At 42.5% G+C, this 72,089-nt stretch overlaps 1 pseudogene; it reads right to left on the bottom strand.

Annotated features, from left to right (window-relative positions):
* Positions 1 to 44,081: 44,081 nt before the first annotated feature.
* Positions 44,082 to 49,442, bottom strand: LOC127491813 (coilin pseudogene; annotated as a pseudogene).
* Positions 49,443 to 72,089: the final 22,647 nt, after the last annotated feature.

Genomic DNA, 72,089 nt, shown 5'->3' with positions numbered 1-72,089 from the left:
CAGGAGGTGGCTTCTCCAGGGGGAGAGCAGTGCCAGCTTGCAGAAACTGCTTCCAGCCGAGATTTCATGTGCATGGCCATCTAGAATTTCACTATTTCAAGTCTAGAGAAAATGCATTTAACAAGCAGTTTAAATTCACAGGGTCTAAAGCAAAGGACAAAGTCATTATTAGAGGACCTAAGAAAGGTGCTATCTAAATCACGAACAAGTTTTCCCATTGAGAAGCAAATAGAAACTGACAAAAGGGGCTTGATAATAATCAGGTGGGTTTAAGGCCTTAGCTATTTGTCTGCTAGTCACATAGTACTAATGCCCAATAGACAAATATAGCTAATGTAAGGCTGCCACAAAACACACCAAATACTGGAGTAAGGGAAAAGGTTTATTGGAGGAAACCCAACAGACCAGAGGGAAAGGGTGAAGAAGGAAAAAGAGGGAGGAGAGTATAAGAGAGAGATCCAGAGAGGTCAAGAGACAGAGGGAGACAGAGAGATGGAGAGAAAGAGAGCCGCATATTCAGGAACAGATTCTTTTAAAGCTTTGCGGGGGAGGGGGGGTAGGCAGGGAAGTAGGAGCAGCAAATCACATTAGGATGGGGGTTGAGCTTGACGCTGGTGGTTGGGCTATGTGGCCACCTGGCTTCCTGCAAGAGCCTAGGATGGTGTCAAGATGTAGATCACACCATAGATAAGACTGCTCCATTTTACTAACAGCTAGTGGTTACAATATTTAAAAGTGCAGAATTAGAACATAGCAATCATTGCAGAAAATTCTGTTGGACAGTTCTAGTTACTCTGTCTACTCTTTTCCTTGAATCACATCTAGTTCTGTTAGGTCTTCCAGAACTAGTATCTCCATCTCAGGTCTATAACCACATCTTCCATTTCCCAGAGAGGCAATTCATGGCATGCATGATGTTTCAGGACCATGGACAGCGGTACACATGGTTATCCATCCCCTCTAGGTTTTAGTCATGCTGTAAGAAAGGAAGAAACCAAGAATAACTGGTTCCAGTAAGGAATCCAAGACAGTAAATGATGTTGGTACAAGGGTCTTTTACATATGCTAAAAACTTCTCCATAATCCTATAGCTCAATTATATTGACTTTGGCCTCTGCCCATCTCAACTTTGTTCCAAAGAGAAATATGGATAAGGGAAACTTGGCTGTCATTTAGAATATATCACACACACATACACACAAAAGAATATATCACTAACAAATGCCATGCACATTGATATGGGACAGTAAGGTAGGATTTAAGTATAGAAAATTAGAAGTTTATATTCCTTAAATAAAAGGTTTCTTTGGAAAATGAAAGTGTTAAGCAAGATTAAATTCTGGGCTGCCACTCATTTTATGTAAACACAGAAATGTTATTTAACCTGAGTGCTAATTTTCTGATCTGTAAAATAGCTATAATAATGCTATGATAATAGTTTAATAATAATAATACAAATGATAACCTAGTAGACATCCAATACATATTAAATCTTTTTCCATTCTTGGTCTAAATTGAGCTTCATACTCCCTAATTTGGTCAGCCCTGACGGCACCCTGGGTTCTAGTCCCCATCAGGGTGCCGGATTCTGTCCCGGTTGCTCCTCTTCCAGCCCAGCTCTCTGCTGTGGCCCTGGAGTGCAGTGGAGGATGGCTCAAGTCCTTGGGCCCTGCACCTGCATGGGAGACCAGGAGGAAGCACCTGGCTCCTGGCTTCGGATCAGTGCGGTGCGCCGGCCGCAGTGGCCATTGAGGGGTGAACCAATGGAAGAGTCTACTCTTTCTCGTGGTGTCTATACTTAGGGGCTGAGATGACTCAGTAGGTCCTTTTTTATTGTCTGTCCACAGGTAGGGTTTAGTAGAACTATGTAAATTTAGAATTCAGACAAACTTGGGGGTGTCCCAGAGATCTGTGGATGAAATTCCAAATAGTTATCTAGAGTTGGAATATCACAGTAGGTTTTCCTCCTTCCTTCCTCCTCCACTTCCTCTTCTTCCTCCTCCTCTTCTCTCATTTCTTTCTTTAAATCTCCCTTCACTTCTTTGTCTAATTTCCTTTGTCTAATTTCTCTTTTCTTTCTTTCTCTTTTCTTTTCTACCTCCTTCCTCTTTACCTCTTACTCCTCCTTCTTCCTCATTTTCTTCTTTCTTTTACCCTTTCCCTTCTGCTTCTGTGAGAACAGCTGTATGAACAGAATCACAATCTTCTTCACTGGAGCTTAGTGAGTTTTGGCAATGTCATGCTTTTCAAAAATTTCAAATTGTAATGCACTGACCTAGAATATAGGTGGTCATATTATTTTCCAAAGATACCTCTTTTACATAAAATTCTGGTGGTTTAATGTGATTACGTGAAAATGAGTTTGAAATTATGCTTCAGTTCCTAGTGGATATATAATATCCAATATCTACAAGTAGCTACTAGTCCAGAACATTTGCCCCCATCAGTCCTTGTATTATTGTACAGTGGGTACCTACATAGAATAAATCTATGTTTTAACTAACATGAGGCAGAAAACACTCATTTAGAGTAGAAGCCTTTTATGAATTATTATTATGGTATTTGGGAACATTACAAATAGACTAATTTATAGCAGGCATAGCTGTGTTAAAATTGTTATAATGGGAAAATATCGCTTAGTATAAATATGTGTCATGACTAAACCCTATCTGATGTTTTTTGCTTAGGCAAGTGATTGGAAATTCTATTTATGAGCCTATTTACACTTCTATTGTCAAAATGAGTGATTCAGTCTAAGTGAGAGTTTTGCCCATGTTCATTACCATCATTGCCTGCAATTAAATTTAAGTGTTTTTGGGTTGCCACAAATCTTGATTTTCATGGCAAAACACAACTCAATTTTTATGGGCCCCAAATTTCTTACCAATAGTCCAATATTTCCTTAATTAACAATTAACAAAATGTCTAAAAAGATATTTGTGTTTTAATAGATTTTATTAACTACCGAATACATACAAAAGTAATGTATAATATAGGTATAAGTAAAGACAATATGCTAAACCTGAAATATCCACCATCAAGAAACAAAAAATATACACACATTTAAAAAAATTAAGTCTGCTTTTGTAAAGATAATGTATCACGTGGTACAAATTCAACATGTACAAAAGAGTATTCATTAAAAATAATACCATTTTTTCTATCTCTGGTATGTAAACCACTGCCTTATTCTTTTTATATTCTTGTAGTTTTGCACTATATGGATTAAATGACATTTATTTGGCTTGTTACCTAGTGGTTTATAATTAGTGTTGTCTAAATTTTACTTTTACAATAAATACTGAAATGACAAAAAAGATTGTTATAATCCAGAAGCTGTATTTTAACTGACATATGTGTAAATATATATAATAACATCGAAACAATGGAAGATCTGTATTTAAATCCTCATCAGGGTATCTGCCAGCAATGCAGTTTGGAGAAAAATATCCAACTTCTCTAAAGCCCAGAGTCCTCAAATACAAAGAAGGTAATTCCTCCACTTGCATGAATGTTGTAGGGATTTGGGATACTAGGCAACACCTGGCGCAAGAACAGCCATTTGGTAGAAGGGATTTTATGTTACTCTAATTTCCTTGTCTCTAGGAAAATTTCAGAGAATCTAGTATTATATTAAGAATAATGAATATTAATAGGGAATCTTATTGAATTCTTTTAAATGCAAACATAAGCTTGCATAGGATTATCTTGATTTCATTTCTTGCTTTGAAGATAATTACTTTAAGAGAAATCACTTGATTCTGCAGTATAGCATTTTAAAATAAAAAAGCAATGGAATATGTTAAGCTACCAATTTTCTGAAGTTTCACAATGGGAGGAAATATTTTCCTTTCAAATTTCTTTGAAAACATGATTTTTTTTTACCTGATGTATAACTCACTGTTTCATTTTGATCTGACAAAAATGTACCCTCCAGAGAATTAATTTGAATTTGCTTTGTTTTGACTTAGTATGTTACCTGCTAAAATGACTAGAAGTAAAACCTGGGCTCTAGCATGAGGGGACAAAGTTGTAATTTGATGTGCTTTGTCTTCTGTTATTTTGACATTAACTTATTGTTAAAGAAGAATAAAACCCCAGAAAGTCTTTCTGCTTTGCTTTTATGCCATCAAGCAGAAATAAAATATATTTCACTTGGATTTTCCTAGTTATTGTTTTTATCTCCTTTGTGGAGGTGGAAAACTTTAATAATTTTAGAGGTCTTTGAACTCTATTTCCTTTAGTGTATATATATCATAAAATAGGATGATTATTTAAAATACTGTCTATCTTTCTAATGATTTTATCTTTCTACCCCAGGGCAGTGAAATTTCCCTTCCTCTTTCTTTATACTTATCTTTAATATCAAGCTACAAGCACAACTTGCTCTCCTTTGTACATGCCAAACACAGACAAATTTGTTCACAGTGGAGACTGGTTAATCTTGCTATACAGGTAGATGATTCTTTTTTTCTTAAAGCAACATAAAATAATGAAACATAAAGGAAAACTCGAATAAAATGTACACCTTAATAAGTTAAAAATAACAATTTTTTTCATGGAGTTTCATTAAAAATAACCTTTTTGTGTAGCAGATTTTCAAACACATATTGAGCAGATTGCTCAGGTATATTAATGGGCTTTTGGAGTTAGCTGGTCAGCACAGGAGCAGGGGCATCAATCAAGTTAGTTCACCTTGCCGATCACATAGGCATGAATGATGGAAAGGCAAATGACATGTAACTGCAGTGTGGCAAAGTGGCTGTGGATATGGAAATGTGTAGGAGGACCACTGAGAGAGTTGTATGAAAGATGAAGTTTTATTTAGGAAAAAAAAAAAAATAGGGGCCAGCGCTGTGGTGCAGCAGGTTAATGCCCTGCCCTGAAGCGCCGGCATCCCCATCCCAAATGGGCACCAGTTTGAGACCTGGCTGCTCCACTTCCAGTCCAGCTCTCTGCTATGGCCTGGGAAAGCAGTAGAAGGTGGCCCAGGTCCTTGGGCCCCTGCACCCACGTGGGAGACCTGGAAGAAGCTCCTGGCTCCTGGCTCCTGGCTTCGGATTGGCCCAGCTCCGGCCCTTATAGCCATCTGAGGAGTGAACCAGTGGGGTGAAAGACTTCTCTCTCTCTCTGTAACTCTGACTTTTAAATAAATAAATAAATCTTTAAAAAATACTGAAATAAACTCCTGCCCAGGTTAAGGGAGGGAACTTTATCACATTCTGGATGCCCTGTGTGCTCCTGTCTTATCACATCCCTCTCTGCCTGGCTGAACTTCATGTCATTGCACTTTGCTTCTTCATGGTTTTAATTCCCTTTGTCTTTCAATTAGTAGAGTGCTATCTTTTTCTTTCTATTTTTTTAAAATTTATTTTATTTATTTGAAAGAGTTACAGAGAGAGGTAGAGACAGAGAGAGAGGTCTTCCATGTGCCGATTCACTCCCCAGATGGCCGCAACGGCCGGAGCTGCGCTGATCCGAAGCCAGGAGCCAGGAGCTTCTTCCAGGTCTCCCACGTGGGTGCAGGGGCCCAAGGACCTGGGCCATCTTCTACTGCTTTCCCAGGCCATAGCAGAGAGCTGGACTGGAAGTGGAGCAGCCAGGCCTCAAACTGGTGCCCATATGGGATGCCGGTGCTTCAGGCCAGGACATTAACTCACACCACAGAGCCAGCCCCTCTTTCTTTCTTTTTTAAATAAAAGATTTGTTTATTTGGAAGGCAGAGTGAAAATGAGAGAGAGAGAGAGAGAGATGGATGGATGGATGGATGGATGGAAGGAAGGAGAGAGGGAGAGGGATCTTCCATCTGCTGGTTCACTCTCAAAATGGCCTGGTCAGGGCCAGGTTGAAGCTAAGAGCCAGGAACTCTATTCAGGACTCACCTGAGTTGCAGGAGCACAGGTACTTGGACCATCTTCCACTGCTTTCCCAGGCATATTAGCAGGGAGCCGCTGGGACTTGAACCAGCACTCCAACACTCCAATACGGGATGCCAGCATTGCAGGTAGCTGCTTCATCTGCTGTGCCACAACACCTGCCCCAGTGTATCGTTTCTGTTTCTGTATACAAGACTCACTTAGGTATTCATCCATGCCTTGCTCCTTTGCCCCAGTAGTGGATTTTAGAGATGGATCCTGTTGATACCTGTGGTTGTAGGTCTTTCATTTTTATTGCTAAATATTATTCCAATATATGGATGTCCTATAATTTAGCTGTGTGATCTGTTGATTGGCATTTGTATTACTTCCTGTTTCTTTGGTATTACTAATGATATGGGTATAAGCATGCGTATGCTTGTTTCCTCATGTGCATGTGCATGAATGTCTCCATGGAATTTATGGGAAAACTGGGTCATACAAGATACGCTTTCCAGTAAGTGTTGTGATAACTGTGGCAACTTATATTCCCACTAGCTGTATAGGAGAGCGCCTGTTCCTTCCCATCCTTGCCTGCCTTTGTTTCTCCACTACTTTTGTGATGTGAAACAGATTTAGAGCCCAGCGAAGCTGAGTTCAAGGATAGGTTATAGCATGAGATCTTGGGCTAATAATCCCAGTGTGCATAGATTTGTTGGTGATGATTAAATAATTCAATGTATTAAAAGATGCCTGTGTTTTCCCACTAGGGCTGCTATAACAAAACACCATAGAATGAACAGCTTATAAACAATGAGAATCTATATCCCACATTGGACGTTTCGACCAGTATTTAAGCTGCTGGTTGATACACCTGCATCCCATACCATAGTGTCTTTGAGTGCCAGGTTCTCTCTCAATTTCTGGCCCCTACTAAAGCACAGCCTAGGAGGCAGCAGGTGCTGGTTCAAGGACTTGGGTCCCTGTCACCCACACGGGAGACATAGATTAAGTTGTTGGCCCAGCCCCAAACATTGTGGGCATTTGGGGAATGAATCAAGAAATGAGAGCTCTTTTGGCTATTTATCTCTTTCTGTCTCTGTGCCTCTCAAATGAATAAAAATAACACATGAAATCTAAAAATCAATGTCTTATAGTGTTTAAAAAAAGAAAGAATGAACAGAAATTTATTTCTTATGGTTTGGATGTTGCAAAGTCCAAGATCAATGCCCCAGCAGATTTGGTATCTGGTGAGGGATTTCTTTCTGGCTCATAGTAAATAGCACCTTCTTATTGTGTCCAGGTAGTAGAAGGGTTGAGGGGGACCTATCCTAAGCCTCTTTTATAAGGCACTAATTCCATTCACCTCCAAAATCCCTCACCCCTTTTTTTAAAAAAATATTTATTTGAAAGAGTTACAGAGAGAGAGGGAGAGACAGAGAGAGGAGAACTTCCATCTGTTGGTTCACTCCCCAAATGGCTGCAACAGCCAGGGCCAGGCCAAGCAGAAGCCTGAAGCTTCATCTGGGTCTCCCATATAGATAGTAGGGATGCAGACACTTGGGCCATCTTCTGCTTTGTCCAGGTCCTTTGCAGGGAACTGGATCATAAGTGGAGCAGCTGGGTCTTGAACTAGCACCCATATGGGATGCTGGAGTTGCAGGTGGTGGCTTTACTGGTTATGCCACAATGCCAGCCCCAGCACTCACCTCTTAATACTATTATGCTATTTGGTAAATTCTTGTTCTTTATGATGTACCCATATTTGGCACATATTCACATATTTATAAGCAAACTGAGGAACAGAACTCTATCACACGTGCCTGTGAATAACCTTTTAGTCCAGGTAAGAACAGGAATTTTGAGATATGTGGATTTACTGAATAATCATTTAGCCAAGAAATGTTTCCAACTTCTTTTCACTCCCTACAGATCAAGTATCAGGGTCCAGGGCAACTCTAGGCCAAGCTCAACTAAGTTAAGATAAGCTCCTCCCTCTCTCAAGAAAGTTAAAAAGGAAAAACAAACAAACAAAAAACCCAAAACAAATAAACAAAAAACCCAGCCCTCATTGTTTAGAAATATTCAAACATACACAAAATAAAGAGAATAGGAAAGTCAACTCTCTGTTTGTTTCATCCAATATTCCTAGCCACTCTCACCCAACTTCTCCCTCTCCCCCTTGAATTATTTTAAAGCAAACCTCAGATATTATGTTACTTCATTTGTAAGCCCTTCCATTTTTTGCCCTTTTGAACCACAGCACCATATCATGTCTCAATAGTTACCAGCAATTTTGGAAAATGATTTGAAGTGTCCCAAGAAAATAACTTCATATAGAATGAAGTGTATACTTATACTACAATGAATTACGTATCCCTGTTCACACTGTACAAAATCATCCAGCCGTTCATCTTCATTCGCTTGACACACACTATTGAGAGAAGTTTAAGGCTCACCTACAAACTCTGTGTTCTATGCAGTCACCTTCTCTAGGTTAGCATTGCGTAAGGTCAGTCTGATCATCACTCTCATGGAGAAGCCACCCTGTTGACACATCTTCACTCTGGGAGGTGTATACTCAATATCTATTCCTTTGTTTTCCACCTCTATGAAGCCAATTCCCCATGTACACAAAAATATTCTTTCAGCCTCTTAGTTTCTTTTTCACTTTTAGAAAACAGTCTTTGTCAAAAAGGTTTCAGTCAGCTCTTACGAGGCACAAAGCACATACTACAAAATTCACTTCATTTAAGCAGATAACTCATTGAGTTTTGAAAAAGTATACAATCATGTAGCAGCCACCAAAATTAAGAAATAAAACAATTAGCTTATCTCCCAAAAGCTTCCACATGCCTCTACTACTGTTTGGCCCATCATAATGACCAATGTGCTTTCTATCATTGTAGCTTTGCCTTTTCTGGAATTTTATAATAAATGGAATCTCTTGCAATTGTTGTTTTCCTCCTGGCCTAAGGCTTTTGTGATTCATTGCCTAGAACTGTAGTTCATTCCCTTTGGTTGCTGAGAAGCCTTCTATCATACAAATACACTGCCATTTGTTTATTCACTTACCAGTTGACAAGCATTTAGATTGTTTTGTTTTGGGCTATTATGAATAGATCTACGAAGGAACGTGAACGTTGGAGTTTAAGTCTTTGTGGACATCTCTTTTTATTTCTCTTGGATGAGTGCCAAGGAGTAGAGGTGGTGGGTCATATGGTAACTGTGTGTTTGACTTTCTAAGAAAACTGCAAAGCTGGTTTTACATAGTGACTGAACCCACTTTCATTCCAACCAGAAAAGTATCAAAGTTCTAGTTTCTCTACATTTTCAACAACTGTAAATATTAAATTTTAGCTATTCTGGGGTATGTTATAGATTCTTATTATTTCATTAGTGAATAGTTATGTTGAACATCTTTCATAGTCTTATTTGCCAGTTATACACCCTTTTAAAATGAATTTTCTATTTGGATCTTTGGCTCATTCTCAAACTTGGGTTGTTTATCATCTTATTGTTGAACTATAAGAGTATTCTGGAGGCCAGCACTGTGGCACAGAAGGCTAAGCCTCCACCTGTGGCACTGGCATCCCATATGGGTGCCAGTTCAAGTCTCAGCTGTGCACTTCTGATGCAGCGCTCTGCTAATGGACTGGGAAAGCAGTACAAGATGGCCCAAGTTATTGGACCCCTGCACCCACATGGGAGACTTGGAAGAAGCTCCTGGCTCCTGGCTTCAGATCAGCCCAGCTCTGGCTGTTGTGGCCATTTGGGAAGTGAATCAGTGGATACAAGACCTCTCTGTGTGTCTGTAACTCTACCTCTCAAATAAATAGATAAATCTTTTTTTAAAAAAAAAAGTATTCTGGACCCCTGCACTCACATGGGAGAACTGGATGAAGCTCTCTTTGGTCTGACTCATCCCTGGCTGTCGTGGCCATCTGAGGAGTGAACCAGCAGATGGAAGATCTCTCTTTCTGTCTCGCCCTCTCTCTCTGTAACTCTGCCTTTCAAATAAATAAATGAAATCTGTATTTATTTATTTTTATAAAGAGAACAGATGTCATAGGAATAGTTCTGAAAAATAACCATACGTCCTCCCTCCCCCTCTCCCTTCCTTAATCCCCCTCCTATCTTCTCTTTTTTTGTTAATTTTTTTGAAGATGTAATTTTAAACCACCCTATAATCACAGGCTTAAATCACCACTACTCATTAATATTCCACAAGTAAAAATAGGATGACCACAGCTCCACAGGAAACATGGTATTTGTCTTTTTGAGGCTGGCTTATTTCACTAAGCATAATGGTTTCCAGTTGCATCCATTTTGTTGCAATAGAGAGGATTTTATTTTTTTTTGACTGATTAGTATTCCATATGTACATATGTGGCATTTTCTTTGTCCAATCATCAGTTACTGGAAAAAATAAATGGTACTGGGAGAACTTGGTATCCATCCTCAGAACAAAAGTCTCTGGACCCCTATCTCTTAATATCTAAAAAAATCAACTCAAAATGGATCAAAGGCTTACATGTAAGATCCAACTCAATGAAACTACTAGAAGAACACATAGGGGAAATGATTCAGACTTTGTTCTGGGCAAAGAATTTTTTTGGATGTGACTCCTAAAACATAGGCAGCAAAAACTGACAAATGAAATTTCAGGGTCAGCGCTGTGGCATAGTGGGTAAAGCCCCCGCCTGCAGTGCTGGCATCCCATATGACCACCAATTCGAGTCTTGGCTGCTCCACTTCTGATCCAGCTCTCTGCTATGGCCTGAGAAAGCAGTAGAAGATGGCCCAGGTCCTTGGGTCCCTGCACCCATGTGGGAGACCTGGAAGAAGCTCCTGGCTTCGGATTGGCACAGCTCTGGCTGTTGTGGCCAATTGGGGAGTGAACCAGAGGAAGACCTCTCCCTCTCTCTCTCTCTCTGCCTCTCCTCTCTCTCTGTAACTCTGACTTTCAAATAAATAAGTAAATCTTTAAAAAAATAAATTTCATTGAACTAAAAAGCTTTTGTATATCAGAGGAAATAAAACAATGAAGAGTAAACCTGCAGAATTAGAGAAAATGTTTGCAAACTATTCAACAAATAAGGGATTAGCATCCAGAATATATAAGGAACTCAACAGCAAAACACAGTCCAACATTAAGAAATGGGCAAAGGAGATGAATAGACATTTCTTAAGAGATGATATACAAAAATAGCTAACAGGTATATGAAAAAGTGCTCAGCATCACTAATTGCCAGGTAAATGCAAATAAAACCACAATGAGGTATCATCTATCTCCAGTTCAAATGGCTCTTATAAAAAAGAAAAAAATAGAAATTGCTGGAAAGGAGGGAGGGAAAGAAGTTTGCTCATATACTGTCAATGGGAAAGAAAATTAGCATAACTATTATGGAAGACAGTATAGCATTTCCTCAAAAAACTAGAAATAGAACTACTATATTATTCAATAATCACACTACTGGGTATACAGCCAAAGGAACTGGAATGTCTAAGAATTGCCTTCACTCATACACTCATTGCAGCACCATTCACAATGGCCAAGATATGGAATCAACCTAGGTATTCATTCACAGAGTGGATAAAGAAAATACAGTGTATATTCCCAATGGTATATTATTGAGCCATAACAAAGAATAAAACTCTGCCATTGACAACAAAATGGATGGAAATGGAGGCTATTATGCTAAGTGAAGTAAATCAGGCATAGAAAGACAAATATCACATGTTCTCATATATGGGAGCTGAAAAGTTGATGTCATAGAAGTAGAAAATAGAATAGTGGTTACCAAGGCCGGCGCCGCGGCTCAATAGGCTAATCCTCCGCCTAGCGGCGCCGGCACACCGGGTTCTAGTCCCGGTCGGGGTGCCGGATTCTGTCCTGGTTGCCCCTCTTCCAGGCCAGCTCTCTGCTGTGGCCAGGGAGTGCAGTGGAGGATGGCCCAGGTGCTTGGGCCCTGCACCCCATGGGAGACCAGGAAAAGCACCTGGCTCCTGGCTCCTGCCATCGGATCAGCGCGGCGCGCCGGCCGTGGCGGCCATTGGAAGGTGAACCAACGGCAAAAGGAAGACCTTTCTCTCTGTCTCTCTCTCTCACTGTCCACTCTGCCTGTCAAAATATATATATATATATATATATATATATATATATATATATATATAGTGGTTACCAGAGTCTGGGGAAGATGTGTTGGGGACAGACAGGGAGGATGAGAGAAGATGGTTAATGGCTTATGGTTGGATACGAGGAATAATTTCTATTTTTAAAAAAGAATTATTTAGGAGCTAGCACTGTGGCACCATGGGTTAAAGCCCCAGCCTGCAGCGCCAGCATTCCATATGGATGCTGGTTGGATTCCCAGGTACTCTACTTCCAATCTAGCTCCCTGTTAATGCACCTGGAAAGCAGCAGAGGATGGCCCAAATCCTTGGGCCCCTGTATTCACGTGGGAGACCTGGAAGAAACTCCTGGCTCCTGGCTTCAGATCCGGCCAGCTCCAGTCAATGCAGCCATTTGGAGAGTGAACCAGCAGATGGAAGACTTCTCTCTCTGTGTCTCTATCTCTCTCTGTAACTCTGTCTTTAAAATAAACAAAATCTTAAAATCTATTTATTTTTAAACAGAAGGGGAGGGACACACACACACACACACACACACACACAGAGTCTTCTATCCACTGGTTCACTCCTCAGGTGGCTGCAGTGGTCAATGCTGAGACAGTCCAAAGGCAGGAGCCAGGGGCTTCATCTGGGTCTTCCATGTGGTAGCAGGGGTCCGAACACTTGGGCCATCTTCCATGGCTTTTCCCAGGACATTACCAGGGAGCTGGATCAGAAGTGGAGCAGCCTGGACCCAAACTGATGTGCATATGGGATGCCTGTGTCACAGGTGACTGCTTTACCTGCTATGCCACAAGGCCATCCCCAGGAAGAATAATTCCTTTCTAATAATCTATCACACAATAGGTTAACTATGATTGATAGCAATTAATTGACTATTTCCAAATAGCTAGTAGAGAAGATTTTGAGTCTTCCCAGTATAAAGAAATGATAAGTGTCTGAGGTGATAGATGTGCCGATCATCCTGATCACTACGCCTTGTATCTTGCATTAAAACATCTCACCGTACCCTGTAAGTATGTATATAAGTACTATGTGCCAATTAAAAATACATAAATAAGTATATATAAAGAAGTTGGTTTTGGTGTCCTATAAAAAAATCTTTACCTAACCCAAGGACCCTAAGCTTTTCTTCTATGTTTTCTTCTAGAAATTTTATACTTTTAGCTTTTACTTTTAGAACTATGATCCATTTTGAGTTAACTTTTGTTTATGATGTGACAGAGGGCTGAAGTTTATTTTTCCATATTGCTATCCAATCTTTATAGCACCATTTTTGAAAAGACTTACAATTTATCTATTTACCTTGGCATGTTGATAAAAATCAATGAGCCATATGCGTTAACATGTGTGTGTGTCTATCTCTGGAGTCTCCATTCTTTTTCATTGATCTGTATGTCAATCTTTAGTCAATACCACATAATCTTGGTTACTGTAAAGTTACAATAAAATATTTGGATTTCTGCAAGTAAACAGCCTAACTAGGGCAGTTATTGGAATTCCACTGAGTCTAGGGATTGAGTTGGGAACAATGAGAGTAGATGGGAGCAGCCAGATTGGGAGCTGTCCTCATCAAGTTGCTGCTGAAATTTTACCATTTCTTTTAAAATTTGAGACAGAATGATTAGGTGAATCTCTCTAAATTTTGTATTTATACTTGGCATGACTCAACCAAGCGCTAGTGAGCCTTCAGCCTCCCTTAATAAGACAGAGTAGGATGTCTGAAGTTTTTTAAGTGTCAAAATTGGAATGTTTGATCTTTAGTCATTCATTCATTTTATAAGAATTTATGAAGGTCATAGACCATTTTCAGGTGCTGTTCTAGGTGCTGGAGTTGTAGCACTTAACAAAAAGCAGATAATTATCTCTGACCCAAGAGAGCGTTTTTTTTTTCTGGCCTGCAGAGAGCCCCCCATGTACAATCAGGCCTTTGTGTCCAAGGGTTCCACGTCCAGGGACTGATACAAATACAGAGGGAAATCACTTGGGAAAAAACATGTTTCTGTACTGTATAAGAACTGACTTTGTTGGAGACATTATTCCCTAAGCAATGTAGTATAATGATTTGCATAACACTGACCTTATACTATTTTGAACAAATTAGAGATGATTTAGAATATGCAGGAGGATGTGTGTATGTCATGTGAAAGCACTACATGATTTTTACATAGGGTGTTTGAGCAGCCACAGATCTGGTCATGGAACCAGTCCCCTGGGAATACTGCAAGGGGACTGTATAGGCTTGAGTAAAAGTAGAATCTTAAAAGTTATTCTTGGGGCTGGCTCTGTGGCGCAGTAGGTTAATCCCCTGCCTAAGGCGCCGGCATCTTATATGGGCACTGGTTTGAGACCTGGCTGCTCCACTTCTGATCCCACTCTCTGCTATGGCCTGAGAAAGCAGTAGAAGATGGCCCAAGTCCTTGGGCCCCTGTACCTGCATGGGAGACCCAGAAGAAGCTCCTGGCTCCTGGCTTTGGATCAGCGCAGCTCTGGCCATTGTGGCCATTGGGGAGTGAACCAACAGAAGGAAGATCTTTCTCTCTGTCTCCTCCTCTCACTGTCTATAACTCTACCTCTCAAATAAATAAATAAATCATTAAAAAAAAGAAAAGTTATTCTTCTACACTTTGACCTAGTACTATCTCCTCTAAGAATTTACTCCCATCTTGAAATCAGGGATGTACTAAAAATGTATAGAAAAATGTTCATTGCAGAATTTATGAAATCAGATTCTAGCAAAAAAGTCAAATATTTAATGATGGGGAAATGCATAAAAATACTCAGTGATATGTTCATTTGATTAAATATACATCACTAAAATTTTAAATTTTAAAAATAATGCTGAGGAAAGATAATTTAGAATGCCAAATAATTTTTCAGTAATATTAAATCAAGTTACATGTCAACCAGCTATTTGAAGGTATCTACATGACCTTTACCTTATTTCAGTGAATATTTAAACAAAACAGGATGTGGTATAATCCTAAGTGTGTGTATAATATGATTATAAAATAAAGTTGGTTTGTGTGGGAAGAATAATATCATATGGGCGGGCATTGTGTTGCAACTGATTAAGCTGCTGCTTGGGATGCCTGAGTCCCATATGTGAGTGCCTGGGATTGAGCTTCACCTCTGCTTCCAATCCTGCTTCCTGCTAATATGCTTGGGAGGCAGCAGGTGATGGCCCAAGGAGTTGGGTGCTTGCCACCCAAGTGGGAGACCCAGATGAAGTTCCTGGCTCTTCTTGGCTCCAGCCTAGTCCAGCCACAACTGTTGTAGGCATTTGGGGAATGTATTGGAAGATAAAAGATATTCCCACCCTCACCCCTTGCCCCTCCCCCCTCCCCCTCCCTGCTCCCTCCTCCTTTCCCCCTCTTTCCCTCCCCCTCTCTCCCTCCTCCTTTGCCTCCCCGTCCCCTCCCTCTCTTTCACCTTGCCTTTCAAATAAACAAATAATAAATAAGTCTTAAAAAAGAAACAAACTCATGGTAATTTATAATTCTTTGATTACCAGTGATAGTATGATACTTGTTAATCTGGGCTATTTTAAAATTTCTTTTGTGAACTTTTTTTTTTGATAAATTTCAAGAGTTTGATTTGTTAGGAAGTTACCTGGTTAGTGACATTTTTGTTCTTTTGCTAAGAGATTTATTTATTGTGCCTCAATAAATTGACTTTAAATAACTTTTAAAATACATTAAAAGTTTAAAGTATTCCTCAGGCTTATTGGGGAAGTCAGTAAATTACTTTATTTTTCATTTAAGATTTATTTATTTACTTGAAAGTCAGAGTTACACACAGAGAGAAGGAGAGGGAGCGGGAGAGAGAGAGAGAGAGAGAGAGAGAGAGAGGTCTTCTACTGCTTTCCCAGGCTACAGCAGAGAGCTGGATTGGAAGTGAAGCAGCCGGGACTTCAACTGGCGCCTGTATGGGATGCTGGCACTGCAGGCGGTGGCTTTACCTACTACGCCACAGCGCCAGCCCCAGTAAATTACTTTCAATACTTCAAATTTGAAAAAACTCACATTCAGACTAATTTGGATGTAAGTATTCATCATTCTTTCCCACATTACTTTATTGTTTGGAAAATCTTTAATCAGGGCATTGGTGATTATATTGTTGATTTTACAGATCTTTCAAAATTTGTATTTCTTGCATATATGAGCACTATATATTTAACTACTCTGTCCATCCTGTTGTTGGGAGTGTCTGTTTCTGTAAGTTTTGACATTAAATTTTTGATTTGAGAACTAAAAAACTATAAATAGTAAACTAGATCCCAGCGGATGTTAAGTGTGCAGCTAAGACATGGAAAACATTTGCCATCTGTCGCTAAGCTGCCTTTCTAAGATCTGATCCAGGATGCGGACGCATCCTTCCTACCGTGCCCAAGCAGGGGGCTTGGGGACGGCTTCTGGACTAAGTCCTCTGCCAGCAGCTCTAGTGCAGCAGCCTTCTAGAGAGCAAAGGAAGGGGGAAGGGAATTCCATTCCAGGAGAGAAAGGCAGGGGTCCCCAGCAAATGCAAAGAGTTGGGAGTTAGGCTAACACCTTGGGCAGGTAAGACAGATGGCTGCCGGGGAGAAGGGTGTTGGCATTGTAGAACGGCAAGGAAATGGGGGTGGAAAGGCTGGGCCCAGATCACAGGAGCCTTAGACACCCTGCTGAAGAGTTTGAAATTCTTTCTGTAGGTAACTGATAGCAATGGAAGGCTTTGCGTTTAAGTGTAATTAAAACAACATGATTCTTTTTTTTTTAAACAAAATTTTATAAAAATTTATTTATTTACTTGAAAGGCGGTTACACAGGGGTGGGAGGAGGGAGAGAGGAAACAATCTTTCATCTGTTGGTTTACCCACCAAACAGCTAGAACGGCCAGGACTGGGCCAGACTGAATCTGGGAGCCAGGAACTCCATCTGGTTCTACCACAGGGGTGGCAGAGGCCCAAGTACTTGGGCCATCTTTCACTGCCTTTCCAGATACATTAGCAGGGAGCCAGATTGGAAGTAAAGCAGCCACTATTTAAACCAGTGCCCACATGGAAATGGCAGCTTAACCTGCTGTGCCACAGTGACGGCCCAACCAATGATTCTTTTTTAAACGTCATATCATGCTTTTTCTTTTTTCTTTTTTTAAATTTATTTATTTATTTTTTGACAGGCAGAGTGGACAGTGAGAGAGAGAGAGAGAGAAAGGTCTTCCTTGTCCGTTGGTTCACCCCTCCCCCCCAATGGCCCCTGCAGCCGCGCACCATGCTGATCCGAAGCCAGAAGCCAGGTGCTTCTCCTGGTCTCCCATGCAGGTGCAGGGCCCAAGCAGTTGGGCTATCCTCCACTGCACTCCTGGGCTACAGCAGAGAGCTGGGCTGGAAGAGGGGCAACCGGGACAGAATCTGGCGCCCCGACCGGGACTAGAACCCGGTGTGCCGGCGCCGCAGGCGGAGGATTAGCCTATTGAGCCGCGGCACCGGCCACTTTTTGCTTTTTTAAAAAAGATTTATGTATTTATTTATTTTTTAATTTTTAAAAAAATTTTTTGACAGGCAGAGTGGACAGTGAGAGAGAGAGACAGAGAGAAAGGTCTTCCTTTGCCTTTGGTTCACCCTCCAATGGCCGCCGCGGCTGGTGCGCTGCGGCCGGCACACCGCACTGAGATTTATTTATTTATATGGAAGGCTGAGCAATAGAGGAGAGAGACAGACAGACAAGAGATAACGTCCATCCACTGATTCATTCCCAAAATGTTTATAACAGTCAGGGCTGGGCCAGCCTGAAACCAGAAGCCCAGAACCCCATCTGAGTCTCCTCTGTGGGTGGCAGGAACTCAAGCACTTGAGCTGTCATCTACTGCTTCCCCTGGGCATTAGCAAGGTTAATATTTGTAGGGCCTGGAACGGGCTTTTGTATTGTTATGTTTATTGGCTCCTCTGAGGGTAGGGGGGAGGCACTCAAGAAAAGAACAGAGAGGTTGCAGGTGACTGCTGTTTGTGTGTGACTGAGCCGGTTCACTAATGTTTCACTTCGTAATACCCTGGGTCATTTCCATGGTTTTAAAGGGGGAAGGTGAATGTCTCCTCAGAGGAGCAAACGTGTGCATATGTGTTAATGTTGTACAATCATTTATTCAAACCTTCTTATCAGTGGTATACAATGCAAGAGGTACTTTTTAAGGTGCAGCAGCAATGAACAAAAGAAAAAATCACTGCTCTAATAAAGTCTGCATTTAGCTTTGTATAGAACCACCAGTGTATAGGATTGGTTGAGAAGAAAGAGAATGAAAACAAAATGACAGCATAGATAAAAACTTTGCTTCAAAAGCAACAAGGAGAAGTAGAAAGATAATCCATGGGATCAGTGAAAATATTTGAAAATCATATGTCTGACATCATACATTTAGAATAAAAATATCTTGACTATATGAACAAGTTAATAATAAAAAGACAATGCCCCTATTTAAGAATGGGCAAATACAGACTTAGGAACATAGTGATTCTTCCCACCCTATCCACTCTCCCACCAGCACTCCCACCCTTCCTCCTCCTCCCTCTCTTATTCCTATTCTTATTTTTTTCTAATATCTATTTTCAATAACTTTATATACATAAGATTAACACTATACAAGTAAAGAATTCAACAAATAGTATGAAAAAAACTGTTTGAGACAAGGGCTGTTCAAAGTCCTAGCACTTCGAAGTGTCTATTGATGTTTTCAAAATGGGTAATGAACAAATGAAAATATACTCGACATCATTAGCCATCAAGAAAATGCTAATCAAAACCACCATGAATACCATTTCATACCCACTAGGATAACCATCATAAAGATAGTCAACACTAAGTGTTGGCAAGAATGTGGCAAAATGAGACTTTCATATGCTGCTGGAGGTAATTTAAAATAGTTCGACCATCATGAAAAATATTCTCACAGTTCTTCAAATATTAATCATAGAGTTCCCATACGACCAAGAGATTCCACTGTTAAGTATCACTCAAGAGAAATGAAATTATATGTCCGTACAAAAGCTTCTATGTTAATGTTTTAGCAGTATTTACAATATCTGAAGGTGGAAACCAGCAAATGTCTTATTGAATGATGAATGGGTAAGTAAAATGCGACGTTGTCATAAGTTTTTTGGCAAGAAAAAGAAATGAGGTACTGATGCATACTGCAACATGGCCGGACCCTGAAACAAATAATGCTAAATGAAAGAAGCCAGACACAAGGACACATATACGGTATGATTCTATTTTTAGGAATTCTCCAGAATAGGCAAATCCAAAGATATGGAAAGAATATTCATGGGAATGAAGTCTCCAAGATGGCTAACTAAAGGTGTTGGTGCAGTTTTCTCCACAACCAAAGACCAAAACAAGGAAAAGGCAACGATGATCTCACTGGAGTGCCTGAGGCAGAGCATGGGAGTGCAGTGGGGATGGCAGAGAGGTTGTAGAGCACAGAGACACACAATGGCCTTGTAAAGAGAAGGCAGCAAAGCACATTGCATCTATCATTCTGTTAAGATCAGCCTTGAATCAAGAGGGACTTTACTCAATAGGGAAGAGGTAAACGAGGGCCCCCTGGAGGCCCCACTCACACCACAGACAGCTGAGAAACCTGCAGCCCTTGCAGGTCCTGAGCCCAGCTTGGGTTGCCATGAACCAGCCCACCCAGGGTCCTATGAGGTAGCTAGGTAGATGACCCTGGAAGCTCTGCTGATCCAGCCTTGTGAGTAAGCCGGAGGCTCTGCCTATCCTCCCCACAGCCTGAGAAAGCACCTGAGCTGCCCACCTTGAGTTGCCTGACTTGCAGAGGCCACTAGAATATAGTTGTGCAGCTCTGCTCACCCTCCCAGGTAGCCCTGCCCACTTGCTCGTGACCCCGGGAAGTGGTCAGGTGGCCCCACCCATGCACTCCCAGATGTGGGAGACAATTGGACAATCATCTCTGAGCCACTCCGCCAGCTGAGGCTCTCAGAAAGCAGCCAGGTGGCTTTGCTGACTCACCTGTGACCCCCTGAAGCAGCCAGTATCCCTTACTTAGTGGCTTGACCTTCTGAGGCTCCCAAGAAGCAACTGGTAGTTCTGTACACTCTCCTACAACCCCAAGAAGCAGCTGTATAGTCTGTTCTCAAAAGTTCAGTCTGCCAAGGCTGAGAAGGAGACATTGGCCCTGTACACTTACCCTCAACCCCATGAAGCAGCTGGGAAGTCTTCCCTGATCAAATCAGCTCCTTGAGGCCCCACAAAGTCATCTATGCAGCCCTTGGACTCTCACAGGTACTCTGGGCAAACTGGTGTGGCCTGGCCCCCAGGCTGTTACTGACAGGTACTCCACCCCATTACTGCCCCACACTCACCTGGACTCATTTCCCAAATGCCTGCAACAGCTGGAACTGGATTAGGCCAAATTCAGGAGCCTGGGGACACAAGTGCTTGAACCATCACCTGTTTCCTGTCAGTTGTCCACACCCCAACACAACCTGTAGAAACTGATGGGCACACCAAGCCTGCAGCTAGGTGCAATACACCCAAGTTTGAAGCAAACGTGCTCTGCTTAAGGGAGCTACATCTGAGCTGATAATGCAATCCCACAATCTCATGCAACCTAGGCCACTGAGACACTTGCAGACATGGCCAATAAGCAGATACTACTGTAAAGTCCCCACCTGGAACCAAAGGCAACACACCATATCCAACTGATACCCTAGGTTATGTCACCCAAAGAAAGTCTTTTACTATGGAAACCATGCTGATAGAGGGAACTGAACTACCAGATCACAAATTCCAACATAGGAACACAAGAAACATCAAAGAAGGAATGCAATGTGACATGGAATGTCTCTGGAGGAACACCAAACTCTAACAACAGACTCCAAATATAAGGAAATTGATGAATTACCTAAGATTATAAAATAATGATTTTAAGGAAATTTAATGAGATAAAGAGAACATAGATAATTCAATGAAATTAAGAGGACAATTCATGATATGAAGGAGAAATTCAGAAGAGCTATGGATCATAAAAAGAAGCAATCTAAAATCATAAGTAAAAACTAAAGAAACGGAACTTTAAAAATACAACTAAAGAGACACACATAGAGAAAGCTTCCATCTGCTGGTCCATTTCTCAGATGCCTGTAACAGCTGGAACTGAAATAGGTCAAAGTCAGGAACCTGGAGACACAAGGGCTTGAACCCCTGCCTCTCAGAGTTGTGCATTAGCAGGAAGTGGACATTGAAAGCAGAGCCAGGACTTGAATCCAGACACTCCAGGGATTCAGGAACAATAAGCAGTGTCTTAACTATACCAAATTCCCAAGACAAGTCTTTATATAACCCACTCAGATTTTTTAAAAGAAAAAGAAAAAAAATTAAACAAATGAAGAAAGCCTTTCAAGCTTATGTGACACCATTAAGGAAAGCTGGATTCACGTTCTGGGTGTATCAGAAGGAGAAGAGAAAGGATAGGGTATGGATACAAGCATCAAGGTCCAAAATTGAACTTTGAAGACATAGAAATCTAAACAGATCAATAGCAAGTAATGAGATTGAATCAGTAATAAAATATCTCCCCAAAAAGACAAACCCAGGACCAGACAACTCCACTGCCACAATTTACCAACCTTTTAAAGTAGAGCTAATGCCAATTCTCCTCAAACTGTTCCAGAGTATTGAATGGGATAGAACTCTTCCAAACTCATTCTAGAAGGCCAACATTACCCTTTTATCAAAAGCAGAAGACACAGCAAGAACAAAAAAGAAAACTACAGGGCAGGCCGGCACCGTGGCTCAATAGGCTAATCCTCCGCCTTGTGGTGCCGGCACACCGGGTTCTAGTCCCGGTCGGGGTGCCGGAGTCTGTCCCAGTTGCCCCTCTTCCAGGCCAGCTTTCTGCTGTGGCCGGGGAAGGCAGTGGAGGATGGCCCAGGTGCTTGGGCCCTGCACCCCATGGGAGACCAGGATAAGTACCTGGCTCCTGGCTTTGGATCGGCGCGGTGCGCCGGCCACAGCGCGCCGGCTGCAGCGGCCATTGGAGGGTGAACCAACGGCAAAAGGAAGACCTTTCTCTCTGTCTCTCTCTCTCACTGTCCACTCTGCCTGTCAAAAAAAAAAAAAAAAAAAAAAACCAACAAAAACAAAACAAAAAAAACCTGCAGGGCAATATTTCAATTGAACGTATACGAAAATATTCTCAGCAAAATACTAGAAAATAGAATCTAACAACACATAAAAAAGATTATACATCAGAAACAAGTGTGATTTGTACCAAGGATTCAAGACATGCAAATTAATAACATGATATGCCATATCAGAAGAATGAAGAGAAAAACCCATATGATCATCTCAAAACATACAACAAAAGCATTACCAAAATTCAACACCCTTTCAAGACAAAAATCCTTTAAAGTTAGGTATGGAAGAAACCTTAACATAAAAAGGTGTATATGTGATAAACTCATAGTCTACACCATACTGAATGAGGAGAAACTGCAATTGTGTTCTCTGAGATTAGCAGAAAGATGAGGATCTGCACTGTCATCACTCTTATTCAATATAGTGTTGGCAATCTTAGCCAAAGCAGTAAGACAAGAGAAAGAAATGAAGTGCACCAAAATAAGAAAGGAGATGACTGCTATACTTGTTTGCAAATGTTTTGATTCTTATACAAAATACCCTATAGAATCCACCAAAAATCTGTTGAAACTGATAAACAAATTTAGTAAAGATGCAGGATACAAAATCAACATGCAAAAATAACACCCAAGGCTGGATTGAAGTGGAGCAGCCGGCTCTTGAACCAGCACCCAAAGGCAATGCTGGTGTTGTAGGTGGTGGCTTAACCCGCTATGTCATAATGCTGGCTCCCCAAAGTGTGAATTTTTTAAAAAAATATTTCTTTTTTGTAGTAGGTTTTTTATACACCAATAATGAGATTGCTGAGAAAAAAAAGCAATACAGTTACAATAGCAGCAAATAATTTAAAAATAACTAGGGTAAATTTAACTAAGGAAGTGAATGATCTCTACAATGAATTTTTCTGATGAAGAATATATCAGAAAATGGAAAGGCACTCTATGTTCATGGATTAGAATAATTAGTATTGTTAAAATTCTATTATATCCAAAGAAATCTATAGATTCAATGCAATCCCTATTAAAATATCAATGACATTCTTTAGAGAAATAGAGAAAACACTCTTAAAATGGAAAATGACTATTAAAGTATTCAGGGTTTTTTTCCATGGTGATGAAAATCTCCCAAACTGATGGGAGTGATGGTTGCAAAATGGCCAAATCGTGTGTGAATTATATCTCAATAAAGTGAATTGTGTGTATCTGTACTTGTACATATATATATACACACACACATATATATATGTTTATACTTATAAATTGGGATCCAGCAGATTAGAAAAAGAAAAGAATGAAGAAGCCCCATAGGGAGAACATTGCAGTATGAACAAAGGAGGCATGTATGTGATAAAAATTCAAAAATAAATCAATGGAATCAGTGTCCAATAGTGTCCAATTCTCTAGAAGAATGATACTGATATGATTAAGGAAGGCTTGAAAAGAGAGCTTGTCTGGGTGAGCTAATGGTTTCAGTTTTGGACAAGGTAATGGCAAACTTGGGGAGGTAGCCATTTGGAGGTAGGAAATCAGTGAATAAGTATGAATGCAAAATTGTGTGTGAAGAGCAGGTTTTGTGCCTTATTAGCAAGATGATGTTGTAAGTCTCTGTAGTATGATTAGCTGAATAGAATGCATAGAGAGAAAAACTCAAAGGTTGACATGCACCTTGGGGAGCAAACACTTCTGGGCGGTGGAATAGGACCCAGCCCAGAAGGAAGGTTGAATATAAGTAAGTGAATGAACAGAGTCAAGAAATCCTTGGAGCATGTGTTGTGGTGTAACAGGTAAAGCCACCGCCTGCGGTGCTGGCATCCCATGTGGACACCGGTTTGAGTCCCGGCTGTTCTTCTGAGTGAGTTCCCTGCTAATGTGGGAAAGCAGCGGAAGATGGTCCAAGTGCTTGGGCCCCTGCCACCCATGTGGTAGACCCAGATGAAGCTCCTGGCTTCAACTTGGCTCAGCTCTGGCTGTTGGGGCCATCTGGGGGAGTGAACCAGTTAATGGAAGACTTCTCTCTGTCTCCCCCACACCCTCTGTAACTCTGATTTTCAAATAAATAAGTCAATCTTTTTTTTTTTAAGAAAATCCAAAAGAGAATTTTAAGGAATGGGATAGTAGATTTCACTAAATGCTGCAGAAAGCTAAGGAGCAAGTACTGAGGAAGGGCTGTTGGATTTCCTGATTAGGGAGTCAATGGAGATCTGGAATATGTAGTGCAGAGCAATGAAGATGCCAGATAATTTTTATTCTCTCTCTGTCAACTGGATCCTTGCCACCAGGATGTAAATACACTGTAATAGCTCCTGAGCTGAAGAGTTGTATATTGACCTCCATCTCTCAGTAGCTACTGCTTGTGCGCTTCTCTCTCTCTTTCTCTCCCTCTCTCCCCCGCTCTCTCCCTCTCGCCCTTTTGTCACCAACAAGCTTTATGATTTTGCACTTGCCTTCACTTCCTCATCTAATATTCCTTCCCCAATCACGTGCTCTCAGGTTCCTATACTGACAATTCACTAAATCTGCTGAAACTAGGCTCATCAATTCTCCTGGGCAGTTTGAGCCACTATAACAAAGATGCCACAGATTGGAAGGCTTAACCAACAAACATTGATTTCTCAAAGTTCTGGAGACTGGAAGTCCAAGATCAGGGTGCCAGCATGGTATATTCTTGGTGAGGGCCCACTTGTTGGTTTGCGGACTGTTGCCTTCTTACTGAATTCCAAGGGAGATCTTCTTTTGTGTCTCTTTTATGTGCACTATTTCTATTTATGAGGACTATAGCCTCATGCTCTAATTACCTCTCCCAAAGGCCCCACTTTTATTCTTTTTTTTTTTTTTTTTTTTTTTTACAGGCAGAGTGGATAGTGAGAGAGACAGAAAGAAAGGTCTTCCTTTTCCCGTTGGTTCACCCTCCAATGGCCGCTGCGGCTGGCGCACTGTGGCCGGCGCACCGCGCTGATCCGAAGGCAGAAGCCAGGTGCTTTTCCTGGTCTCCCATGGGGTGCAGGGCCCAAGTACTTGGGCCATCCTCCACTGCACTCCCTGGCCACAGCAGAGAGCTGGCCTGGAAGAGGGGCAACTGGGACAGAATCCAGCGCCCCGACTGGGACTAGAACCTGTTGTGCCGGCGCCACTAGGCGGAGGATTAGCCTAGTGAGCTGTAGCGCCGGCCCCCCGCTTTTATTCTACAGAAATTAGGGCTTTGACAGATGAATTCTGAGAATACGTTCAGTCCACAGCACCAATGATCTTTCTGTTAAAAGCAATATATGATTACGCATCCTAAGTGCACCTCAGAGACCTAGACAAAAAGGAAACAGGATGACATAGTGTCACTGAAGCCATGAGAAGAGGAGAATGGATTGGTAGGCAGTGACAAAGGCTGAACATCCATAATAGGGAGTGGATGTTTAGCCTGGCAGTTGAGATGCCTGAATCCCACATTGGAGTGCCTGGGTTTGATTTTAAACTCAGACTCTTAACTCAGCTTCCTGCTAATGCAGACTAGGGAAGTTAGTGGTGATGTCTCAAGTTATTGAGACCCTGCCAGCCATGTGGGAGACCTGAATTAGTTTCTGGCCATCAGCTTTGGCCCGGGGCCTATCTTAGTCCTAATCCCAGCTATTTTGGGTACCTGGGGAGTGAGCCAGCAGATGGGAGCACTCTGCCTCTGTCTTCCTGCCTTGCATTAAATAATAAATAAAATATTAAAATACATAATAACCATGAGAAACCATTCTCAAGACTCTGCAAATGTTTTTATCTATACAGGTAATTCATTCTTGCTATAAATCCTCACCAACCTTCAGCCCCAATTCAATACAATTCACCAAAAGTACACAGCATTGCTAGCTGAATGCATAGCTTTCACAGACTTCTGTAACAGGTCTATCTCTTCCATGTATATGTATTGAATTATATGATTCTGTTCTGTGTTTTTCCTCTAAATGTGAATTCTTTTAAGTTTTAAAAAAAATTTATTTGAAAGGCAGAGTTACAGAGAGAGAGGGAAGAGACAGATCTTCCATCTGCTGGTTCACTCTCCAAATGGCTGCAATGGTTGGGGCTGTGCCAGACCAAAGCCAGGAGCCTGGAGTTTCTTCCAGGTCTGCCACATGGGTACAGAGACCCAAGCACTTGGACCATCTTCTGTTGCTTTCCCAGGCACATTAGCAGGGAGCGGGATTGAAGTAGAGCAGCTGGGTCTTGAACCAGCACCCATATGGGATGCTGGTGTTGGAGTTTGGTGGCTTAACCTGCTATGCCATAATGCCAACACCCCAAGTGTGAATTTCAAAAAAAAGATTTATTTTTTGAAAGGCAGTATGTGTTTATGTAAGTATGTATGTATGTGAGAGAGAGAGAGAGAAAGAGAGAGAGAGAGAGAATCTTCCTTCCTCTGGCTCACGCCCTAAATGGCCACAAGGCCAGGGCTGGGCCAAAGCCAGGAGCTAAGAACTTCATCTGGGTTTCCCATGGGGTGGCAGGGACTCAAGCACTTAGGCTATCATCCATTGCTTTTCCAGGCACATTAGCAGGGCAGCCAGGGCTCGAACCTGGGATGCTGGTGTCGCAGGTTGCAGCTTAACCTGTTTTGCTACAGAGCTGTCCCTTTCTCTTAGATGTACATTTTAAACCACTGGGACTGATTAGAAAAGAGTACTGAAGCTGTAGTAGGATCCTGATGCATGCAGAGAAGAGGAAGAATGCTTTTTTCCTTTCCTTTTATAGTCGGGGAAAGAGAAGAGAGTTGTCAAAGCAAATGCTTTGTGGGCAAGACTGGAAAGCAAAAGAACTCATTTTGAGGGCTGCTTTTGTTTTTTCAAATTGTTAAGTTTATTTTTGCTTATTTGGAAGAACAATAGAGGGAGCGAAGGAGGGAGGGAAGGAGGGAGAGAGAAAGAGAGAGAGAGAGAGAGAGAGAGAGAGAGAGAGAATCATCTTTCCACTGGTTTACTTTGCAGATGCCTGCAATAGCTGGGGCTGGGCCAGGCTAAAGCCAGGAACCCCAGAACTCAACCCAGGTCTCCCATGTGGGTGGTAGGGACCCAAATACTTGGATCACACCAACTGCCTTCCAGGATGTGTGTTAGTGGGAAGTTAGATTGGAAGCAGTTGTGGGACTGGATCCCAGCCACTCTGATATGGGATGCAGGCATCCCAAGCAGCTGTTCTACAATGCCTGCTTCTTTTGGAGGTCAGATACCTGGTGAGACTATAGTCTTTGTGAGCATGGGAAAGGAGTTAGAATAGTCATGGGAGTAAAGTACGGAAAAATTAAATGCTCATTGCCTAGCAGGAGCCCCATCTTTCTCCTCTTTGTAGTTAAAAATGATCAATTTGTGGCAGTGGAAAGGTATTCTTGGCTTTTGTTTTCTGGTATCCATGGAAAGGAACACAAAATGGGGTTGAGTTAGTTGGGAATTAGTTTAGTCAGCAGACTCATAGAATGGCAGATGTCCTAAACAGCACTCTGGCCTCAGAATAAGCCCTTAAGGCATTTGGATCCAGCTAAAAAAGCCCATGAGAGTATTTCAGGCATGGAAAGCCAAGACACTCTGGCAAAAAAAAAAAAAAAAAAAAAAAAAAAAAAAACCTAAATGAAAGATCTCTGTGAGTGAGATCCCAGCGGAAAGAATGGGCCATCAAAGAAGGAGGTACCTTTCTCTGAAGGGAGGAGAGAACTTCCACTTTGACTATGACCTTGTCTAAATAAGATCGGAGTTGGCGAACTCAAGAGGCTTCCATAGCCTTGGCAACTCATGACTAGAGCCTAGGGAGATTACTGATGCCATAAACAAGAGTGTCAATTTGTTAAGTCAACAACAGGAGTCACTGTGCACTTACTCGCCATGTAGGATCTCTGTCCTTAACGTGTTGTACTATGTGAATTAACGGTATAACTAGTACTCAAATAGTACTTTACACTTTGTGTTTCTTTGTGGGTGAAAACTATTGAAATCTTTACTTAGTATATACTAAATTGATCTTCTGTCTATAAAGATAATTGAAAATGAAATCTTGATGTGAATGGGATGGGAGAGGGAGCAGGAGATGGGAGGGTTGTGGGTGGGAGGGAGGTTATGGGGGGGGGGAAGCCACTGTAATCCAAAAGCTGTACTTTGGAAATTTATATAAACCCAAGGAACATAGGCATTTAATTGGTATTAATGAAGTATACTTAGAAAGTGGCTCAAATACAAGGGGATGAGGCAGAAGAAAACCAGATTCACCGTGTGTGACAGTGTAGAGGGTAAGACTATCTGTGCTTGGCCACCCTTCATACTTAATGCAGAGCACACAGTTGGAGTTCAATAATTGCAGGTTCAATGAATGAATGAGAACAGGTCTGCAAGCTGCTATTTACTGGGACAGCTCTGAGCTGTTGGATGTGTTCGGTGCCATGTGATATCAGTTGCAGGGTATAGGGAGCAGTGTTGTGGTGCAGTAGGTTAGATTGCCATCTGTGACACTGGCATTCCATATGGGCACTGGTTCAAGTCCTGGCTGTTCCACTTCCGATCCAGCTCCCTGCTAATGTGTCTGGGAAATCAGAAGAGGATGGCTTGAATGCTTGGGCCCCTACACCCATGTGGGAGACTTAGATGGACTTCTAAGTTCCTGGCTTTGTCCTAGTCCAGCCCTGGCCATTAAATCATTTGGGGAGTAAACCAGCAGATGGAAGATCTCTTTCTCTTTGTCTCTCCCTCTCTCTCTAACTCTGCCTTTAAAAATAAGAAGATTTAGTTATTTATTTGAAAGGTTCATTTACTTATTTTGAAAGTCAGACTTAGCATGCTTCTATCCACTGGTTCACTCCCTAGAAGGTGGCAGCGGGGCCTGGGCTGGGCTGAAGCCAGGAGCCAGGAGCTTCTTCTGGGTCTCCCATGTGGGTGACAAGGGCCCAGACACTCAGGCCATCTGCTGCTGTTTTGCCAAGGCCATTAGCTGGGAGCTGGATTGGAAGTGGAGCAGCTGGGACATGCATGATGCCAGTGTTGCAGGTGGAGGCTTTATCCACTACAACACAACGTCAGCCCCAAATAAATCTTAAAAAAATATAAGAATTTCAGAGCATTGACCATCTGAGGGTTTATGAGGTGGGAAAGCAGGAAATCAGAGTCAAGGAGAATAAGGAGCTGAGATCAAGGCTGGGTGGTTCATTGCCAGATACTAACATTGCTGAGCTTACTAACTGAATTATGAGCCTGGAGAGGAAATAAAATCCAGGTGTCATCAGAGGGCTAAATTCTGGCAGGGGTTATTTGGAAATGATGGTGAAAGTGATGTCCAGGCCTTCAAATGGAGAGGTGTAGAAAGGGTGGTGGGTGATGGTGTCTGATGCAGCTCTTGGTTACTGGAAGTTACACAAGCAAACAGCCCCAGAAAGGCACTTCCCTTCTCATTGGCTCAGGGAGTATGTAGCAGCAGGCCAGACCTGCTGGGGTTTCCAGGAGCCCGAAGATCTATGACCTGTTTTCCACTTTCCTAAGGTAGATCCGACTTGGCCAACTGTGGGAGACAGTGCTGGCTGCATTTCACTCTGCAGTCTGGGGTGGAGACCAAGAGGAGGTAGAGACAGCCTGGTGGACCATGGAGTAGAAGCAGAGAAAAAAATACACCAGGTTACCTTTGATGAAGGAATATATTTGAGAGAGAGAAGAGATTAATATCTAGCCTCTCGCACAAAATATATGAATATAAGCATAAATTTTAAATTTGCTTTTTTATTTATTTTTTTATTTTTTGACAGGCAGAGTGGACAGTGAGAGAGAGAGAGAGACAGAGAGAAAGGTCTTCCTTTGCCGTTGGTTCACCCTCCAATGGCCGCCGCGGCCAGCGCGTTGCGGCCGGCGCACCGCGCTGATCCAATGGCAGGAGCCAGGAGCCAGGTGCTTTTCCTGGTCTCCCATGGGGTGCAGGGCCCAAGCACCTGGGCCATCCTCCACTGCACTCCCTGGCCACAGCAGAGGGCTGGCCTGGAAGAGGGGCAACCGGGACAGAATCCGGCGCCCCAACCGGGACTAGAACCCGGTGTGCCGGCGCCGCTAGGCGGAGGATTAGCCTAGTGAGCCGCGGCGCCGGCTAAATTTGCTTTTGAAAGTCAAACTCAAACAATATGATTTATACCAGTTTTTGTGTGAAATGAACTTTGTACGTCTTTTGTCACTTCCAAATTCATAAGCCTAGATCACCTCATATATTGTTAAAAAGAATTACAAGAAGCCATTCAAATTATTGTGTATGATAAATACTCTATCAAAAAAGCAAAAAAGGAAATGAAAACAATTCAAAATAGCCTTGATAATTTGAGATAAAACCAACACCTGTTAAGGTCAAAAAAATTTATGATGCAATCGCTCTAAAATGATAATGTTATTTAAACTCTTGTACCCATAAAAACAAGGCAAAAAAAAAAATCCTCCTTTTTCAGCTAATCGGCACTCAGTCCTTTCAACATTTCATGAAGGGTTCCCCACCAAGCTGAACCCGTGCTACTGTTCCCGGTTTCTGTTCCTGCTTGCTGACTCAGCGGCATGTTTATTCTGCCTACAGTGTCACAGTTTGAGTCTCTTCCTTGGTAGAGGATGAATGATTTGCCTGTATCTAGTGTGGGTCTTCCTTAAAACACTCTCATCAGCTTGAATTCTGTGGTCAGTGCAGTGCCCAGCATTTGCCTTTGCACACTATGGCAGCAGTGCCCAGACTTTGCTGTATGTTCCATGCTGAAATCTCCTGATGGCCTTCAACGTCTATTCTTAGCTGGCTCCTACTTCCAAGTGGTTTGATGTCCTCCGTGTGAGATGTGACTTGAACACTGGGATTAGTTTACAAAATTCCCCAGTTGATTCTCATGTGTAACAAAATCAGGGCCCCGCTGTGCTATACTACAACTTAAGGAATTTAATTAGCCTAAGCCATCCCCTGAGTATAAGGAAACAGCATTAACCCCTGTGGCTCCCTGGGACATGGAGAATCTACCCATCAAACCACACAGTAGCATGTACAGACAAGTACTACGAAGTGTTCCCATGATACCATTTAAATAATTTTTACTACATTTTTTCAGTTCTGCATGTGTTTAGTGCCATTAATCTTAGCTCTAGGCGAAATGTTTTCTCTTTATTCTTGGCATTAATATCTTTTCCATATTTTTGTATCTTTATCTCTTCACTGTCATCTCCTGTGGATTCTGCATGTGTATTTAATTTTTTGCTTTTTTTTTTTTTTTTTTTTTTGTTCTTGTTGAGTGAGTCCCTGAGGCCTCCTATGTGTGTGTTTTGCTAGACCTGCTGTTCAAGGGCTTCTTGTGTTCCTGCTGCACAGGGGTTGACGGTCTCAGCAGGCACTGAGGAAAGGCGGTCTTGCTGGATTCCTGTCCAAATCAGTACTGACCTGCTTTTCACTTACATCATTGGAAATGAATCTCTAATTTGTTTTCTGTTGGCATTCCAAGATCTCTCTCCCGTTCTTCACCGCTGTTCCTTTTTGCCATTTATTGCTTTCCAGGCTTCTCAATTATTGAATAAGTATGTGCAAAAGAATTTCCCCAGAGGTATTGGGTTATGTTTTTTCAAGATTTCAAAAATGCCCATATTTATTAAAGAACTATATGGGTTTTGTGTCCAGGTTGGTCTGTTTTTGCAGTACTCCCAGTTGCCTTGCCAAGATACCATTTAAAATATGACTTAATATGCCTTGACCTTCCTTTTGGAAACTGTTAATGCATTGAGTAATGTCAGAAACAAAGCAACAATAGCTCATATCACAATTTCCTAAAATGGATAGGCTTAAGGCTCCATATTTTTTCATATATAGATCTACCTAATGCTTGCATTTCTTTTACTCACACATTCTGATTGTATTATACCTAACAAAGATGTTGCGGTTACAGAATATTTTTCTGTGAAAATCAAATTTGGCTCAAAGTTGCTCAAAGAAATGATCATGTTTAAGAAATGAAAATGTTAACTATTCTGATTTGATCATTATACTATATATATATCTCAGATAATCACTGTGTAACCATACATTTTTAGTTTTTAAAAATCAATTTTATTTTTCCAGCATGCTTTATTATTCTGATTAAGTCTTTGGGGAGGCAGGCAGAAGTCTGTATGGATACATGGAAACTGCTCACTAATGTATTTTTTTCTTCCCTTATTGTTTCCTTAAATATTTATTTATTTACTTGAAAAGCACAGTTACAGAGAGAGAGAGAGAAAGAGAAAGAAAGCGATTGAGATCTTCCTTCTGGTGGTTCAGTCTCCAAATGGCCTCAACAGCTGGTGCTGGGCAGGATTTTAATCAGAAACCTAAAATTCCATCTGAGTCTCCCATGTGGGTGGCAGCAGTCCAAGCACTCAGGCCATCTTCCACTGCTTTCCCAGGCAGATTAGCAGGGAGCTGGTTTGGAAATGGAGCAACCAGGACTCCAACAGGTGCTGACATGGATGCTAGTGTTGCAGGCAATGGCTTTACCTGCTGTGCCACAATGCTGGCTTCTCAATATATTTTCAATGATTGTCTATTATATTTTCAATAATTATCTTGGGGCCAGAGCTGTGGTGCAGCAGGTTAAAGCCCTGACCTACAGTGCTGGCATCCCATCTGGGCGCTGGTTCGAGTCCCAGCTGCTTCACTTCTTCTTTTTTAAGATTTATTTATTTATTTGATAGAGTTACACAGAGAGAGAAGGAGAAGCAAAGAGAGAGGAGAGAGGGAGGAAGGAAGGGAGGGAGGAGGGAGGTCAGTCGGTCTTCCATCCACTGGTTCACTCCCCAACTGGCTGCAACAGCCAGAGCTGCCCTGATCCGAAGCCGGGAGCCAGGAGCTTCCTGCCCCATATGGGATGCTAGCAGGATGCCAGCACTACAGGCAGCAGCTTTATCCACTACGCCACAGGGCTGGCCCCTGCTTCACTTCTGATCCAGCTCTGTTGTGGCCTGGGAAAGCAGTGGTGGATGGCCCAAGTCCTTGGGCCTCTGCACCCATATGGGAGACCCAGAGGAAGCTCCTGGCTTCGGGTCGGTTCAGCTCTGGCTGTTGCAGCCATTTGGGGAATGAACCAGTAAATGGAAGACCTCTCTCAGTCTCTACTTTTCCCTGTAACTCTTTCAAATAAAATAAATCTAAAAACAAAATAAAATCTAATTATTTGCTTTCTTGCTTTTTATTTTCTATTTTCCACAAATTATATTTCTTTATAGATATCACATAGACTCTTTTTTTTTTTTTTTTGACAGGCAGAGTGGACAGTGAGAGAGAGAGACAGAGAGAAAGGTCTTCCTTTGCCGTTGGTTCACCCTTCAATGGCTGCCGCGGCGCACCGTGCTGATCTGATGGCAGGAGCCAGGTACTTATCCTGGTCTCCCATGGGGTGCAGGGCCCAAGCACTCGGGCCATCCTCCACTGCACTCGCGGGCCACAGCAGAGAGCTGGCCTGGAAGAGCGGCAACCGGGGCAGAACTGATGCCCTGACCGGGACTAGAACCCAGTGTGCCAGCGCCACAAGGTGGAGGATTAGCCTAGTGAGCCATGGCACTGGCCCCCCCCCCCCTTTTTTTTCCCTATTCTCTTCATCTTATTTATTTACTTATTTATTTGAAAGGCAGAGTTACAGAGAGAGGTAGAGACAGAGAGAAAGGTCTATCATGCAAGTCTTCCTATTCTCTTAAGACCCCCATGAGGCACGTGACTAGGTGAAGGGCCCAGTCGGGGCCTGGCACATGAGCTTATACCAGATCCGAATTCGATGCTGCTCCCTTTCTTCAGAGCTGATTACTGCTCGCCTAGTGCTTCAGTTTGCCTCACGCTACCCGGGGCTTTGCTTCACGCTTAGATGAATATGCTCTTTCAACGACCTTATAAGCCCTTTGAGGTCGATATTGCGTTTTTGTTTATCTGTGTATCCCGAACATCATGCATTATGTTTGACTGTCACAGACACCAAAGAAATGATTGTTGAAGTGATTTAGGGATATCTAACTTTGTCGTGGCCAATGTGTAGCCCTAAAGTGATCAGAAGACCCTCTGGTTTTGGAGGTTTGTGTCTCAGCGAAGGCTCCATCGTCTCTTGTGTGTTTGGTATGAGACTGCGGCAGGTGTTACAAATGTGTTTCCTAAACCGTTTTCATGTCCTGGGTGACATATTGCTAACTGTGGTGCTGGTGTTGCTTTTATTGTGTAGGCCTGATCCACTGCATCTTCCGTGGCGTGGTCGTGAGAAGGCGCGGGTGTGCTCAGTTACTGAGTAATGTAGCTGGAAGCGCCTCCGGGTGTGGCGATGTGGGTACTCTTGGGAAAAATTCCTTTGACCGATGAGTCTGCGTGAAAGGGGTAACCATTTATCTTGCCCCAGCCAAATTAGGAGAGAGAAAACGTTTACTGCCCTAGAAGGGAACTTATCTGCTATTGCACAACATTGTTGATGCCCTCAAACCACTCAGCCCAGGTCTCCCACATGGGTGGCAGGGAACAACTACGTGAGCCTTCACCACTGCCTCCCTGTGTGTGCAAGAGCAGGAGGCTGCCTGCTGGAGCCTGGGACTTGCTGTGGTTGTGGGCATCCTGACTGGTGTCTTCATTGCTACGCCAAATGCTTTTTTTTTTTTTTTTAAGGATTTTAATTTATTTATTTGAAAGGCAGAGTTGCAGAGAGGCAGAAGCAGAGAGAGAGAGGTCTTCCATCTGCTGGTTCACTCCCCAAATGGCTGCAACAGCCGGAGTTGGGCTGATCCAAAGCCAAGAGCCAGGAGCTTCTTCTGGGTCTCCCATGTGGGTGCAGGGAACCAAGCACATGGGCCATCTTCCACTGCCCTCCCAAGACATAGCGGAGAGCTGGATTGGAAGTGGATAGCCAGGACTGGAAACCGCATCCATGTGGATGCCAGTACTGCAGGCAGTGCTTTACCCACTATGCCATAGCACCAGCCACCAAGTGCTATTTTTTAAGTCTTTAAAAAAATAATTAAGGGGAGAGAGAAAAAGAAACACTTTTTGATGCCTTATTTTCATGAAATAATGAGAGCTATCAGTGGCAAAACTTTCTCTTTGAGGATCTTTTAGTTTTATTTCAATTGAGTTAAAGTTGCTATTTGACTTTATTACTTATAATCTATTAAATAATTTTTATTGGTTATACTTCACATTGATGCTTTTTAAAAAAGTTCACTTTTCTTAAAATATTTTTTTTAGTTTAAAACACTTTATATTCAGCAATGTTGAAGACCTGGAATTATGAATTGGCTTTTTTTTTTTTTTTTTTTTGACAGGCAGAGTGGATAGTGAGAGAGAGAGAGAGAGACAGAGAGAAAGGTCTTCCTTTGCCGTTGGTTCACCCTCCAATGGCCGCTGCGGCCGGCACGCTGCGGCCGGCGTACCACGCTGATCCGAAGCCAGGAGCCAGGTGCTTCTCCTGGTTTCCCATGGGGTGCAGGGCCCAAGCACTTGGGCCATCCTCCACTGCACTCCCTGGCCACAGCAGAGAGCTGGCCTGGAAGAGGGGTAACCGGGAAAGAATCCAGTGCCCCGACCGGGACTAGAACCTGGTGTGCCAGCGCGGCTAGGTGGAGGATTAGCCTATTGAGCCTCGGCGCCGGCCTGAATTGGCTTTTAAACTCAAACTGGCAGATGGAAAGAATCATTCTTCTCCATGAGTAAATTAAATTATCTTTGTTGCATATACCACAGAAGAAACTTTTAAATGAATGATTACATTTTTCTTTCTTATTTTATAATGGTAGAAATATTCTTTTAAAAATATTTATTTTATTTAAAAGGCAGGGAGACAGAAGGAGAAAGATTTTCCATCTGCTAGTTCACTCCCCAAATGCCCACAATGGCTAGGGCTAGGCCAGGCTGAAGCCAGGAGCCCAGAACTCAGTCCAGATCTTCTACATGGATGGCAGGGACCCAGGCACTTGAGCCAGCACCTGCTGTCTTCCAGGTGTATGTTACCAGGAACTTGGATTAGAAGTGGAGAAGCTGAGACTGGAAACAGGCACTCTATTATGGGATGTGGGCATCCCAAGTGGTAACTTTATTTATTTATTAAAGATTTATTTATTTTATTTGAAAGGCAGAGTTACAGAAAGAGGGAGAAGAAGAGAGAGAGAGAGAACTTCCTTCTGCTGGTTCACTACCCAAATGGCCGTGACAGCTGGAGCTGGGCCAGTCCGAAACCAGGAGCCAGGAGCTTCTTCTGGGTCTCCCATGTGGGCGCAGGGGCCTGAGGACTTGGGCCATCTTCTACTGCTTTCCCAGGCATATTAGTAGGGAACTGGATTGAAAGTGGAGCAGCCGGGATTTGAACCAGCTCTCATATGGGATGTTGGCACTGCAGGCAGTGGTTTAACCCGCTATGCCACAGCTCCAGCCTCCCAAGTGATAATTTTAACTGCTGTTCCAAATGCCTGTCCTGGAAAATAATAGATTTTATCTATATTGAAGATAGATATGTATATTATTAATAAAGACATTCTCCAAATAAGTGCTAAATAAGCGCTTCCTGAATTAATGGATGATTTTTCGCTTGTTGCTGTTGGTAGAGACTAGTCAAACAACAAACACTCAGCTAGTCTGTGAATAATGTAAAATCCTCCTTAGAATAGATGATAGTAATTCCTTCTTCTAAGTTAATGTATAGAAGCTCTTTAATCTCTGTCTTTTGGGCCATAAAGTAGATATTGCCATTTTTTCTTTTCAAGTTGAGAAATGTTCACTCTGTCTCTCATGTGCTCACGCACAAACACACACACATACACACACCATTGCTGAAAAACCACATCAGAATCAATTAGCCTTCAGTCTTCATATTTTTAGGGTATTATAAACATTATATTCATTCACCATCATAATGTCCTTATATAATAAGTATTAATATCTTCTGTGCATAGGTAGATAAATCGAGGGACCATCGTGTCTCAAGGTGAATGTGTTGAGTGATTGTCATAAGAATTTTCTTATATTAACTGCACAGAATCAATCTGTCCTTCTGATAGAACGCCATTTTTCATTTTTATTAATTGGAGTTAGTACAAATCGATTTCCTATTCTGTGAAATACCAAGCAGATATTTTTAAGGGAATAAGAAGTAAATCAAATGTCCTCCAATGGTAAACTGTTTAATTAGCAGGTGGAAAGAATACAATGAACTAAGGGAAATCACTAAATTGTATCCCTTCCTATGATAACACAAGCTACCAACTACACCATCATTGTTAAACTCATTTCAAACTCCTGTTTGTGGCCTAGAACTGTTACCTGTGATCCCCTTCTGTAGTTTCCCCAAGAATCAGACGTCCTCATATACATACGTGACTTGTAAAACTCCTGGAGATTGCTCTGTGTTACACAGGCAAAATCCTCTCATTCCTTATCTTTCTATTCTCTACTCGTCCTCATGAGAGTAGGTGACCCTGTTTATATCTAAACACTGGCCTGGGAAGCCATTTATTTTTATATCTGTTTCAAAATCCATACCCTACCTGGCTTAAAGAAAGAAATGGCAGTGACTTCTGAACCAACACTTGGCAGTCTGGACAGAGTTACAATGCTAGGGTGCACAGTTATACGAGCAATGGGGGTACATTCTGAGAAATGCACAGGGGGTCAATTTTGTCACATGCAAACATTATCAAGTACACTTACACAAACCTACAAGGCATAAGTCAATCATTTGATGCGGCTTTTGGATGCAATCAAGAGATGTAGTAAACCTGGAGGGTAGGAGGCTGGTGCCAGTGTAACCCAGAAGTTGTTTTGTCACAAACCTTTTTGGAGGAGAGGGGAGGGATTTTTTCAGTTTCATGCTTCAAATTCATATTCTGCATTTTATAAAACTTTTTTTTATAAGTAAAGGACTATGCTGGAATGATAAAAAGTGTATTGTAGAAATATATGACATGGGGCTGGCGCCACGGCTCACTAGGCTAATCCTCCCCCTTGAGGTGCCAGCACACTGGGTTCTAGCCCCGGTCGGGGCGCCGGATTCTGTCCCGGTTGCCCCTCTTCCAGGCCAGCTCTCTGCTGTGGCCAGGGAGTGCAGTGGAGGATGGCCCAGGTGCTTGGGCCCCGCACCCCATGGGAGACCAGAAGAAGCACCTGGCTCCTGGCTTTGGATCAGCGCAATGCGCTGGCTGCGGCAGCCATTGGAGGGTGAACCAACGGCAAAGGAAGACCTTTCTCTCTGTCTCTCTCTCTCACTGTCTACTCTGCCTGTCAATATATATATATATATATATATATATATATGACATGATCACTTTGTATTTGCCCAGGCTGTACTTCACTGGCAGTGCAGTAGGGTTGTTTACACCAGCACCACTGCAAACATGTGAGTAATAAACTGTACTAGAGTGTTCTGAGAACTGCAGTCACTAGGTAATAGGAATTTTTCAATTCCGTTATAATCTTAAGAGACCCCCATCCTCTATTAAATCCAGTGTTGGAAGTGTTATTTGGCACATAACAGTATTTATATTTCATTTTCTTCCAAGATTTTTAACTACTAGTCAATCCCACTCCAGAAATTCAGAGTAGAACACATCCTAGGCCTGGTTAAAAACTCCTCAACCAAGCCAGGAAAGATTGCATGGTGAAAAAAAAGAGATGGATATGTAAGTGTGTGTGTGTGTGTGTGTGTATGTGTAAGAATGGGGTGTGTGTAAGAATGTGGCAAGGACAAAATTCTGTATGTTTTTAATGATATGAACTTTTAAAAATATTATTGCTTGCAAGGCAGATCTTCCAAGTATGTGGGGCATCCTCTGCTGCTTCCCAGGCACAATAGCAGGGAGCTGGAATGAAAACTGAGGAGCTGGAACCTGAACCGGTCCAGTGATGTTGGGATGCTAGCATTGCGGGCAATGGCTGAACCTGCTCGGTGACAACATTGGCCCCGACAGGGACAAATTCTAAGCTCTTTTCTGAAGGCAGACTTTATTTCCTTTGAATAACACTCTTTCTATATCCTTGTGTAGTTACTCCATGCTGCCTGGGGCACTAGAGTCAGGACAGAAAACAATAAAAGTAATCACTCAAAAATTTTATAGCATCACTATTAACTATTTTTATTACCTCTGTGATAATAGTATTTTCATTTTTCAGCAGAGAAAAGTAGAGTTCAAGGAAGTTAAGTGATTCAAAGTATCAGTAAGTGGTAGTATTCTACCACTGGACCTCATCCAGAGCTTTTGACTATAATTCTGTGCTTCCTTTGCTAAACCATAGTGGAAAGGCAATAATAGTAGAGTATCTGGGAAATGGCAAAAATGAACATCAGGAAGAGAGATGGTATTTGGAATTTCTGAAAGTTAGTCTAATAACATTACACACAAGTTATTATTTGGATAGCAAGTTGTAGAGAAATAGAAAGCTAAACTTTCTCCTAGCTTTCTTGATTGGTACAAGTCAACCCTGTAAAAGGCTATGCTTCCTTGGTTTCAGAAATGACAAGTACAGCAATAATAGGAATGGAGATCCATAATATTCACAGGAAGTACCTGAAAGAAATCTAAATGAAAAACATTTAAAAATGAAAACAATAGATCTATGTTAGAGAAAACACATCTTAAAGAATTAAAGCAAGGAAAATAAAAAAACTTCAATCTCGGTGGCTGCAATAAAGTGCGAGAAGCTAAAATATGAATCCCCTTTCATCACACTAAAACTGCCAATCAACCAAAGAGAGCAGCAGCCCATGGAACTGAGGACCGTTAAGCATGACAAGGGATTATATACAGTGACTCCATGTATCATAAACAGAATTTCCCTGCAGATTCCAGAACACATTCTTTATTTAGTGTAGGAAACATTTCAACATTAAAAAAAAATGTTACAATGAAAATAAATCAATTTGGACTTCTTCCCCAGAATAATTCCCATCTAATTCCCTTTTAATGGAATCAGCCCATCTGTTACACAGTAGAGTGCAAGGAAGAAAGGTCATGGAAAATGTTTCTGTTCAGTCCTGTTCATCGAAAGTGCTTCTCTGGCAATTTTTTAAAATGTCTTCCCCTACTAAAAGTGGATCTGGATCAGCCATTGTGAATGATGGCTTTCTATTGGATTTACTAGAACTTCATATGCTTATTTAATTTTCCCTTAACTTTTTAAAAAATATTTATTTGAAAGTCAGAGTTATACAGAGAGAGGAGAAGCAGAGAAAGAGAGGTCCTCCGTCTGCTGGTTCACTCCCCAGATGGCCGCAACGGCTGGAGCTTTGCCGATCTGAAGCCAGGAGCCAGGAGCTTCTTCCAGGTCTCCCACACAGGTGCAGGGGCCCAAGCACTTGGGCCATCTTCTACAGCTTTCCCAGACCATAGCAGAGAGCTGGGTTGGAAGAGGAGCAGCTGGGACTAGAACTGGTTCCCATGTGGGATGCCGGCACTTTAGGCCAGGGTGTTAACCCGCTGCACCACAGTGCCAGCCCCTCCCTTAACTTTTTAAAGAAAAATGTTCATATGAAATATAAAGACATGAGTAAAACATACCCATTCTTCCCTGGAATAACCACTGTTAACATTTTGGTGTACTCCTTATTTAGATTTCAGAATATAGGTAATGCTCTAAAGTATTTTCATAGGAAAGACTTTAAAAAGAGGAATGCAAAATCAAAACTTTGGGAGAAATTAAAGTGCCAATGGTTTCTAAATTATATGATTATTTCATTAAGAAATGTTCTCAGACTCTGTGTTGAAAGGCACTTAAAGGGCCAAAATACACAGATCTCGGCAACAGGGGTTGTTACATCTTTGACAGAATGTGATTTAATAACAGCCTTGGGTCATTCTGACAACTTTTGCATTTAAATTGTTTTGCTTAGTAAAGGTGTTAAAGTTCAGTATTTAAAGATTTTTTTCAAAACGATTTGCACATGTGCAATGCCTGCTTCTAAAACAAACGTGCATGACAGTCACTTGGAGGGCTTATTAAAACACAGGTCAGCAGGGCTGGGGAGGGGCCTATGCCTTTGGGTTCCCCACATGTACTCATCCCCTATGTTTCTGATGCTGCTGCCCCAGGAGCACACTCTGAGAGACATGGACACATGAGTGTAGCCAGGAGGTGGCCGAGTCCCCTAACTCCACGAAAACAGATTTGTGCTTGTAATGTGTCATAGTCTGTCTGTGACATTTCACACCACAGAGATGAACTGTAGATTTTGTTTCGGATTTTTAAAATGAAATTTTATAGTCTAGTTTTAATGAGAAGGACAGGGACAAGTTTGAATACAGATTATAGAAGTCCAACTTAAAATTTTTATCAGCATGGGAGAGGAAGAGCAAATCCTCCAAAGGAAAGCTCTGTAATTCCAGGATTTCCTGTTCCTGAACAGACTGTGGAAGCATTAGCATGTAGGGCAGCTTGTGCATCTGCAGATGCAGAAGAAACTCGTGTCCAGGTTCTAAGCCCTGCTACTTGAGTTATCTTCTTCAAACCTTAAACCATATCAGTGTGGCTTCTGCCCCTTTTGATATCCATGGTCAGTGTCCGGTCACTCTCTTGGTATCCCTAGTCCTTGGAGGCCTCACCCATTTTCTAATCAAATCCTCAGATGTCTTATGAAATATCTGCAAATACACTACAGAGCATGAGTCAGGCTCAGTGGCCTCAGAACTGTACCAGGCATCCACGTACCGGCTCACTAACTTTATAAAAATGTTGTATTTTAAAATGTCTTTATGGAAACTGAGGCAGGATACTGGTTTGGGTGTCAAAGGACCTCCATGCTAGCTCTAGTTCTGCTGTGACTTGTTGATTCATTCTGATGTAGTGTTTAGGAATTCAGATCTTTGGTGTCTTGCAGATCTGAGTTTGAAACTTAGGTTATGGTGCTCACTGGCTCTGGGAATCTGTAGAAATGGCAATAACAATAAGTCCACAGAGCAGAGTTGATGTCAGTATCCTGTTATCCATCAGCATCTCTGCAGTATCTGCCACCCTGGGCACTCAGCACTATTAGTTATTATCACTGTGCCTGAAGTGACACAGTGGGACTGATTCACGGGTAGGTAGCACCTTCCAGCCATACCTGCTGGGTTCTAGGTGAAACAGATCCCTGAGGAATATGGATGGCTGCTTTAGGAGGCCAGAGGGGGTCAGCAGAGTGGGTTTCCTCTGAGGCCTCCTTTCCTGGTTTGTAGATGACTGTGTTCTTCCTGTTTCATGCATTGCCTTTTCTCTTTGTGTTGTCCAGAGTTCCTCCTCTATATAAGAACACTGTCTGCTGCCTTAGGGCCTATTCTAATGACCTCATCTTAACTTAATTACCTCTTTAAAGACACTATTCCCAAATACACTCATATTTTGTGGTACTAGGGGTTAGAACTTCAACATATGAGTATTTATTTTTGGGGGAGAACATGATTCAACCCTGTGGGGAGCAATCCGGACTGGACTAAGTTACTGGAATTAAGACTTATTCTATGCATCTGCTCTCCCACAATATGGCGCTGGGAGAGAAGTAAACAGCTTCTGCACAGCTGCCTCCAGTTCAACCAATAAACTGTAGGACTTGCTCCTGATTGGAGAGCAGCGTACTCGGCGTGTGGGCAGCCGAGTTGGGATTGGCGGAGGAGGACTATAAAGGAGGAGAGAGACGGCATGCACCGGGGAACATCTAAGGGGGACATCTAGCTGAAGGAACACCCGTGCAGCCCCCGAGAAGAGCCGGCCGGCGGTGTGCCGCTCCCCTGCGGAAGTGGGGAATGTGGCCAGGGGGAACTGCCCTTCCACGGAGGTGGAAGGGATAGTAGCCAACCCGGGAAGAACCAGCAGCAAACCCGGGGAGGGCCAAGCAGACAAAAGAACAGCGCAGGGTCCTGTGTCGTTCCTCCACGAAGACGGGGAGCGACACAACCCATGATAGCTAAGCATACCATTTTGCTTTTTACTTCCACCTGGGTTTGATGAAGAATTATTATAATTTTGTCCTTTTGGTTTTCAGTTTCTGTTCTGATAAGTCACTTCATGGTTAACTTTCGGTTTCTTTCTTTTTTTTTTTTTTTTTTTTTTTGACAGGCAGAGTGGAAAGTGAGAGAGAGAGAGACAGAGAGAAAGGTCTTCCTTTTGCCATTGGTTCACCCTCCAATGGCTGCCGCTGCCGGCGCACCATGCTGATCTGAAGCCAGGAGCCAGGTGCTTCTCCTGGTCTCCCATGCAGTGCAGGGCCCAAGAACTTGGGCCATCCTCCACTGCACTCCCAGGCCACAGCAGAGAGCTGGGCTGGAAGAGGGGCAACCGGGACAGAATCCGGCGCCCCGACCAGGACTAGAACCCGGTGTGCCGGCGCCGCTAGGCGGAGGATTAGCCTATTGAGCCATGGCACTGGCCAACTTTCGGTTTCTAAAAGCAAAAATAAAATAAACCAAGACAAGTACCACTACTGTCACCAACAAAATCTAAAGGGAAGCAGTTGGTTGTGGTGTAACTTTTGGTATTATATGTGTCTCAGAACCATTGCCTTTCTGCAAATAAAGACTGCTGATCCACAAATTAAATACATTAGTGACAAGAAATAACTCTCACATTTCCATGTTTTATTCTATGTGGACATCCAATAACCAACAAAAACTAATGTCCTGGTAAACATTTGCCTGGCAAAATGCTGAGATCCACTGGACCTCTTGTTCCTGCCTCACACTTTTAATTCTTGAGCACTAATGGTTATCACACCAGTAAGTGTGTTTAAGACATAATGAGACACAGTTCATTGTCAAACCAATAATTTTGTTGGTGGAGTTTGGAAGACTGCATCAGCTCACCTTGGCATGGAAGGAAGTTCTAGGTGTGAAAAAGATCATGTTTAAACAAATCCCAGACTTACTAATTGGTGCTCAGTGAATGTCAATTTATTATTCTTTCATCAAAAAGTCTCAGGTTATTGTAGGTATAAACATGAAATGGATTTTGTTTTTCAAAATTATGGTCTACCTCTGGGTAACAGGCTCCCTCTGAGCCATGGCAACAGAATTCCACAATTTTGACAACTTTGAAGACAAAAGAGTTGTTAGAACACATCTCCAACCATGCTTTAAAATTCAGTTCTATTCAATTTTTTGTTATTTCATTTAATTGCTTCTGCTTCTGATAGTCAGCATTTCTGTTTGCAACACCAGACAAAGCCTCCCTCGCCCTCTCCCCCTTGCTCCATTTCCTTCCAAGAAAGAAGGTCCTCGCCTCTCCTCAACCCCATCCTCTTCCCAGGCTGGAGGGGAGAGTCACAATGGAGGGAGGACCAGGAACTTGTCTGCCACCACTTAAGTCTGAGTACTTCCAGCCAGCAGCAGGTGGCACCTACGAGGACAGCCCTGAACGTGGGCAGTCGCTCCCTGGGAAGAGGCCAGCTGTCTTGAAGAACCCTGCGGCCCCCCTGGGGAGTGCTCTTGGGCAGCAGGCACTGGTCCTCGGACTCTGAACTCGACTCTGAACTAGACGATGCTGTTCTGGTGGTCTTGCCCTGACTTGGATGGAGTAAGGATTAACGCCGCCTTTCGCGGGCAATTTGTTTGCAGTTGTATTTTTTGTAGAGGATCCTTCCTTTGCTAACTCAGTGGCAATTATCTCTGAGACCTCCAGAGTGACATTGCTGGGCCCATCCCGGGTGGGTTCGTGATAAGACTCCAGCTCCGAGGAGGAACTGGGGCTGTCTTTTGAAACAGCGCCTACACCAGCTTTCCTTGTGGCTTTCACCAGGCTGTCTGCAGCAGGACCTTTTGGAGTTCTACAGTTCTGGGTGGTCCAGTCTTTTACCACATGTGGTTTAGGAGACTTGGAATTCCTGGTCTGCTTTTTGTATCCACATTTCTCCTTTTTCCTTGGTGATTTCCTTTTGGTTTCTTCTTTATCATCATCCATCATGCCACTGGCTGCTTTGTTCTTTCTCTTGTCTTTTTTCTTTTTTTTTTCCCCCCGACAGCCTGATCTGTGACCGCTTTTGTGTGCAGAACCAAGGTCTTCTCATTATCACTACTGTTCTCTTGCCTTTTCCAATGCTTTTTTGAGTACTTGCAACCTATGTCACTTTCTTCATCTTCCTACAACTTAAACGCCCGCTTCTTTGCTTTTCTAGATAATATATGAGTACTATCACCATTACTGACTACTGCAGAATTCTTAGCAACTCCTCTCACTTCTAATTTAACTCTGAGATAGTCGTTGTCCCTCACCAGGCACACGCTCTCAGCGGGGGGCAGGAGTCCCCCTCAACAACACCCCAAGTAGAGTCCAAGGAGGCCCCGGAACTGAAGCTAAAGTGCTGGTGGATAAGACCAATGAGATCTGTGATGATTTAGCATTGTTCAAGTCGACCAGAAGGCTGTACAGTGTGGAGTGGCTGGTGGTGGATAATCAAATTGAAGCTGTAACCTGACCATGTCGGAAGCTGCTGCTTTTCCAGTTCTATTCATTTTGTTTTTAATTATTATTAAAGGCAGAGAGAGAGAGAGGGGTCTTCCATCCCCTGGTTCTCACCCCAATTGGTCACAACAGCGGCCGGGACTTGAACCAGCACCCGCATGGGATGCCGGCACTGCTGGCGGCGGCTCTACCCGCTACACCACAGCACCGGCCCCCAGTTCTATTCATTTTTAAGTATTAAACCTATCCTTGACCAAAATCTCTACCCACATTGCTGTCAATACAAGCACGTTCTAGCTGCTCCGTGTGGGTAGCAGGGGTGGCAGCCGCAGTAGCACGGGTTGTTGCTGCCACTGCTGGTGGTGGCTGTGATGGTGGTGGCGGTAGCACCTGCGGTAATGGTGGTGGGGAGAGTAGCGGTGGAGGAGCCAGAGCAGTGAGCCTGGCTGAAATGGAGTGTGGAGAAGGCACACCGTGGGTCATCTGAGGCACTCCCCCTTCACCCTGCCTCACTGTTCGTCCTCCGGTGCTGGGGCGGGAAGTGGCAGGCAGTGCAGAGGTAGGGATCTCCTTGTAGAACGGCTTGCAATGAGGTAGCAGTTACTAATCTTGGTCATTCTCTAACACTGACTGGTCCTTTTCCATCTGCCTTTTGTGGTGGCAACCAAATACAGGTTCTGTCTGAGGTGCATCTGTTGGCTCACTGAAGGGTGCTAGGAGAGGCCTTGTGTTTGTGCCATCCCTCACCTGGTAGCTCTAGCCCGGACTCCACAGCTGCTGTGGCTGCAGCGCCCGCTGCAGGTGGCCGGCTCCCCTTGCCTCTGGCTGTTTGTTCAGTGGAGTAGAAATAAGTTAGTTCAGGATCACACACCTTCTGCCTTGCTTGCCCACGGGCACTCAAGGATCCCCTCCCAGGCAGATCTCTCAGATTTAGCATCTTTCTCCAAAGCAAAAACTTGGCTAATCCAGTTCCCCACCTACTCTTAGAGAAGACACTGTCTGTAGCTGATGTCTGGTTGAAGAGGAGAGTTTGGGGATCCACAGCCTTCCTGATTGACTTTTTTGGCCTTCTGGAAGTCAAGGAAGAGGAGAGCCTCATTTCAATGAAGCTGTACGCTCCCAGACTGAGACCCCTCCTCCCTCGCAGGTCTCCCCTCCTTCGTTCGTTCAGAACGGTGGAAGCCCTGTGGGATGGTGGCTTGCCCTCGACACCTGTAGCTTCGACCACAGCATGGAGATTTTCTGGCCTTCTTTTGCAGCAGTGGGTCTTACTTGCCAATTCTGTTGCTCAGAACCCAATGTCACACTAGTGCTTCAGGTCCCCCCCCCCCCCCAAGCAGAAATATAAAATTAAAGGGGCGAGGAGGATATTTGGCAGTTAGAATGCTGTTGGGATGCCCACGTTCTTTATCAGGGTGCCCGAGTTCAAGTTCTGGCTCTGTTCCCAATTCTAGTCCCCTTCTGAAGTGCACCCTGGGAGGCAGCAGATAATGGCTCAAGTCCTTGGGTCCCTGCCACTCATGTGGGAGACCTGGACTGAATTGCCAGCTTCTGACTTTGGCATGGCCTAGCCTGAGCCATTGCAGGCATTTGGAGTTGGTCATTTGGGGAGTGAACCAGCAAATAGGAGTTCTTTTTGTGTGTCAGCCTCAAATAAAAAAGGAAAAGGAAAAGGAAAAGAAAATGTATTGATAAAGGAAGGGACTAGGTCTCAAGAAATAGTATGGCCAAAGAAAGTATAATACTGTATTTTACAGGGCTTGGACTACAGCTACATCTGGTAATGTTCCAAATACATCAGGACTGGTGGCTGCTTAGATAACTTCTTCATTTACTGGGTGCTCAAGGCTGAGATTTATGTCTTCACAATGTCATTCAAGGGATGGGTTGTTATCAATTTTATCCATTCTATGGAGGAGGAAATTGACGTTCAGAGAATTGAAGTGGTTTCCAAATTGAGCAAACTTCTTAAGCAACAGCATCAGGACTCGAATATTCTCATTTCTTTTTATTATTACAGAGAGAACAGATTTCACGTATTTCATAGATACAAGTCTAAGACTATAATGATATTTACCTCCCTCCCTCCCTCTTCCTTGCTTCCTTATTTCTTCTTTTATTTTTTGTAATAACATACTTTCAATTGACTTTATAATCATAGGCTTAAGGCTCCACTACATGTAATGTACAACAGGTAAAAGTAGGAAGAATATTCTCATTTCAGCATTGGAATGAGGCACAAACACTTTCCCTAATAGTGTATGAGTGGTCGTAGGGGTGGTGACAGACAGCCCCAGCACATGAACCCAAGGCAATAGACGTGGATCTCTTTCCAGGTCCTTGTGCCTGCTTTCATCTTGTGACTTCTCTTCCCCCATTGGGTTCTGTTTGTTTAGGTTTGCTTAGGTATAATTTTTGTATAGTAAAATTCTCCATTTTTTTGGTGTACAGTTAAAGGAGTTTTGACAAATGTGTACATTTATGTAACTATGTCTAAAGCTCCACAAAGGACCAGTACTCCTTTGTAGTCAACCTCCTTCTCCCCCACCAAGTTCTCTCCCTATAAGTTGCCTTTCAACATTGTCTTTTTAATTTGAGGTTTATTTGTTTGAAAGGCAGAGTTACATACAGAAAGGGAGAGACAGAGGGACCTTCCATCTGCTGGTTTACTCCCCAAGTGTCTTCAACAGCCAAGTCTCACCAGGCCAAAGCCAGGAGCCAGGAGCTTCCCTGATCTCCCACGTGTGAGCAGGGGCTCACGTGCTTGGGCCATCTTCTGCTGCTTTCCCAGGCATGTTAGCAGGAGGCTGGGTTGGAAGTGGAGCAGCAGGGGTTCTGAAACCAGTTCTCACAGGGATGCAGACAGTGGCTTAAGCAGCTGTGCCGCAATGCTGCATCTTCCACACTGTCTTATAGATGGAGTGAGATAGTAAATCACCTTCTTGTGTCTAGATTTTTTTCTCCTTTGCATTATATTATCAGAGTTTCTGATTTTTTTGTGCCAGAATCCATTTAGTCTGCTTGAGAGACAAAAATTCTTTCTTAGGATTAAGCTTATAAGTGCTTAAGATAAATTAGAACATCATACAATAAAATTATGTTAAAATATTAAAAGAACTAACTTGTGACCTACTAATATAGGTACTTCTTAGTAATACACTAAATAATTACAACAAGCAGTAGGTCTAGCAACTACTAGGATATCAAAGAAACTATGAGAGGGCTGACATTGTGGCACAGTGGGTTAAACTGTCACTTGCAATGCCAGCATCCCATATGAGATGAGAACTGGCTGCTCCATTTCTTATCCAGTTCCCTGCTGATGTGCCTGGGAGGGCATCAGAGGATGGACCAAGCCCTTGGGCCCCTGCACCCCTATGGGAGACCCAGATGGAGTTTGAGGCTCCTGGTTTCAGTCTGGCCTAGCCTTGGCCTTTGCGGCCACCTGAAGAGTGAATCAGCAGATTGAAGATATTTCTCTGTCTCTCTGTCTCTCCCTCTCTTTCTGTGTGTGTGTAAATCTGCTTTTCAAATAAATAAATGCATCTTTTTTTTAAAGAAGTTATGAGAATACATAGTATTTTGAGGTGTCTGCAACAACTGTAATAAAATATGCAACACTGGTGATTTTTATTGGGGAGAGTCAGTTACTGCTCATAGTGCTGTGTTTTGATGCTTACAATTAATAGTGAAAGGAAATTCTACTCAAACAAAAGACAGCACATGGCCAGCGCCGTGGCTCAATAGGCTAATCCTCCACCTGCGGTGCCAGCACACCGGGTTCTAGTCCTAGTTGGGGTGCCAGATCCTGTTCTGGTTGATCCTCTTCAGTCCAGCTCTCAGCTGTGGCCCGGGAGTGCAGTGGAGGACGGCCCAAGTCCTTGGGCCCTGCACCCCATGGGAGACCAGGAGAAGCACCTGGCTCCTGGCTTTATATCAGTGCGTTGCACCACTGGAGGCGGGGGGGATGAACCAACGGACAAGGAAGACCTTTCTCTCTCTCTTTTTCTCTCACTGTCCACTCTACCTGTCCAAAAAAAAAAAAAACAAAAAAACACACACACACACACACAAAGAAAAATTGAAAAATTGAAAGGTTTCTCGCATCTAGACCATAGACTCCCCAAACCCAATCCTTTGGGGCTCCACATGCTCCTGGTTAAAAATTCCTATTTCTAGGGCCTTGTCATCACCTACAACCAGTCTATAAAGGCATGGGGAGCTGGCTACAGGACAGTTCACAGGGCCTGGCCTAGAAGTGGCCCTTGCCATGGGTGCTGGTGTTCTGTTAGAGAGAACTTAGTCTTAGGGCTCCACCTATCTGTAAAGGAGACTAGGCAACCTAGTCAGCTGTGTCCCCAGAGGTAGGTGAGTGAATTTTGGTGGTTATCTCATAGACTCTGTCATACTAATCTTACTCAATTTAACCCTCTACTGCCTGATATGATAATCTCCTAGGAGGATAAAAGCATGGCTTTGAAAAATTTAATGATAACATCACTTGGGTAGTAGGTCTGAGACTCAGAACAAAAATCCGGGTCTTCTCACCCCAAATCCTACGCCTTTTGCAGGATATTTTGGTATCTTTGATGCCGTGAGTTTGAAGGAACTCTACAAAGATCTCCTTGCATGAAAATATTGCTCCCTTGTCTAAGGGTTCCTTGCGCTTGTGGTTTAATGCTCTCCAATGGCTCTTTGAAATGTTAATACTTTTATCTTTGAATCTGTGTTTTGTAAGTAAAGTCTGATGGAACAGTGGGGCATTTGCTGGTCATAGTGGAGCCTTGACTCACACGAATCTCCCTAGACAAATTCTCCTGTTGTTAGCTCTCTGCCCCGGTTTCCTGAGCCCACCCTACCTCATCATCCCCAATCTCACCCAGCCATGTCACCTCAGCAGAGGCAGGAAACCTTCATTCTGTTGTCCCCCTACTCAAGTCCTAGACACAGGTGCAAGAATGGTCGGAGTCAGGTGCAAGCCCTACAGTGTCTCAGGAAAGGACAAATTAGCAGCTGTCTTCATCACCAGGCTGACAGCACCATGGCATATTTGGCAGGGGTCTCATGAACACACCCACTCCATATATGGAATCATACGTTGGCAGGGACATTCTAATCCTTTGGGGATGCTTGTCTCCCATGAGCTGGGGTGATGAGTGTGGGCCCTAAATTTTCATTTTGCACTGGGCCCTGCACATTATACAGGAGGGGCTCTGCTGGAGGGCCTTTGCCAGCACAGACAATTGAGGCATTGCCATTGTTTTTTCTTTCAACACATGGATTTACCTAGAAAGCATGGAAGGAAACTGGTGATTTATTTACCTGTCATCTGCTACCACATTAGCATGGGTCAGTGTGTAGGTTTGCTAATTTTGATCAAAGAAGTCATTTCTGAGTGTCTTACCCTGAGGAAAACCAGAGCTGACAGGTTTCTGCAAGTGAACTCATAACAAATTCTCAGCATGGGCCCAAGAGCAAAGTTCAAGCAGTGTGGCTAGAAGAAGATCCTGGCCAGGATAGGCAGGCAAGCACACACGTGAAGGGGGCTGGCGTTGTGGCACAGTGGTTTAAGCCAACGCTTGTTACACCAACATCTCACATCCAAGTGTCGGTTTGAGTCCTGGCTGCGCCACTGCTGATCCAGCTCACTACTAATGCACATGGGAAAGCAGTAGAAGAGGGCCTAATGTTTGGTCCCCTGCCCCCACATGGGAAACCTGGATGGAGTTCTGGGCACCTAGATGTTGCAGCCATTTGGGGAGTGAACTGGTAGATGGAAGGTATCTCTCTCTGTCTCTGTCTCTCTCTTTAAAACACATGAAGTGCCTCAGGCATACTGTAAGAGAGGAGGAATCAAGGAAAGGGGATAGTCAGACAGTTCTCCTTTACCTCACAGGTTTGCTTGTGTTGGGCTTCTCTCTCTCTCTCTCTCTCTCTATATATATATATATATTATCTCTCTATATATATTTTGAGAAGCAGATGCAGAGATAGATAGGTAGAGAGATAGACAGATAGGTAGAGATCCCATTCATTGGTTCCCTCCTTAGATGCCTGCAACGGCTGAAGCCTGGAACCAGGAACTCAGTTCAGGTCTGTCACGTGGGTGGTGGGTACACAGCCACTCAGGGTATCACCTGCTTCCTCCCAGGGTGTGAATTAGTAGGAAACTTGAATTAGGAGCCAGAACCAGGACTCAAACCCAGGTGCTCTGATATGAGAAGCAAGTGTAGTAACCAGTGGCTAAACCACTAGACCAAACGTCCAACCCTGCAAAGATCCTTAATCTTGTGGCAAATAGCAACAGGAAGCTGGGGTTTTCATATGTTCAAATCTGTAATTTTTAGTATACAAACATTTGGTAATTTTGAATATTCTTCTATGAGAAGTAGTTGTAGCCCTGCCTTATACAGAGTCAGGTGCACAAAAAATGATTCCGGATGACTTATAGACACTTGTTGAAGACTTCTGGTATTTTCCTTCCTCACCGCTGGAGGACTAGAAATTGAAACTAGAAGTCACAGTTGCTACACCACTGTTCAAAACTGCGATCTTACTTCCTTTCCCACAGCCATACTTTCGCAAAGCATTATTGCTTTTAGAAAAAGCTGGATGTTGTAAGTTGAACAGTGACCCTCCCCCCCACAAATTTATATGTCAAGGTCCCAACCCCCACTACCTCAAAATGTGGTGTTATTTGGAAGCAGGGTCGTTGCAGAGGAATTCTATACTTAAGATGGGGTCATACTGGAGTAGAGTAAGCCTCAAGTTCAGAAAGAAGGAGAAATATGGACACAAAGATGCACGCAGGGGAACATGATGTGAAGATTGGGATTGTGCACCAGCAAGCCAAGGGAACTCAGAGAAAGGTATGGGACAGATCCTCCCCGAGTGCCATCAGAGGGAATGGCTGCACTGAGACCTTGATTCTATACTTCCTGCCTCCAGAAATAGGAGACAGGAAAATTCTGTCGCTTAACTCACTCAGTTTGTTATCCTTTGTGATGCATCCCCAGAAAACTCAGATAGTAAGTGAAAGTATGGCTTGCAGCTTTAAAATAAAAAGTCCTATTTCCTAAAGATTCTTCACTTTATAAGAAGCGACAGGTCCTGACACAAGCAACAGAAAGGATGTATTACTGGTGTACAGAGATTTCGAGCAGGTAAGCAGCTGGCAAATGACACAAAAAACCTCAAGTCCTTCCATTTTCGTTATAACCCGTTTAAAAGGTAATTTATTTGGGAGGGGGTAGAGTGATTGAGTTAGTGCTAATTCATGACCCAAATGCCTGCAATAGTTGAGGATGGGCCAGGCAGAAGCCAGGAGCCAGGAACTCCATCCAGTCCTCCCATTTAGGTGTCAGGGATCCAAATATCTGAGCCACCACCCGCTGCCTCTCAGGGTGAACTTTGGGCAGGAAGCTGGAATTGGGAGGTGGAGCTTCATCTGATATGGCATCTTGGCAGCCTAAGCAATGTTTTAACTGCTGTACCAAATGTCCTACCCATACATCTCACGGAGTCCCAGAACCCTGTGTCTGAAAGGGACAAAGAAATACAGCATGCCCAGTCTTGTCTCTGTTTATTTCTACTAGAAAACAGGCCTATTTTTTTTTCTTATGGAGTTATATGATTCCCATGAAAAAAATTCTCCGAACCTTCTAAGGAATTTCTTCTTGCTGGTCATTTTGACTTGAGTATCCCATAATCTCCAATTTATGCCTACTTCCTCCCTTCAGGAATTTGAGGCAATTTGATACCTTTTTCCTTTTTCTTTCTCTTCAGTCTGGGGCATCATAGTTGTATCAATGGGTGGATTAATACAATGTTTGTTAAACAATTCACATGGACCAATGTGACTCTCCTTGACATAAAACCTTGTGATAATTATAGATGTCTTGATATTTTACTTAATTAAATTGCATTAAATCATAGGTGGTGTCTCTAAAAAAGTTCATGGAAATGTGTATTATAAAAAAAAACTATGGGGTGGCGCCGCAGCTCAATAGGCTAATCTAGTCCCAGTCAGGGTGCCGGATTCTGTCCTGGTTGCCCCTCTTCCAGGCCAGCTCTCTGCTGTGGCCAGGGAGTGCAGTGGAGGATGGCCCAGGTCCTTGGGCCCTGCACCCACATCAGCGCGATGCGCTGGCCGTGGCGGCCATTGGAGGGTGAATCAACGGCAAATGAAGACCTTTCTCTCTGTCTCTCTCTCTCACTGTCCACTCTGCCTGTAAAAAACAAACAAGCAAACAAAAAACTATGAACATATTTCAAAAGGAATTTTTTGCATCAAAAGAAAGTCATCTTTTAATTCCATCTTGCCATAAACTTGTCCAAGTCCCCTATATATTGAAACAAATAAAATAGGAGAATTCAGGGTAAGAAAGTGAGATGCATGAAGCACCCACATTTTCCAGTTCATGTAGATTTTCATTTGAAGATTGGCCTTTTTCACTGGAAGCTGTAGAGATTCTGGCCACAGTTGAGCAATAATGATAACTGAAGATAATTGATAAAAGTAGGACACAAGCTGGCGCTGCGGCTCACTAGGCTAATCCTCCGCCTGCTGCGACGGCACCCTGGGTTCTAGTCCTGTTTGGGGCACCGGATTCTGTCCCGGTGGCTCCTCTTCCAGTCCAGCTCTCTGCTGTGGCCCGGGAGTGCAGTGGAGGATGGCCCAGGTCCTTGGGCTCTGCACCTGCATGGGAGACCAGGAGGAAGCACCTGGCTCCTGGCTTCGGATCGGTGCAGCGCCATAGCGGCCACTTGAGGGGGTGAATCAATGGAAAAGGAAGACCTTTCTCTCTGTCTCTCTCTCTCACTGTCTACTCTGTGTGTCAGAAAAATAAAATAAAATAAATAAAAAAAAATAGGACACCAAGGAGTTAGATTCTTAGAATAATTAAGCTACTGTCCAACTATGTATTTCAGGATTTTATAAATTATACTATTATGCTGTTAATCTCTATAAATTCCTGGATTATTTTTAGTGATAAAGGATTGACTTAATGATACCTGGCAGCAGGGGGTTGCATAGGGTCATCCCTGCCACCTTTGGGCTGGAATGTGGAGAAAATCAGAGAGGCAGTTGTGTTTCTCTTGAGCTTTTCAAAGTCAGTTCTCTGCACAGCAGCTAGAACTTGCAGAACCCCAACAGGATGATGTGAGTTTCTCCCCTAAGGCCTTACAGTTAGTGATCTCTAAAATATCACACATTTCAATCTTACCTGCAGCTTCCATCATGACTTTCACTGTCTTCCTCTGAAGTTGAGCCTCCTGTCCTAGGGAGGAGAGGGTAGGTACCTGACTTCCTTTTTTAAAGTTTTATTTAAGGAATACAAACGTCATGCACTTCATACATACAAATTTAGGAACATAGTGGTTTTCCCACCAACACTCCCACCTTTCTGCTTCTTCTTTCTCCTATTCCCATTCTTATTTTTTTCACGATTATTTATTTTCAATTAACTTTATACTCATAAGGTTAACTCTACACTAAGAGTTCAACAAATTGTGTGAAAATAAAATTAAAAAAAAACAACCATTGTTACTCAACAGTCAAGTCAAGGACTCTTCAAAATCATCATATCTCAAAGTGTCAAATTGTACCTGCCTTTTTTAATCTTGAAACCAGACCTGCATTAGAGATAATTATCTAAATTCCTTGCACATAGAAGGAAGCCCATTCCCCCCCCCCCCCCCCCCCCCGGAATGCCTGCCATGGGGCAGAGAAGAAACCCTTTCCCACTGGAGTGTCCAGGCCAGGCAACTTGCTGCCCTATGGGAGATGAGGGTCTGGTGTAGGCCAGTGATAATAACCCTCTTAGAACCAACGTCCCATTTTCCTACCTACTGTTGTATCCTGAAATGAAAGTTATAGATAATATAAATTATCTCTACATACAATTTCAAAAAATCAATATAATAATCTAAGCTTCATATAAAAGAGAAATAAGGAGAAAGTAATTTATTATAAAGTAATAAGTCTTTCAATGTGCAAATGCCTGGTCATGTCTAGACTAGAACATAGAATGAAGAGGTCAGATGCTTCTGTCGTAATAATGAAAAAGTTGGCATTTAAGACAAGAAACTCTTGTACAAGAAATACAAGAAAATGAGAGAATAGGAATAGGACTGGGAAAGAAAATCTAAACTAGGCTAGGAATTTGTAATAACAGACCAGACTTATTTGTATATGATCAGAGAAAGGGGAACTAGCCATAACTGAAGTGTGGATAACAGCTGAGACAAATGACAGATGGTTGAAAAGGAGAAAATGAGGCAGTATGTTCATACAAGTGAACTTGGTCTTATTTGCTAGTACAATGGAAAATAAGGCCTTTTATTATGACACTGGACAGATAGTGATAAAGTAATGCTTCCATCCACCTCCCCCCCAAAGCATATCTCCCTCATAGAATCCTACTGTGTCCAAGCTTCGGTATTTAAAAAGACTTTGCCTACTATATCTTTGGATAGGCAAAAAAGAAAGCAGATTGGAAAACAAAGCATCAGAAGAGGTTACCATGAGAGTTATTTGACAGGCTACTGGAGGAGAGTCAATGTAAGATTGAAAAATAATAGAGCATTGAGAATTACATAATTTTAATATGCAGCTTTCACAGCATAGGTAACATTTTTATACATTAAAATATGCATGTTGGAAATTGCATAAAATGTTTGTAAGCAATTCTTATTGTTAACATTCAATGATATTTCTGTTTTCTAAGTCTGAGACATATCTGCATGTCACAGATGCAGACTGATAAAGGAAGGCACATCACACCAAAAATCAGATACCACGAGGGTGCTGTCACTGGTTTTGTGATATTCTGAAATAATGAAAAATTTTGCTAAGCTTGCAAATAAAACAAGATATAACAGACTTTCAATTTACATGATAGTTACATCCCCCCAAATCATCACATATTAAAACCATGCCAAAAGTGCTTTATGATTCTGATTCTACAGAAATTGGAGTTTGATTCCAGGCTCACAAAACGGTAAAGAATATTTTATACTTAGGAAAGTATAATGGGATATTCAAACTCAGACACGATATTTCCTTTTTTTTTTTTTTTTTACTTTATTTAAAATGCAGGGGGGGGGGGGTGGAGAATGCCCGGATGTGGGCAACTCCTTCTCCCCCAGATGGTTGCAATGGCTGGGGCTGGGCCAGGCTGAAGCCAGGAGCTCCATTGGAGTCTTGCATGTGGTTGGCAGAGTTGCAAGCACTCCGCTCATATTTCGCTGCTTTCCCAGGTGCATTACAAGTAGCTGGATCGGAAGCGGAGCAGCCAGGACAGGAACCAGTGCTTTGATATGGATGCTAGCATTGCAACTTAATCTGCTATATTACAATGCTGGCCCCCAGGGCATGCTATTTCCCCAAAGACATACAAATGGCCAATAAACACAAAAAAGATGCTCCACCTCAGTAGCTGAGAGGAAATGCAAGTCAAAGCACAGTGAAATACCACTTCAGTCAAGTACAATGAGGAAAAGATAGTAACAAGTGTTGCAACGATGTAGAGATGCTGGAACTTTCCATATACCACTGGTAGGAGTGTAAAAGGGGTGTCTACTTTAAAATATAGTCTGCCTTTTTCTCTACAAGTTAAGCATATATTATAGGACCTAGCAATTATACTTCTAGATCTACAGCCAAGAGAAAGGAAAACACATGCTCACACAAAAACTTGTAAACAATTGTCCATAGCAGCATTATTCCTAATAGCCAAAAGTAGAAAAAACCCAATTGTTCAGGAATGGATGAATGGATAAGTAAAGTGTGGTATATAGATATAATGGCATATTACTCAGCCATAAAAGCAAGGTACTGATACATGATATAGTATCGATGAACCTTGAGAACATTATCCTGACCGAAACAAGTCAGATACAAAATTCGACATATATGTGATTCCATTAAAACTGTATAGAACAGGTAAATCTAATGAGACAGAAGGTAGATTCATAGTTTCCTAGGAATAGAGTTGAGGGAAAATGGGCAGTGCCTGTTAATAGGTACAGGATGCTTTTGGAGGGTGATGAAATGTTCTAAGATTGATTGTGGTGATGCTTGCACAGTTCTGTGAATCTACTGAAAACTATTGACTAACACTTTAAGTAGGCGAGCTTCATGGTATGTGGATTATATGTCAATAAAGCTGCCTCTAAAACCTGTCAGGTAGAACATCACAAAGGATGGTCCTGAGCACTGTGAGACATCTATATGCCCGAGCCTGTTCAACCAAATGCGAACACATTTCCCAAACATTGTGACAGTGAATACTGCCTTGACAGAGTTCCAGAAAAATCTCCTATTGATGATCATGGAACAGTGGAAGAAGAGAAACAAAACAAACAAACAAACAAAAAACCCACAAAACCCTAATCCACTCTAGAGGGCAGAGGAGACATTTTGGGTTTTTCCTAGCCGTGCCCACTATGGACAAATAGATTAGATAAATTGGGGAAAACACCAAGAGTAGGTAAATTATTCCTTCACTCATGGTTTGCAAGCAGTGCTGCCCCCAGTATGTATCATAGTTAGAAGGGTGGAGTGATGTGTTGAGTCAAAGAGAGTTTTAATGTGCTTTCCTGATTATCCCCAGATTCCCACGTGGGCTGGATGCCGAGGTTAGATTTGGCATGAATGGTGTGGGTCAGGTGCTAGATGGAGTATGAGGCAAACACACGGATGTCAGCAAGATCCCAGGACAGGATGAGCCGGTACCATTGGGGCACTTCTGAGCTCTGACTAGACAAACGGCACAAGAGGCCAAAAGTTCGTCTCCCATGGATATTAACAGTGACCACTAGAAGACCATTCACGTGACCCAGAAATTCTGCTTTTGGTGTAAACCCAAGAGAAATTAAAATACACATCTATACAAAATCCCGAACACAACATTATTTGTAATGGTCAAAAAGCGGAAAATATCCAGGCGCCCACCAATGAGTAAACAGATGAATGTGGTATGGTAAGAGAACAGAATAGTATTTGTCATTTAAATGAAGCAGTGATGCATGCTATGACATGAATAAACCTGGAAAACACTATGCTAAGTGATTGAAGCCAGATGCAAAAAAAATGACATTATCATATGATTCCACTTACATGAAGTGTCTGGAATAGGCACCTCTATAGAGGCTCTTGAAAACCAGATTTGTGTTTGCAAGAGACTGACTGGATGGGGGAATAGAGAATAACTGCTAATTGGGTCTGGGATTTCTTTTAGAGGTGATTAAAACCTATTGAATTTATAGTGGTGATGGTTGCACAACTCTGTAATGCAGCGTGCTAAAACTGCCTGGACTGAATTTTATTATGTTAATAATATTGCCAAAATATATGAGTATACACATTTGTATGTATGTACATAGACATGTTGTACATATACATGCACACATAATGGCACCATGTTTTGTGTGCTTGTTGAATGTAGTGAGTACACCTGTAACCTTGCCATACTTGGGTGCTGTACTTAGGAGCTCTTTACATGGCCCACAAGGTCTTCCTGATCTCAGCTTCCACTGCGTCCCCTGTATAGCAGTCGCATTAGACCTCATTCTTCCCTGAGGCCTTGACACTTTTCTAAGATTTTTCTGCCTGGAATGCTTTTTTTTCTTGTTGCTAACCTTAGGAAGCCTCCCCTGGCTCCCCAACATGGTCAAATCCCTCTGTTATACCCTCTCATAACACCATGTCTCTTCTCATACTGCTTATATTATGCATATATTTGCATTTTAGTGGTGATCTTTAAATTCAAATTTGTCCCTTCAATTAGACAGTTAACTCCTTGATGGTTAGTATGATCATGTCTGGTCGGTTGGAACAGTATCCGTCATATAGTACCTAGACTATTTATAGAAATCAGTAAATATTTTTTTTATGAATTAGGCCGGCGCCGCGGCTCACTAGGCTAATCCTCCGCCTTGCGGCGCCAGCACACCAGGTTCTAGTCCCGGTCGGGGCGCCAGATTCTGTCCTGGTTGCCCCTCTTCCAGGCCAGCTCTCTGCTGTGGCCAGGGAGTGCAGTGGAGGATGACCCAAGTGCTTGGGCCCTGCACCCCATGGGAGACCAGGAGAAGGACCTGGCTCCTGCCATCGGATCAGCGTGGTGCGCCGGCCGCAGCTCGCAGGCCGCGGCAGCCATTGGAGGGTGAACTAACGGCAAAGGAAGACTTTTCTCTCTCTTTCTCTCTCTTTTTTTAACTTTTATTTAATGAATATAAATTTCCAAAGTACAACTTATGGATTACAATGGCTCCCCCCCCATAACTTCCCTCCCACCCATAACCCTCCCCTTTCCCTCTCCCTCCCCCCTTCCATTCACATCAAGATTCATTTTTTCTTTTCGTTCGTTCTTTCTTTCTCTCTCTCTCTCTCTCTCTCTCTCTTTCTTTCTATTATTTTTTTGACAGGCAGAGCGGACAGTGAGAGAGACCGAGAGAAAGGTCTTCCTTTGCCGTTGGTTCACCCTCCAATGGCTGCCACGGCCTGCGAGCTGCGGCCGGTGCACCGCGCTGATCCAATGGCAGGAGCCAGGTACTTCTCCTGGTCTCCCATGGGGTGCAGGGCCCAGGCACTTGGGCCATCCTCCACTGCACTCCCGGGCCACAGCAGAGAGCTGGCCTGGAAGAGGGGCAACTGGGACAGAATCCGGTGCCCCGACCGGGACTAGAACTCGGTGTGCTGGCGCCGCAAGGCGGAGGATTAGCCTAGTGAGCTGCGGCACTGGCCCAAGATTCATTTTCAATTCTTTTTATATACAGAAGATCAGTTTAGCATATATTAAGTAAAGATTTCAACAGTTTGCACCCACATAGAAACACAAAGTGCAAAATACTGTTTGAGTAATGGTTATAGCATTTCTCTCTGTCTCTCTCTCTCACTGTCCACTCTGCCTGTCAAAAAAAATTAAAAAAAAAAAAATAAAAAAATATTTATTGAATGAATGAAGGAGTGAGTCATTTTCTCTTCAGGCCCTCTGATGCCACTTCTGAGTTTACTTTCCATTTGTTCATTCATTCAGTAATATTTATTGAGTGTCTACTATGTGCCAGATTATATATGCTTACCTGTGACTCATGGAATGGGAACTGGAGCAAGAGTTAGTTTACCTACAGCAGACGCTGAATGGGCCCCAACAAGAACCCGGGGACTCATTTCTTCAGATCATGGCCGTACACATGGCAAGGATGTTAGACATCACAGACTCTTCCTTTGGACTCTACAGTGTTATTCGTGGTGGTGTCAGTCAACTAAATCACAAATTGTGAAGGTACTTTTCGGTGCTGGTGTTGTGGCACTGCAGGGGATGCCCACATCCCATATTAGAGTGCCTGGTTCAAGTCCCAGCTGCTCTACTTCTTATACAGCTTCCTGCTGATACATTCTGGGAGATGGTTCAAGTGCTTGGGCTTCTGCCACCCATGTGGGAGACCTGGATAGAGTTCAGGCTCCTGGCTTCAGCCTGGCACAGCAGCCCTAGCAGTTGCCTGTTGTAAGCATTTGGGGGAGTGAACCAGAGGATAGAAGATCTCTTTCTCTATCTCAGTCTCTTTCTCTGGCATTCTTTCAAGTAGATGAAAAAAAAAATTAAAAACCCAATTTTTTAAAAAACAGCAAGCTTTTTTCTAACTCCTATCCTAATCCTCTCACCAAATTTCCAGCTCAACTCAAAACTAAGGGGAGGCAGCAGTTTTATGAAACTGTAAACTCCATGTGGGTGGAGATCATGGTTTTTGTTGTTGTTGATCACTATTATATCTTCTTTTTTTTTTTTTAAGGTTTACTTATTTATTTGAAAGTCAAAGTTACACTGAGAGGGGAGAGGCAGACAGAGGTCTTCCATCTGCTGGTTCACTCCCCAGATTGCTGCAACGGCTGGAGTTCTGCTGATCCAAAGCCAAGAGCCAGGATCTTCTTCCTTGGCCTCCCACATGGGTGTAGGGGCCCAAGCACTTGGGCCATCCTCCACTGCTTTCCCAGGCCATAGCAAGGAGCTGGATCAGAAGTAGAGCAGCTGGGACTCAAACCAGTGCCCATAGTGGGTGCCAGCACTGCAGACGGTGGCTTTACCCACTGCACCACAGCACCGGCTCCTATATCTTCTAACTTTTAAGAATGTGGTTGGTTTAACAAATATCTGTTAAATGAAAAAGTAAAAATACCCTAAATGCATACTTGCTATTTATAGAAGATAAATAGCTGCTCTACTTCTGGTCCATGCCCCTGGAAAAGCAGTGGAAGATGGCTCAAGTATTTGGGCCCCTGCCACTCAGGTGGGAGTGCAGCCATCTGGGGAGTGAACCAGTAGATTCTATCTACTCTCTGTCTCTCCCTCTCTCTATGTAACTCTGACTTTCAAATAAAAAATCTAAAAAAATACCTAGCAAATTTCTTGGTTATATGTAGAAGATCTTCATGTACTCTGATCCTACAGATTTCTCAGATTCAAGATACAATATAATTTTCCTTTGAAAATGTTTCAATGAGGAAACATCTAAAACAAACATCTAAAACAATCTAAAATATTTAAAATGTGATCATTTTGTAGATGAGGGTATAATTTCAGAAATTATTTAAACTTCTAGAGAAATACAACTTAGGATTTAGGATGAATTACTCTGCTGACATTTAGCAATAGGTAATCCATTAGTCAGGTATCTTTATGAGATAGGTCTTGGTAACTTACTAAAATTTCTTGGGAAAAAATTCCACCATATTGTTTGTTATTCATTATCTATTATCTCTTCTCTAATTTATGAGAGCATTTTGCAAATGCTCTCTTCCCTCAAATGCTGTTATCTACACAACCTCTTAGGCACCTGTTAAATTCTATGGCTTCAATCATCTCCCTTGTGCCTGTCTTGTGTGATGATCATGAAAAAAAAAAACAAACACTTTTTACATGTCTCCATTTATTAGACTAGGAGCTCCGCAATAATTAGAATAGAAACTCTAAGAGCACAGGAAATTCCTATCTTACTCAAGGTCATATTATAGGGTCCTGGCACATACGCACCAAGTAAATTTTTGCTGACTAAACATCAGTACAGTTTGTTTGACATGATATTTGCAATTTGATATTTGAAAAATGTTGAAATGGATTTACTGATAATCAATTAGCACAAAGGCAATGGTAAACTATTTCCAACATCATACCCTGTAAGAGTTAACAGAACAAGTTTCCAGCCATGTAACTGATGATTAGTTTCCAATAATATTGAAGATTCAATTAGCTTTTCTTTTCTTTTTCTTTTATTTATTTATTTGAAAGGTTTACACAGAGAGAAGGAGTGGCAGAGAGAGGTCTTCCATCCATTGGTTTACTCCCCAATTGGCCACAATGGCTGGAGCTGCGCCGATCCAAAGCCAGGATCCAGGAGCTTCTTCTGGGTCTCCCATGCGGGTACAGAGGCCCAAGGATGGGGGCCATCTTCTACTGCTTTCCCAGGCTATAACAGAGAGCTAGATCAGAAGTGGAGCAACTGGGACTCGAACTGGCGCCCATATGGGATGCAGGCACTGCAGGCAGTGACTCCATCCTCTACCCCACAGCGCCAGCCCCTAACTTTTCTAAGTGGTAAGCATGCTAGCAGAGTTTAATGAAGAGAAATAATGAAGACAGTACACCTGACAGACCAAGCAGGCATCTCAGTAAAGAACTGAGACCAGTCTGCATTCAGACTGGAGTTTTTATGGTTGTTGGGCGTGGGCCTTCTTCTTCCTCTCCTTACACCCTTTCTTGATTGTTGCTGAGTGGAGAGTTTTCTGGGTGTGGAATCTCTCCTGGAACTTCATAATAGTCCCTTTGGTAAAGAGCAGATGAGATTCCCTTAAGCTGCTCCCAGGGAGAGGGCTGGGACCCACCCAGCCAGGTTATTGAACAATGGCAAGACTGGTTTTTTTTTTTTTTTAAGATTTATTTTTATTTTATTTATTTGAGAGTTAAGAGAGAGGTAGAGAGAGAGAGAGAGAGAGAGAGAGTCTTCCATCTGCTGGTTCACTCCCCAAATGGCTGCAAGCTCAGCTGATCTGAAGCCAGGAGCCTCCTCTGGGTCTCCAACATGGGTGCCCAAGCACTTGGGCCATCCTCCACTGCTTTCCCAGGCATATTAGCAGGAAGCTGGATTGGAAGTGCAGCAGTCAGGGCTCAAACCAGCACCCATACTGGTGCTGTGGGCTGGGCCTTTAACCTGCTGTGCCACAGCGATGGCCCCATGGCAAGACTTTTGATATGTAAATGCGAGTTTGCTTCCAAGTCCTACTTTCTTGTTCCATCACACAGAAATTGTCATTTTCTTCAGCCCCTCACACATAGGCCTATGTCTATGTAGCTACTTAACAATTTTCCCTCAAGAGAAGTAACCCATACTCTTATGGGGGTAACATGGATGAAGGTCCAGCTTCTGCATTCTCTTCAGAACTGACATATGGGCATAGAGCTGGTTGTGGGGTTTGTCTCTTGCTGTCTGTCTTATGGTGTTCCAAGGCGGCCTGAGAAATAGTCTTGCATGGTCCAGAGGACTGGTCATATCATCTGAAGATAGACTGCAAGTCCTGTTTCATGACCATCTGGAGCTGGACAGCTTGTACTGTTAGAGACAAAACAGACAAGAGCATTAAAGACACATGGCCAAAGAGAAGCAGCAAGAGTGTGGAAGCTGTAGGACCCAGAATTTCCATGACTAGTTGTTAGGCCAAAAAATCTAGCCTTGTTCAGCCTGGTGCTAGAATTGTCTGGACTTACCCATGAAACTGTGAGCATGATTTCGTACCTGTTCAATCTGATTGAACCCCCTCCCCAAAAAACATTTTTAGAGAATGACACAGATGTCTCCTTGAGTAGCAGTTAGCAAGTCTAACTGACTGCCTGGGGTCAGGGGCCCCAGTCATGACAGCTCTTAACTGGGCAAAGGCTATTGGGTTCTTTCACAAAGGAGAGGGGCTGTGACTTGCTCTTAAGAGCCTAATATAGAGCCTGCCATAGGAGCTTTGCTGTTTTCCTTTGCCTAGGGATCCATAACTTGTTAGTTGGAGCTGTATTAATATTGTAGGATCAGGAATCTGCTATATGGATTTTATTCTCTCTGAGGACCAGTTTCTGTTCCCTAGAATTGAGGATGAGTCCCATATAGTTTATTTCCTGGTAGACCAGTTGTGTTTTTTCTTGTATACCCAGTAGCCGTGTTTTGCTAGGAAGTTAAGAGTGCTAGTTAAATGCCTAAAATTGGAGTCTCAGCTGGGAAACTGACTAGCAAACCATCTCCATTTTAAATCATCTCTCCACCACCCCTCAAGAGATTGTTCCTTTAGTTCCTCTTCAGGGGACACATCTAAATAGGTGGGTGCTGTCTATAAATCTTTTTTTAAAGATTTATTTATTTATTTGAAAGTCAGATCTACACAGAGAGAAGGAGAGGCAGAGAGAGAGAGGAAGAGAGAGAGGGGGGGGGGTCTTCCATCCACTGGTTCACTCCTAAGATGGCCGCAATGACCAGAGTTGCACTGATCCATAGCTAGGAGCTTCTTCTGGGTCTCCCATGTGGGTGCAGGGGCTCGAGGACTTGGGCCATCCTCTACTGCTTTCCCAGGCCACAGCAGAGAGCTGGATCGGAAGTGGAGCAGCCGAGACTTGAACCAGCACCCATATGGGATGCTGTACAGTCGGTGGCTTTACTCATTACACCACAGCGCCTGCCCCCTATAAATCTTTATTTGGCAGCATCGTCCAGGCGAGCTGTCTAACCCATCAAGTGATTTTCAAAAGCAAAAAGGATTGGGCTTTCTGGGTCTAGAGGTATGCAGAAAAAGGCACTGTTAAGGTCTAGTATGGAAAAGAAACTGGCAGCTTTGCATATCTGGGTCATGGTGTAAAAGGACTGGGGACTACTGGATGGAGTGGGACCACTACCTCATTAATGAGTCTCAGCTCTTGAACAATTCTCCATTTATCTGGTCCCTTTTTAATGCCCATGATGGGTGAATTGTAGGGGTTGACACATTCTTTAAGTACTCCTTGTTTGAGGAGGCTCTTAATGATAGGGTCTAACCTTCTTTACCTCCAGAATGAGAGGATTTTTTAAAATTAATTAATTTATTTGAAAGGCAGAGTTGCAGAAGAAAGGTCTTCCATCCACTGGTTCACTCCCCAGATGGCTGCAGTGGCCGGAGCTGGGCCAATCCGAAGCCAGGAGCCAGGAGCTTCTTCTGGGGCTCCCACACAGGTGCAGGGGCCCAAGGACTTGGGCCATCTTCCATTGCTTTCCCAGGCCATAGCAGAGAGCTGGATTGGAAGTAGAGCAGCTGGGACTTGGACTGGTGCCCGTATGGGATGCCGGCACTGCAGGGGGCAGCTTTAGCCACTGTGCCATAGCACTGCCCCAAGAGGATATTGTTTTTGATGGGGAAAATAGACAGGATACTTAAGGCTGACTTTTATGTGAGTTACTGTTTTTGCTTGTCCCACAGTTGTCCCATCTGTCCATACTTGAGGGTCTTCTTTAGCTCCAGGAGGGGAAAACAGCCTGACTCAAGTAATAGGAGTTGCACTTGAGTCTGGGAACAGATGTTTCGGCCTAATCGTGGAGCATGTGTTTCCTGGATAATTAGAAGAGTGGGTGAATGGTGGTATCCCCAAGAGCAAGCAACAGGTTGAAAGAACTTTTAACCTTTTACTTTTGCATTTACACTGATACTTTATAAAACCTAAGTAGGATTATTATGACCATTATTTAAAAGATTATGTAATAAAACCATTTTTACTTCTCCACAAATTACTTACTAATAACAAAAGAAAAATGGTAACTCAACAGTTGAGAAACTGATCAGGATCACTATCAAATAGACATACCATTGCCTCTGGATGTGATACCATGAGGAAGAGACCATATCACTTATATTGTATTCCATTAAAAAAATATAATCTCAATCTAATCATGAAGAAACATCAGATAAATCTTAATAGCCTAATTTTGTAAAATAACTGACCTGTATTCTTCAAAATGTTATTGTCATTAAAGACAAGGAAAGGCTGAGGAAGTATTCCAGGTAAAAGGAGAGCAATGACAATTTAATGCAACATTAAATTAACATGGAGCAAATCATGCAATAAAGACATTATTAAGATAACTGACAAAAATAAAAATCAGATTAAAAGACAGTATTGTATCAATGTTTAAGTTTCCTGAACTTCTGGTTATTTAAGAGAATAGTATACCCAATTTCAGATAATACACACTAAAGTTATAAGGTAAAAAGGAGCACCATGCATGCAACCTGCTCTCAGATGGTTCCAAAAAGTCATATTATATATGTTATGGGGAGAATAAAGTGAGTGTGACAAGATGTTAAAAATAGATGAATCTGGGTAAGAAGAGCATGGGGATTATTTCTAACATTCTTGCAATTTCTCCATAAATTTGAAACTATTTGAAAATTAAAAGTTACAGAGATCCAAAATGGCTGAATAGGGCATTAAATAAAGGCATTAAAGGGCATTAAATGAAGCTGCTTTGGGATATGGAAAGGATAAAGGACTATGTTTCCATGGGTCTAACTGATGGAAATTTTCAGTAAAGAAGTGAAAAAATAAAAAATAAAAACAAACCCAAACCAAAGACTCTGTGGGCCAAGAGGAAAGCAGACACACTGCTGCAGCAACTGTGTGGTGCAGCCAGCTGCCAGCTGTGAGCCACTATCTTACCACGCCAAGGTAGGAAGAAACTGCCGCCCACCCCACCACTCCTGGTTTTAGCTGAGAAGGAACTCCACAGTCACCTACTGATTTCACTTCAGCCTGGAGAGCTGACTGGGGTCTGAGTGACTGCTGGGCTTGCAGCAGGGAAGCACCTGTTTCCTTCTTCTCCCAGAGTGCCAGACGAGGCAGTGAAAATTCACCCAGTGCGCCTGTTTTCCTACCAGCACCAGACACGGTCAGGGCCAATGTGTGCGGCGAAGGACAGATCCCCAGTATCCTGCAACTGTGGGAGTTTCTGGATACGAGCCCCAGAGCTACGATCAAGAGATCAACAAAACAAAAAGTTGGTTTTTTGAAAGGATAAACAAAATAGATAACCTCTGGCCAGACTATTAAAAAAAAGAAAAAGTTCAAATAAATTAAAATGACAGATGAAAATGGAGATGTTACAACTGCTACCACTGAAATACAGAGGATCATAAGAAACTACTATGTGGCTGACGCTGTGGTACAGTGGGTTAAAGCCCCAGTCTGCAGTGCTGGCATCCCATATGGGTTCCAGTTCAAGTCCCAGCTGCTCCACTTCCAATCCAGCTCTCTGCTATGGCCTGGGAAAGCAGTAGAGGATGGCTCAAGTCCTTGGGACCTGTACCCATGTGGGAGAACTTGAAGAAGCTCCTGGCTCCTGGCTTCGGATTGGCACAGCTCTGGCCATTGTGGCCAATTGGGGAGTGAACCAGTGGATGGAAGACCTATCCCTCTCTTTGCCTCTGCCTCTGCCTCTCTGTAACTCTTTCAAATAAATAAATAAACAAATCTTAAAAAAAAAAAACTACTATGAAGAACTATATAAAATCTATAAACTAATAAACTGGAAAACCTCAAAGAAGTTGATAATTTGCTGGATTCATATAACTTACCAAGATTAAATCAAGAAGATATAGACAACTGAAACAGACCCATAAGAAGCAATGAGATTGAAGTAGTTAATCAAAAGTCTTCTAGGCCGGCACCGCGGCTCACTAGGCTAATCCTCCGCCTTGCGGCGCCGGCACACCGGGTTCTAGTCCCGGTCGGGGCACCGGATTCTGTCCCAGTTGCCCCTCTTCCAGGCCAGCTCTCTGCTGTGGCCCGGGAGTGCAGTGGAGGATGGCCCAAGTGCTTGGGCCCTGCACCCCATGGGAGACCAGGAGAAGTACCTGGCTCCTGCCATTGGATCAGCACGGTGTGCCGGCCGCAGCGTGCCGGCCGCGGTGGCCATTGGAGGGTGAACCAATGGCAAAGGAAAACCTTTCTCTCTGTCTCTCTCTCTCTCTCACTGGCCACTCTGCCTGTCAAAAAAAAAAAAAAAAAAAAAAAAAAAAAAAGTCTTCTATCAAGGAAAAGTCCGTGACCTGATGGCTTTACTACTAAATTTTACAAAACATTCAAAGAGGAAAGAACTCCAATAGTCTTCAAGTTATTCCAAAACATTGAATAGGATGGAACTCTGTCAAACTCTTTTTATGAGGCCAGTATTACTTTGATACCAAAATCAAACAGAGGCACAACACACACACAAAAAACTACAGACTTACATCCTTAATGAACATATATACAGAGATTCTCAAGATACTAGCAAAATGAATCCAATATCACATCAAAAAGTCCATACATCATGATCAAGGTGTATTGATTGCAGAAATGCAAGGGTGGTTCAACATTTGCAAACTAATAAATGTCATAAATCACATCAAAAGAATTAAGAACAAAAACAATATGATCATCTCAGTGGATGCAGGAGAAGCACTTGATGAGATTCAACTGCCGTTCAAGATAAAAATCCTCCATAAAGTAGGTGCAGAAGGAATATTCCTCAAAATTACAAAGGCTACTTATCACAGACCAATGGCCAATATCATACTAAGTGGGATAAAGCTGAAAGCATTTCCCTTCAGATCTAGAACAAGACAAGGATGTCCACTTTCACCATTCTTATCAAATATATTACTGGAAGTTTTAGTGATCACAATTAGGAGAAAGAACTAAAGGACATCAAAACTGGAAAAGAGGAAGTAAAATTATCCATGTTTGCAGATGATATGATATTGCATATGGAAAACCTAAACACTCCACCAAAAAGCTGTTAGACTTGATAAACCAATTCAGTAAAACTGCAGGTTACAAAATAAACATATAAAAAACAGTAGCTTGTTTGTAGGCTGATGGTAAACTCAGAGAAAGAGAAATCAAGAACAAAATGCCATTCACAATAGCCACAAAAAATATCAAATATTTAGGAACAATTTGACCAAAGAAGTGAAAGATCTTTACAATGAAAATTATCAAAAACTGATTATGGAAATTATCAATGACACACAGAAAAAATGGAAATATATCTTTGCTCATTGATAAGAAGAATCGCTTTATTAAAATATCCATGCTACTTAAGGAATTTACAGATTCAATGCAATCCCCATCAAAATACCAATGCATTCTTTACAGGGTTAGAAAAAAAATCCAAAAATTCATGTGGAATCACAAAAGACCCCGAATAGCCAAAGTGATCCTGAAAAAAAAAAAAAAAACAAAAACAAACAAAAAAAAAACAAGCTGGAGATATCACAATATATGATTTCAAAGCATACTACAAGGCTACAGTAATCAAATCAGCATGGTACTGGCATAAAAACTGATACATAGACCAATGGAATAGAATAGAGAGCTCAGAAATTAATTCACATACATACATCCAACTAATTTTTGGCAAAAGTGTTCAGACCATACAGTGGAGTAAGGTTACTCTCTTCAACAAATGATGTTGGCAAAATTGGATTATATATGTAAAGAATTAAATTAGATCCATATCTCTCACCATATACAAAAATAAACTCAAGATGAATCAAAGGCTTAAATTTAAGACCTGACACTATGAAGTTGCTGGAAGAAAAGTAGGGGAAACACACCAAGAAATTGGTGTAGAAGATAAACTTCTTGGATAAGACTCCGAAAGCATAAGCAACAAAATCAAAACTAAACAAATGAGACTATATCAAACTCAGAAGAGAGAATGGAAAAGATATTTGCAAACCACCTATCCAACAAAGGATTAATATCCTGAATATATCAGCAACTTAAAAAACCCAACAATAAAAAACCCAATCCAGTTGAGAAATGGGCAAAAGGCTTCAATAGATAGTTCTCAAAAGAAGAAATACAAATGGCCATGAAATATATGAAAAATGCTCAACATCACTCGTCAGGGAAACACAAATCAAAACCATAATGATATATCACCTCACCCTTGTCAGAATGGCTAAAATCCAAAACAGAGTAACAAATATTGGCGAGGATGTAGACAAAGAGGAACACTTTTACATTATTGGTGGGAATGTAAGTTAGTTAAGCCACTGTGGAAAACAGTGTGGAGATTTCTTCAAAAATTAGAAATGGGGGCCGGAGCTGTGGCATAGCAGGTAAGCTGCTGCCTGCAGTGCTGGCACCCCCTATGGGCACTGGTTCAAGTCCCAGCTGCTCCACTTCTGATCCAGCTCTCTGCTATGGCCTGGGACAGCAGAAGATGGCCCAAGTCCTTGTGCTCCTGCAGATGTGTAGGAGACCTGGGAGAAGCTCCTGGCTCCTGGCTTATGATTGGCTCAGCTACAGTTATTGCGGTCATTTGGGGAGTGAACCAGTGGACTGAAAACCTCTCTCTCTAGCTCTGCCTCTGCCTCTCTGTAACTCTGCCTTTCGAATAAATAAATAACTCTTCAAAAACAGAAACAACCTAGAAATAGACTTGCCATGTGATCCAGCATTCCCACTAAAAGGTATATATATATACCCAAAAGACTTGAGCACAATCTATCAGAGACACCTGCAAAAAAAAAAAAAAAAAAAAAAAAAAAAAAAAAAAAAAGCAGAGAGAGATACCTGCACCCATGTTTATAGCATCACTGCTCACAATAGCCAAAATTTAGAATCAACCAAGGTGTCCATCATCAGATGAATGGATAAAGAAAATGTGGTATATATACACAATGGAATATTATTCAGCTATAAAGGGAATGAAATTCTACCATTTGCAAAATGGACACAACTGGAGGATATCATGTCGAGTGAAGTAAGCCAGACCCAGAAAGACAAATACCAAATATTCTCCCTTATATGAGGTAGCTAAAATTTAAAAAACAAACAAGGAAGAAAGAAAAAAGAAAGGCCTATATCAGTATTGCTGCAAATTTGTAAAGATTTGTTTTATACTCTTGTGAAACCAATGATTAAGAAAGTTATACTATAGTTTTAATAGTCTGATTACTTTAAAATTTACTGTATGTGGGTGAAATGGTTATTTTTCTATTTATCGTTTATAGTCATTGTCTATATTGACACTAAACTAGGGTCTTTTTGGTTCTTCTTAAATTTATTATTCAGTAAGTATTAAGCCTTTTACTGTAGTGCCATTTTCTTTATTTTTTTTTAAAAGATTTATTTATTTGAGAGTTACAGAGAGAGAGAGATAGAGAGAGAGAGAGAGAGAGAGAGACAGGCAGACGTACAGAAACAGAGAGCGATATCTTCCATCACTCCCCCAAATGGCTGAAAAGGCCAGGGCTGGTCCTGGCTGAAGCCAGGAGCCAGGAGCTTCTTTTGGGTCTCCTACTTGGGTGTAGGGGCCTAAGCACTTGAGCCATCTTGCACTGCTTTTTCCAGGCCATCAACAGGGAGCTAGATAGGAGATGGAGCAGCTAGGACTTAAAACCAGCATCCATATGGGATGCTAGCATTGCAGGTGGCAGCTTTACCTGCTATGTCACAATGCCAGCTGCTGTAATGTAATTTTTAAAATACAAAACTAGAAAAAAAAACAAGGGAGAATAAAAGAGGTGGGAGGGAGGAAAGGAGATATAATTATGT

Source organism: Oryctolagus cuniculus, chromosome 3 (assembly GCF_964237555.1).
Source record: "Oryctolagus cuniculus chromosome 3, mOryCun1.1, whole genome shotgun sequence".
Classification (NCBI taxonomy): domain Eukaryota; kingdom Metazoa; phylum Chordata; class Mammalia; order Lagomorpha; family Leporidae; genus Oryctolagus; species Oryctolagus cuniculus.
This window is presented reverse-complemented; position numbering and strand designations above follow the sequence as displayed.